Raw genomic sequence first — 72089 nt, 5'->3', positions numbered from 1 at the left:
GAAAATGTAGAAGAGCAAGGAACTACATGGGAACAAGTGAAAAGGAGAAAACCTACTAATAAGCAGACTGTGCCAAATATTTATCAGTCCCATGAAGCAAATGAAACAACCTCCCAACCTCCAGTGAAGGTTACTCCTCCTGATCACACAACTCCGAATCCTTTTGAGCCATTAGAAGACTCCTTGGATCCACTGTCTCCCAAATCCCAACCCTCAAACCCTATAGCTCTAATATCCACCCCAAACCCAATATCCTTTCGCCCCCACACCCCCCCCCCTCCTCCCTCAGTGGACCACACTCTAACTAGAAAAAAAGCCAAATAAATCCCCCAAGCCTAAGATCAACAAAAAAAAGTGGGAAGGAAATCCAATAAAGAAATCAGAGATGAGGTAGCAGCTAAAGAAATGGCCCTAGGAATGCAATATCCAATGGATTCATTCCTTGGGAAACAAACAGGAAGTCATGAAAAAACTCAGGAAAGAGGAAAGGGAGGACCACACAACACAACAGTAAATAATGATAGTGGTCTCTTGGAATTGTCGTGGCCTTGGCACCTCCTTTAAAGTCAATGCAGCTAGAGACATTTTAGCCAAGGAACAACCAGATATATATATGATCCAAGAGACCAAACTAAAAAAGCAATAAAATAAAAAAATTGATTCAAAAACTAAAAAATTATGAAGCAGTAGCGTTAGAAGCCACAGGAGCATCAAGAGGAATTAGCACCATTTGGGATAAAAGAAAATGGAAATTAATGACCCACAAAACTAGTAGGCACTGGATTCGAACAGAGTTGAGGAATCTTAATACAAAATAACAATTTATCATTATAATTGTGTATTCTCCAAATCACTGTAGAGAGAAAGAAAAATGTTGGAAATCAGTTAAAGAAGAAATAGCAAAGAGACAAAGTGGGCACTTAATCCTGGGAGGGGATTTAAATCTAATAAGGAACACAAAAGAAAAATTTGGTGGAACCTTCCACAATGATCCGTCAAGAGAAGCTCTTGAAGGAATAATAGAAGAATACAAATTAATAGGCATTCCGCCAAGCAATGGAAAATACACTTGGAACAACAAAAGGATTGGAAAAAACAATATAAAAGAAAGGTTGGATAGAATTCTTATTCATGAAAGCATAGCAGTTGCTTAGACTCTTATGAAAAGTAAAATTGTTCACAACTCAGCTTTAGATCACAAGCCGGTGGTGCTAACATTGGGAAAGCTAGAAAATCAAGGACTCCTTCCCTTCAGATATAATCTTATTTGGGACAGCAAGGAAGGTTTTGGCAAACAAATAAAGGAAAGCTAGAAAAAAAAGTGTCACAAGATCTCCCCAGTATGTTTGGGAAACTAAGCTAAAGAACCTACGGATGCACTTAAAAAACTGGGCAAGAGAAAATGATCTTCAAGACAAAGCTAGGAAGATCGAATTGCAAAAAAATAAATGGATAACCTTTGCAAGGAAAAATAGAACAAGGAAGAAAGTAAGCAAGATCAAATACAAGAAAAGGAAATATATATGGAAATATATAAGCAAAAAAGGCAACAAGAAGAGGAAAGCAGACTAAAATCAAGATGTCTTTGGCTGAGATCCAGAGACAAAAATACAGCCTTCTTGCATAATACAATGAAAATAAGGAGGTCAAAAAATCAGATAGAACAAATTCAAGTAAATGTTCAAGAAATAAAAGGAGTAGAAGCAGTAAAAAACACATCACATAAAAACTTTAAAGAACTCCTATCAACAAGTGAGCTACAGGCAGCTAATGAAGAAATTTTGCAGCATATTAAAAAAAAGAAGTGATCAACAAAACAGGGAATTAGACAAAGAAATTACTAAGGAAGAAGTCAGAGAAGATGTGTGGAACCTCCACCCTGATAAGGCACCAGGTCTAGATGGGTTTACAATAGCCTTTTATAGACAACATTGGGAAATTATTAAAAAATACCTAATGAGAATGCTAAAAAATGCTTTCCAAAAAAAAAAGACTGGAGGAAATACAAAATCCTCCTTCCTAGCCCTCATTCCCAAAGAACCCAATCCGACAAATTTTAACAGATATAGGCTAATCTCCTTTTCAACTCACCTTATAAGATACTTACCAAAATTATAACAAACAAAATGAAGAAATTACTTCCGGAAATAATTTCAGAAAACCAATGAGGATTTGTCCCCAAGAGGCAAATCACGGACAATGTGATAATTGTACAGGAGGCTATCCACAACAGTATCCAAATAAAAGAGAGAGGAATGATTGTTAAATTAGATATGACTAATGCTTTTGATAGAGTTAACCATAACTTTCTTGCAACAACTCTCAAAAGGTTTGGCTTCTCAACAAATTTCTTAGAGATTCTCCATGCATGTATATCAAATCCTTGGATAGCTCTTTTAATCAATGGCCAACCTAGTAAATTTTTACAAAGCACTCAAGGCTGAGGCAAGGTTGTCTACTTTCTCCATTCTTGTACATCATCATAGCTGAATCACTGAGTGCTATGTTGGAAAATCAGAGGAAAGAGAAAAAAATAACAAGGATCCAAATATCGAGAGGAGTCAAAGAGATAAACCATTCTCTCTTTGTAGATGATACCCTTCTCATAGGCGGGGCATCCTACATTATAGCAAATCGATTCAAAATGTCTTGGATGAATTTCTTCTAGCTTCAAGAGGAATCTTAAACAACTCCAAATGCAGAATTTACTGCTAGAATACCCCAACAAAAACAATGCAGCGTAGCTCACAAATATTGGAAATACCTTAACAAATAAATTGGAGCCACTTCACTTATCTTGGGCTGCCCTTAGCAAAGGAAGTGGTAAAATCAGAAGTCTGGAACAAGCACGTAGAGAAAATGAAGGGAAAAAATCTGAATCGGGGAGTGATGTGGCTCAACATGGCAGGAAGAGTGACACTGATTAAAACACTTCTCTCGGCCTTGCCTATATATTAGTATGCAATCATTATGGCTCCAGCAAGAGCCCACAAGCAAATGGAACTGATAATTAGAAGCTTTCTCTGGCAAGGAGGAAAGCAAGATAATAAAAAAGTCAGCCTTGTTAAATGGGAGCAAGTTACTCTTCCCTATGAAAAAGGAGGTATAGCAATACGACTACCAAGACTAACAAACATTGCTCTAGGGATAAAAATTATCTGGAGAATGATAAATGGGAATGGCCACTGGTGGTCAAAAGTACTAACAATGAAATACTTAAATTGTCATAGAACAAAGCTACTCACTGAAACTATTCTAGATAGGCCATGCACCCAAATTTGGAAATTGTTTAAAAGGATAATTCCTCTCATTAGAGATCAAATATCCAAAAATCTAGGGAATGGAAAAACAATTTCTATCTGGGAGGATAGAATAATGGGGAAAAATCCATTAAATCAGCAACAAAACTTAAGGGGACTTCAAAGATGGATGGAAGAGAAAAGTTTTAACACTCTTTATTCTACTTTGGATTGGAATCAGAATAACTAGGTAAGATGGAAAAACTGGCAACACCACTAAGACTAAAAAGTAAGTGGGAAATTTTAAAAGCCCATCTGGCAGGGGCCGCCCCCATCAACATAGAAGAGCAGGATGACTTTGTTTGGGATCCAAGTGGAGGGGATCACACAGTGAAATAGATGTACAACCTCCTCCAAAAAATCCACAATCAGAATGACTGGAGCCTTTGGAAGGCAGCTTGGAATTTAGAGACTCTGCCCAAAATTAAAGTCTTCACATGGACACTTCTCAAAGGTAAAATTCTTACCTCTGAAAATTTAAAAAAAAAAGGAATATAGGGGCCCTCAAAATGTGTCATGTGTCAAAAGGTGGAAGAATCAATCCAACACCTCTTCATTACCTGTATGGTGGCGAGAGAGTGCTAGAAACAGGCAGCAAGTCCTTTGGAAATAAACATAAATCCAACAATTCAGTTGACAGCTCTTCATAAAAATTGGGATAAAAGTTACCCATATACAAAGAAAAAAAGGCAACAATAAATAGGATATGGAAATGCCTCCCTTCAATCTGTGTTGGAAAATTTGATTAGCCTGAAACAAATGCATTTTCAAAGAACGAAAGCCAAATCTAGGCAAGATCCTAGCAAAAATTTGGAGCCAAGTTGCAGAGATAGTAAGTACAAATGGAATCTCAAAAATGGACCAGAATGACTTACAACAAGAAGAGAAAGACTAGTAAAACAAAGCAATGTTAGAAAACAAATCAAAAGCAGTAGCTATAGCAAAAAATAAAGAATTTCACACAAACAAAAATTGGAAATTAAGATTGGATGATAAATAATTTGCAAAATGGATAAAAGAACAGAAGAGACACATTCTCTTTTTTTATTGAGCTGCAAAAAATAACCCAGGTAAAGTAAGGGTAGGAGGAGTTATTCTAGATCCAAATGGGAAAAAAATAATAACCTATGAATGGAGCATTGGAGAAATGACAAACAATAGGGTTGAAGCATACAACCTTCTCCTGGGCACAAGGTTTTTAAACAAAAATGAAATCAAGGACCCTATAATAATAGTGGACTTAGCGATCATAATAGTAGCATTGGATGCCAAAAGGGACTTCAAAAGCATAGCCATCAACAAAATCTATCAAAGGATCAGAAAAAGATTTGAAATCCTGGGAAAAATAACCTTAAAGCATGTCCTGAGAAATCAAAATAAGGACGCTGATAACCATGCCAACAAAGCAATTGATAGACCAATTAGGATTTTCAAAGAAAATAATGAAGTTTATGAAGAAAGTATACCATGACTCCACACCCAATATGAGGATCGAGAAAGAAGATATAGATTCGAAGAATATCACAAGAAATTTTACAGGGGGAAAAAATAAAAAAGAAGAAGAATCAAAACATCAATTCAAGATGGAGATTACATGAGGAAAGCAGAGAATATATGTCAGCAAAGGTTCTCAATTGTAATCAGCCTTGCTTAGAGCATTCAACTCTCATAATCCCAACAAGCTACACTATATGAAGAAACAAGATTTCAATTGTCCTCCTCCTCTTGGCGAGGTCGGCTTTAGTCATGTCAACCATGAATGCCTAGACTGTAATGGTATTGCAAGCAACAGACATGTCTCCAAGTTCGCCTACACAAGCTCACAGGGGACCTGAGACAGTAAGGAATTCAACAGCAGAAAGTCTCCCCTCAACAGAGACCAATACATTAGGACCAGAAACCACAAAACATTGAAGATTTTCCGCAAAGAAAGCATGAGGAGACAAATGAAGAACCCTCACAAAAGAACAGTTGGATCTAGAGATCGACGGATAAGGAATGACATCAGAAATGTCGGGAGAGGAACTCGATGGAGGCAGATCAAAGGTCATCGGGTGCTAACTTGCGCGAGACTTAGACAAAGAGAAAAGGCGGGAATACAGAGGAGTGGTTTATCGGGAGGTGATTAAGCGGTAAGTGGTTTCAAGAGGGAATGCCCCGATTCCACTCACTGTTGGACACGTAGCAAGTAGGTGGGGCGAGAATACCACTTTATCGGGTGGGTATTCTCCGTGCAGTTTTCCCACCCAATATCCTTTCTCACCGTTGGATCTATTAAGTGGGGATCGATGATAGTGGAGAGATGTGCAGGTTGAATGATTGGCATGAGTTGGCATCCGTTAGATTTGACGGAGGAAATCTATGGTGGGGATTGAACCTTATAAAGGTCAGTTTAGATATTTGTGCCAAGGTTGTGGAAAAGCGGAACTTTTGTCCTGTGTGATTGCATCTTTGTTAGCCTTTTCCAAAGTTAAGTGCGGGTTTTTGGTTAAGTCTGTTGTTTCAATGTTAAGTGCAGGTTTGGTCTCTTCGCGAGGCTTTCGGTGTTCGAGTCACATTTTGTATTTTTTTGAAGTTTTTAAGAAACAGGGTTGTTAAAGTAGCTATGGGTACTGCACTCCCTGTTGTGCACTACTTTGATCCAGCCCTCCTCGGATTGTAAAAGGAACTGGCTTCCTTTCCCTTTTTTTTCAATATATAAAAAGTAACCAATTGTGTTAAAAAAAATATATATCAAAGTAATTAGATGTTTAACAAATTTTGTATGACCGCACACACCTAAAACCAACCTAGATCCATCTTAACCCTGGATCTATCAAGCGCCAAGAGGGATCAGATCTCTCGAGGTGCAAACCTTTCCTTAAGTTTTGCACTAAAAAAAGAGGTTTTCACCTCGAGGGATTTGATCCCTCTTAGCACTTGATAGATTTGGGGTTAAGATAGATCTAGGATGGTTATTTCCAAACGTGTATTTGAAGTGTTGATATGAAATATACATGTTATTTGCGATGGTCATCAAAATTTAAGAATAGCCAATTTAATGTTGACTTATTTAAACTATTTGTTATTATTTCCAGTCAGGACTTATAGTGCTTAAGTTATAATTTCTAACACATTTTCTTGGTAGGGTTTGTGTGATATTAGTTTTGGTAGTAAAGTTTGGTTTGTGTTTTTATTTTTTGAATTTGTTAATATACTATTTGATAATATTTGTGTATTTTGTTATTTAAAATATGTTTTTTAATGTATAAATGGATTTAATATCTTAAAAAAAATTGAAGTACTCAGATGATGCATATTTATAATTCAAACTTGTAATTTCAACAAATCTATGTTAGATTTCAAACGACATTAATTGAAAAATACGCTTGGAAAATACCAAAATGTAGAAGAGTAATATTAATGAATGTTTTCGCTAAGGGAAAATGAAGTGATAAAGATAATTTATGATTGTGTAGTCCACCACGTATATTCCAAGACCAAATACCAATCTCAATGCCCCTTAGCCAAAATCCATTATTGAATTAATGATTCGAAGTTCATTATTTATTATTCAATGGGTTTGCTTTGCCTTGGCTCTGGTGGGTTTGCAACATTGCACTGTGCAGATCTTGTGTATGTAACACATAAAACTATTAATCGTATATATTATTATCATCTCACAATATCATAAGTTTATACATCAAACTAGGCTTAAGATAGATTGATTATCATACTTAGCAGATCTAGATAGTTGAAATAATATCTCAACCATGCCTAAAATAAGAGATAATTAACAACCTCCTAATTGAACATCTCAGGTAAGGATTACAATAACTAATACATTCTATGATGAGGAATATCACATATTAGGCAGAAGACAAATAGGATTTAATATCTCAAACACCCTCCCTTAAATAGTACTTGTCTTGATCTTTTGTCTGATGGAGTCTTCATCAAGATCTTTATCCATTTTGAAATGTCATAGATTGAACTCCATCACAACCATCCATATATAGCTATAGTTCCACTTGATCCCTTGAAGGTGTTGTTTCTTCAAACTACAAAATCAATTTCATGTTTGCACTTATTGAACTACTATCCATTCTATTGACATAATTCCATCTACCAAGGTACATGGCCCACTAATGTACTCATCAGTGATGTAGGAAAGAAATCTAGATATTGAATGAACCTAGAGTCAATCTTACAACATGACCTCTTTCCTATGATTTTAAATATTTATCATCACTTATTTAAAAAAAAAAAAACATAAACATAACAAAATTTTCTAAAAAAACTAATATAATTACACCAATGGTTATGAAGGATCTTCGCCCATGTTTAATAAGATAGAAAAACTCAAAGTTACTAGATTTCACATCTTGGTGGATTACCTATTGTTTGCATTCCTCACGGTGATTCAATAGAGAAAAAAACAATACAATGAGAATGACATAACAATGATGCAACAAGACTTTTATCCCATAAATGGTTGCATGGCAAGTTCCTTGAGTGCCACCCTAATAGTGTTGAGTTCGTGGGTGAGTTGAGAAGTGTGAAATTCACATAGTGAATAAAGAAGGGCATGCTTGTGAACTCATTGATTCCTTAGAAAAAATTGATTAGTAGTTCCATCGAATGGACGTTGGTTGAGTTGATAATGAACTGTGAAAAGTATCTCGACCTTGTTGCACTCCTACATGCTTATAGGTGGATTTTGTATAAAAAAAATCAGAGATATTTGATGCTTCTTAGCCATGGACTAGTGCTATTTTATGGGTTTCCTCACTCTGCAAGTCAATGCTCTAATATAGTCTCTATGCAAAATCTACGTAGGTAAGTTTCCACATTGAGGCTCCATGGAGACTTAACACGTAGAAATCAATGGGAGTCTTGGAAAAATATATGCACTATAGCTCTTCACATTGTGCCAAAGTAGGTCTGAAAAACTTATTCAAGCATCGGAATCTTAGGACTATCTATTAGCAGGGACATTAGCAAACCTGACCACACAATACACACAAAAGAAGCACTCAAACAACAACTTATTTACTCTCACACTCCTAAGCTAATATAAGTTGCACCATATTAATCTCACACCTCTCACATATTTATGGGTCCTTCCGTAAAGGAGTTACACCTACTTTTATTAGCCTGATACCATAATATAACTATTGAACACAAATTATTATTTGTATCTATTATTATCATCTCATAATAACATTTATTTATACATCAAATCAGGCTTAGGATAGACTGACTATCTTAGCCAACTGATCTGGTTAGTTGAGATAAATCTCAACCACAACTAAAACTAGGAACTAATTAACAACCTCCTGACCAAACATCTCACATGGGGATTACAATAACCAATATATTCTATCATGAAGATTATCACATATTAAGCATGAAACAAGTTGGAGTTAATATCTCCACCACAGATGTGGGGTTCGCAGCTTGGAAAAGTGTTGCTAGTGGAAAGAATGCATGCTTAACTAGGAATATAGGAATTTAGTCAAATATATTAGAGTATCATAAGAGGTGTTTGAGATAAATTTTGTATGTTTGAGTAATGTTAAATACATCCGCGAAGCTAAGTTAATGAAAAATGAGAAAAAAGAAGAAGAAAGAAAACAAATAAACAATAAGAAAATGATTCAGGGGTAAAGAGAGTAACATACAAGTCACCTATTAAATTTCATAATCAATACAAATAAATTGTTAAAAATAAATTTATTAAATAATAATTATGAGAAATCTTACATTAACTTTAAATATACTATTTTAAATATAAATATTTTTCTTAAATATTTATAATTATAAAAAATTATATAATAAAAAAACACTTTATGATAATAAATTTACGCATGAAAAACTTTAGCATAATTTATATAAAACATAAAATTACAAACATGAAAATCAAATACAAGAATGAAATTTCACTTGATAAGGAAAATAAATCTGAAATCCCAAACCTAAGTGAAATTTTACACTATCATTAAAAACAAAAATTATGGCCTCGACCTCCACTTACGCATGAGTACACTAAGTGAAAATAGGAGATAGGCTGTAAGAATTTTTGTTGGGAACTTTTATGAGATCTCAATTATACTCGAGGCATTTGGAAGCAGAAATCAACATGGTCTAAGTTGGTTGAAGCTCTTTTAAAATTGTAGCATTTCATTTTGATATCGTGCACCTCACATGTAGTATAAATCATGTGTAGTTATTATTAGTTAAAGTGAAACTCTTCATATGTATTACCTAAGAAAGTAGTTAGGTATGTTTTATTGTTAAAATGGTAATGTTTATTATTGAGTGTGGGTATGTTTTATTGTTAAAATGGTAATGTTAGTACTTAGTTTTTTAAAAGGTTGTTAATATTTATGTGTTGAGTCTCGTGAGTTAATTTTAAACTACAAATTATGTTGCGAATTTAGAAACTTATATTAGTCAAAAGAGGTAAGTGTTAGTAGAGAGTGAATACATTTATTTAACTAAAAGAGAAGTGTTATCAGAGAGTGAATACATTTATTTAACTAATAAGGTTTTAAATAACGGAGTTTGTTATATTTATTAGAAGTTTAAATAAAGATTTGAATGAATCTTGTATATTTGTTATATATTTATTAGAAATTTAAATGAAGATTTGAATGAACCATGCATATGAAGAATTTTTTATTTGACTCTAATATATATTTTATAGATTTTATAAATGGGTGATCTTTAGAAGAAGTTAATGTCAAGTCGAAAGATAATATTTTCTTAGATGAGAGTGTCCTCAAATCTGAGTGGAACATTTGTTAGAGAGAACTAGAATCAATAATGAAGATATGTGGAGTGGTGGAACTATAACTCCTATATGTATAATGAAATATTATCGGTTATTTGTGGCACTACTAAAAGGTTATGACTCGTTGATGTATTGGTTATTGTAATATTACTTTTCTTTGTGTGATTAATGAGAATAGTGTACTTTAAAGTTTTAAGAAGTTTATTAAATTTATTTTAATGTGAGATTTTTTTATAATTAATTTAAGTTTTAAGTTAATGCAACGTTGAGATATTGTGTTAATAAGTTATTGATGTGTTAAAATAGTGACTATATTTTGAAAGAAACTTTCATGTTGTTGAGGCCTCGAAAATTGTTACTTCAATACAGGGGAAAACCACTCAGTTCAAACCTTAAAACAATTTTTTTTCGTTTAGGTAGTGGCTCCGACAAGGGATAATGGGACCAGTTTCCCAATGAAAGGTTATTGAATGAATATGTAATACTTATAGTGAAGTGAAATAGATGGATTTGTAGTAATGAATTAAATGGAAATCATATGCATTACTTTACTCTATAACCCGAGATTGTTTAACATTTATGTGGATGCGATCTATAATTATTTTTCTTAGTAAATGACAATATAGTTTTCTCAAACACCAATAGAAATGAAAATATTTCAAGATGATTAGTTTGATTAAATAGTTAGTCAAAATAATGTGTATAACTCATATCACATTCAGAATATCAAAGAAAATTGTTGAACAATTATTTAAAAATATCAATGGCAGCATGATCAGAAATGAATACATGTAACACTGTTCTTTAAATAACATGTAATAAGCAATCTGAAAAAGATAAATTCACTATTTATTCATGAACAAAACAAAGGTACAAAGATAGAAATACCATAAGTACTTTTCTCAACTCATAAAAGAAATAGCATCAGTTTATTCCTTCCCATAAAGATGATTCCAGGAGTGTAGTAACGCGGCTTCTCAAAATTCTTTATGAAAAATCCTAAATAATGTTCGAGTTTTTCTATTGAGAAAAGTATGAAAGTATAATAGTGTAAGCTTTCGTAAGCCTTTCTTCATAAAATTCAGGACCTTTATTTCATACAACGAGTAAGATTAAATAGCAGAAAACAACTGAATCTATTGTGCAGAGTGTTGAGCGCATTTAAACAAATCCCTTCAACAATGCTTATAGGAAAACAATTTTTTGGTGGAAATTTCTGAATGTGATTTTGATGCAAGAGCATCTAGACTTAGCCAGCAATGTGATTGTATGTTCACATGTTGTGGCTAAAATGAAGTGAATTTCATTGACCTGAGTGGTCAAATCAATTCTTAGAAGAGAGGGTTGGATATCTCGAATTTATATTTACTTGAATTATTGTAATAATTAGATCACTGTATTATTTTTAGAATAGGTGATAAGTTGTTAGGACAAGTGTGTATCAAAGCTTGAGAATAGGGATTTAATTGTTGAACTGATAAGAATAGAGATTGAGTTGTCAATGCAGTTAGGATAGGATTTGATCCATAAAGAGGAAAAAAATGTAATGAAGGAAGCGAGAGAGAGAGAGATAGGTCTCGAGAGAAAAAGAAACAGAAGTCAGACAAGTTGATGTAATTGAGCTGAGAGGGCCAAGACTCTATAATTCCTGTTTGATTGAATAATTGATTTAAATGTGGTGTTACATATTATTTGGTGAAAAAGTTCCTTCGTATCTGCATATTCATGTTAGACCATAATAGGGTATTATTATTTCATGCACTTTATTAATAATCAGAGTTAATTAGCATTAAGGGTTTTATTTCAAGATTAAGCGCTAAACACTTTTCCATTATAAAAGTATTTCCTTCAAAGTTTCGTATCGGGGATGTGAGTAGTATTTAAAACAGGAAATGGCATATTGCGTGGAAAATAAATGGTAAGTGGTATTTTTCTAAATCACGTGATTAACCTAAGGTGTTGACACATAGCACAGAGAAACCACTTATCTCATGCGCTCTCAACCTAATATCGATCGTGCTAGAAATCACGCGATATTGTGCGATATCCATTGGATCTGGGTAGCGAGGTCAAGGGTGGAGATTAAATATCTCGGGGAGAAAAAAAAAGAAAGTAAGCATGTGACCAGTGGAGATTGGTCAAGTAAGCGGGACCCTCAGTAAGAAATCCACGCGCATAATCTAATTAAAGTGCAATTCATTTCTTTTTCAAGTCAAACATTATTTTAGTTGCAGGTTGTAGACATCATTTGGTATCAAAGCCCAAGGATTAAGTTCTGCTACAACAAACATGCCACCTAGGAGAGGAGTTGGCATAGGTCGGGGGGGACCTGTAGCCAATGCAGTTTTTCTAGAAGAGATTCGAAACTTGCATACAAGGATGGAAATAATGGAAACTGCTCAAAGGAGAGCACCTGATGAAGGATATGCCAATGCTTCAGGGGAATCCTCTAAGGAAGAAGAAGAGGATGAGAGCGAAGCTGCCAAAGTTCTCAAAATATTGGCCAAAGCAAGTGGAAGACCAAAGGTGGAGATACCTTTGTATGACGGTAACCTCAATGTAGAAGAGTTGACGGACTAGATCAGTTCATTAGACAAGTATTTTGACTATGAGGAGGTTGATGATAAAAAGAAGGTGATATTCATAGTTACTAGATTGAAGAGTCATGCAGCTATCTGGTGGGATGAACTACAAACATCCAGAGAGAGAAAGGGGAAGCCCAAAATCAAACAATGGGACAAAATGGTGGGTAGATTGAAAGGTAAATTCATGCCAAAACATTATCAACTAAATATTTTTAGACAGTTACAAAATTTGAGGCAAAATGAATGACTATCAAAGAATATACATAAGAGTTTTATAAGTTGAGCATTAGAGCAGGACATGCAGAGGATGACGTAGAAAAGGTAGCCATATACATCAATAGATTGAGATATGACATACAGGATGAAATCAATTTGTTGAGTCTGAAGGCAATTGAAGATGACTATCAAGTAGATTTGAAGGCAAAGGAGAAGATGTTGAGGAAGCAAAATTAGAGGAATAGAGGAAAAGGCCCAGCAAGAGGTAGAGGAACTACCAGATCAAGATTCCAGCACCCTTAGGGTGAAGCAGGAGGTTCAAGTAGTAGACCGCCATAGAGTGGAGACTTTGGTAGAGGGAGATTTGCACCTAGAGGAAGAGGCCGAGGAAGAGAAATTTGGTGTTACACATGTGGGGAATGGGGACATGGATCATGGGACTGTCCTCATAATAGAGCAAAAAATCAACGGAATGTGAATGTGGCTGAGGAAAAGGAAGAAAATCCTCAAATTGCAAGTAAGGAAGAATCACCCGAAGTAGGAGAATCCTTGTTATTGAAAAGGGTATTTCTTAAAGCAAAAAAAGAGATAGGAGAACCAGATTAGAGAAAGAATCTATTCAGGACTACATGCAAGTCCAAAGGAAAATGTTGTAAAGTGATAATTGACAGTGGAAGTAATGATAACCTTGTTTCTACAGAAATGGTGGAAAAGTTAGGATTAGTGAAAACAATGCACCCTACTCCTTACAAAGTATCATGGTTGCAAAAAGGACATCAACTTATTGTGATAGGACAATGCAAGATAGAGATCCAGATTGGTACTTATAAGGATGTGATATTATGTGATGTAATGCCGATGGATGTATGTCATATATTGCTGGGAATACCTTGGCATTTTGATCATAAAGTTATACATGACGGGAGAATAAACACTTACGCTCTAGAGAAGGATGGGAATAAACACACAATGCTGCCATTGAAGGATGAAGCAGGCAAAGAAGCGCCCGAAAATAGTTTTATGCTGATAAGTGGGAAAGAATTGTTGCAAGAAGTCAAGAAGGTTGAAAAGATAGATTTTGCTGTCATAAGGAGACCTAAGGTAATTTTGACTTCCACAAACTTAGATGATTTATCTGAAGAAATCAAAACTCTGTTGAATGAATTTGCTGATATTATTGTGGATGAGTTGCCAAATGCATTACCACCAATCAGGAATATTAGTCATCACATTGATCTAATACCTGGAGCAAGTTTGCTAAATAAAGCAGCATACAGATTAACTCCTCAAGAAAATGTAGAAGTTGGGAGACAAGTACAGGAACCGATGGATAAGGGATTAATCAGAGAGAGCCTTAGTCCATGTGTTGTACAAACAGTACTCAGTCCAAAGAAAGGTGGTGAATGGCGCATGTGTATTGATTCCAGATCCATAAAAAAGATTACTCTCAGGTATAGATTTCCTTTACCACGGATGGATAATTTGGTGGATTGTTTAAGTGGGTCAAATTATTTTACTAAAATAGATCTGAAGAGTGGATACCATCAAATAAGAATTAGAGAAGGAGATGAATGGAAGACTGCATTTAAAACAAATAGTGGGTTGTATGAGTGGTTAGTGATGCCTTTTGGACTCACAAATGCACCCAGCACATTCATGAGATTGATGAATGAAGTCTTGAAGGAATATACAAGCAAATTTGTCATTGTTTACCTTGATGATATTTTAGTTTTCAGTCGAAGCAAAGAGGAACATCTGGAGCATCTTAAGTTAGTTCTGGAAACTTTACAAAAGAGAAATTGCTAATAAATCCGGAGAAATGTAGTTTTATGAAAGAAGAGTTAATCTATTTGGGATTTGTAGTTTCTAAAGAAGGAATGAAAATGGATCCATAGAAAGTCCAAGCAATTTGGAACTGGCTTATTCCAAGAAACATATTTGAGGTAAGAAGCTTTCATGGTCTTGCAAGTTTTATAGAAAATTTAGCAGAAGTTTTAGATAGATTTGTGCACCAAATTATTGAAACAAATAAAGAGACTAATCTGCCATTCATGTGGACAGAAGCAGTAGACTGAAATTTCAAGTTGTTGAAGGAGAAAATTACAGAAAAACCAGTTTTAGCTCTGCCTGATTTTGGAAAAGTTTTCCAAGTTGAAATTGATGCTAGTGGAGTTGAAATTGGAGCAGTTTTAAGTCAGGAACAAAGACCAATAGCATACTTTAGTGAGAAACAAAATGAAGCTAAGAAGAAATATTTCTCTTATGACAAATAATTTTATGTTGTTGTGCAAGATTTAAAAAAATGGAGACATTATTTGCTACCAAAGGAGTTTGTATTTCATTCTGATAATCATGCATTACAGTTCATAAATAACCAACCAAAATTGAACTAGAAGCATGCTAGGTGGGTAGAGTTTTTGCAGAGTTTTACTTTTGTGATTAAACATACAAGTGGTAAGATGAATAAAGTTGTTGATGCTTTGAGCAGGATAAATTTCATTGTGTAAGAATTAAAAGTTGGGGTTGTAGGATTTGAAGAAATGGTTGATATGTATAAAGATGATGTAGAATTCAAAGATATTTATGCAGTTGTACAAAACCCAGCAGTTCATAATAGAAGCCAATGACTAGATTATCTTATCCAAGGAGGTTTACTGTTCAAAAGTAACAAACTTTGTATTACCAAATGTTCTATGAGGGAAAACATAATCAAGGAGAAACATAGTGGAGGATTATCTGGACACTTTGGACAAGACAAAACCTTTTCTCAGGTAAATGCTTTTTACTACTGGCCAAAGATGCAAACTGATGTTAAGAGATTTGTTGAGAAGTGCAGGATTTGTCAGCATGCTAAAGGGAGAAGCCAAAATACAGGATTGTACCATCCATTACCAATACCAGAGCGACCATGGGATCCAGTTAGTATGGATTTTATTTTGGGATTACCTAAAACTCAAAGAGGAAATGATTCCATTTATGTTGTGGTAGATAGATTTTCTAAAATGGCACATTTCATTGTATGTAAAAGGACTAGTGATGCAACACATATTGCTAATCTGTCTTTTTCAGAAGTTGTAAGGTTACATGGATTGCCTGTAAGTATTTTGTCTGATAGGGATACAAAGTTTGTTGGGCATTTCTGGAGAACTCTTTGGAAGAAAATAGGTTCCAATCTTAGTTTCAGTTCAGAATATCACCCTCAAACAGATGGGCAGACCAAGGTAGTAAACAAAAGCTTGGGAAACATGTTGATGATTTTAGTGTATAAAAGTCCTAAGTTGTGGGATTTAGCACTTGTTCAGGTTGATTTTTCTTATAATGATACTCCAAACCGGAGTACTGGGATGAATCCATTCCAGATTGTTTTTGGGATGAATCCAAGAGGGGCATATGAGCTCATAAATTTGGGTAAACAGGAGACAATAAGTGTAAAGGTTGAAGAGTTTGCAGAGCAAATGCAGAGATTACAGGAAGATTTCAAAAACAGATTGCAGGAAAGTAGTGGTAAATACAAACAGAGAGTTGATATGAAGAGGATAGAAAAAGAATTCCAAGTAGGTGATCTAGTGATGGTGTACTTGAGGAAAGAAATATTTCCTGTTGGGACTTACAATAAACTAAAGATGAAAAATTTAGGGCCATGTAGAATTGTGAGAAAGTTTTCAACTAATGCTTATGAAATTGATTTCCCAAAAGGGGTTGGAATATCACCTATCTTCAATGTTACAGATTTGTATCCATATAAAGAGACATAATCAGAACTACAAGATGAACCTACACAAGATGAAGTTCAGACTTTAAATTGGGAAGAACAAATGCCAAAGGCAGTTAAGAAAGAGGTGGACGTTGTTCTGGATAAAAGAGTATCCAAAAGAACCAAAGGACAGGTTTATTTTCAGTATCTAGTCAAATGGAAAGGACAACCAATGGAGGATGCCAGTTGGTTAACAACAACAGAATTACAAAAGTATGGAGTAAATCCTGAAAGTTTAATGAATGATTCTTTTCTTCCTCGGGAGTCTGATGTAGGAGTATCCGAACTTAGCCATCAATGTGATTATATGTTCACATGTTGTGGCTAACATGAAGTGAATTTCATTGACCTAAGTGGTCAAATCAATTCTTAGTAGAGAGGGTTGGATCTCTCGAATTTGTCTTTACTTCAATTATTGTAATAATTAGATCACTGTATTATTTTTAGAATAGACGATAAGTTGTTAGGACAGGTATCAAACCTTGAGAATAGGGATTTAATTGTTGAACTGATAAGAATAGAGATTGAGTTGTCAATGCAGTTAGGATAGGATTTGATCCATAAAAGAGGAAAAAAACGTAATGATAGGAAGCGAGAGACAGAGAGAGATAGGACTCGAGTGAAAAAGAAACAGAAGTCAGACAAGTTCATGTAATCGAGCCGAGAGGGCCAAGACTCTGTAATTCCTATTTGATTGAATAATTTATTTAAATGTGGTGTTACATATTATTTTGGTGCAGAAGTTCCTTCGTATCTGCGTATTTGTGTTAGACCCTAATAGGGTATTATTCTTTCATGCATTTTATTGATAATCACAGTTAATTAGCAATAAGGGTTTTGTTTCAAGATTAAGCGCTAAACACTTTTCCATTATAAAAGTATTTCCTTCAAAGTTCCATATTGGGGATGTGGGCAGTATTCAAAACAGGAAATGGTATATCACATGGAAAAGAGATGGTAAGTGGTATTTATCTAAATCACATGATTAACCTAAGCTTTTGACATGTAACATGGAGAAACCACTTATCTCGCGTGCTTTCACGCGATATTGTGAAATATCCATTGGATTTGGGTAAGCAAGATCAACGATGGAGATTAAAGATCTCTGGGAGAAAAAAAAAAAAAGTCAGTGTGTGACTAGTGGAGATTGGTCAGCTAAGTGGGACCCTCAGTAAGAAATCCATGCGCATAATCTTATTAAAGTGTGATTCATTTCTTTTTCAAGTCAAACACTATTTTAGTTGTAGGTTGTTGACATCAAATTTGTTGTCTTTATCAGCTTTGTTTGTTCCACTGGATTATCTGGATGCTTGTTTGTCTATTTGAGTTGAACTATTGATTGTCAGCACAACTGTCCTCTTCTGTCATGATCCTGAACAAGAAAAATAGGAATTGATAAGCTGGAAATAAATGAAATTGATAAGCAAGTTTTATTTGAAACAAATCACTTTTGCAAGAAACTAGGAAAAACTTAGAGTCGTAATAAATTTCGAACACAACCATCATGGAGAGGAATGCGAAGTAATCCCTTTGATAAGGTAAGTCGTAGCTTTACTATTTTAATGCAATTCACAATCGCTTTTAGATTGGGGGTTGAATTATCGTCATATTTCAAGCAAGGAGAATCCCTATTTGAAATAGATGAAAATTTGAATAAAGACCAAATCGTAATCGGAATGGGCAGAGGAATGGCTTAAGGTCCATGACTTTTGCGATTGCGCGGATGTGACAATTTATGGATTTCATTTTATTATCCTGTTGGGTCTGGCTATATCGCATATTGCAATCAATTTTAGTAGGAGTCTTTAGAACAAGTGGTATGGCTAAAAGAACTGTGATAGCTGTAGATGCGATATTTTTATAAATGAAATATAATTTTTATTAGGTCTAGGGCTTTATCACAATCACAATTATGGAGTGGAAGATGATAATAATTGACCGAGAGATTTTCGATTTGTGATATGCAAGAAGGGATGACGTCATGGTGACGTGGCGGAATGATGTGTTATCGCATATCGCAAAACAGGTGGGAGGTTTAGTAGTTTTTTCGAGGGGTTTGGAGTGGTAAGTGCTTTGTGAACGGTGGAGTTTGAAAGAATGGAGGAGTGATGTGTCGAGATAGGGCTTAGATGGGAAAACCACTTTTCAGACCCCCCGCTGCGAGAAACTTAAATTTGAGCGTAGGGGGGTCTGAAACCATTGTTTGTCATTGATCTGAGCAGATATATCTGGGCCATTTATTTTATAAGCTAAGTCCAACTTTAGTTTTGTCGTAATCAGCGTTCGGGAAGGAGGCAAACATGACATATGGTTTAAGTCTCGAAAGAGTTGCGATTTGCGATATGCGGGATGACGTAAGGGTAACGTCAATATGACGTGGCAGATGACGTGGAGTGATGACATGGCAGATGATGTCAAACTAACATGGCAGCTAACATCATATTGCATTCGGAAATTGGGATTATATCGTAATCAGAATTATCCTGAGGCATGATTTAGAACTTTGTGTTTGCGATATAAGCCCTGAACGCGATATTGATATAAATTGCAGTGAATAATCTAGGGGGGTTTGGGCCTTATTGCATATCGCAATCGACAAAGGGAGCGGGGTATGGACCTAAGCTTTTTTTTAATAGCCCGTGGACAAGATATTAATATGTATTTGCATGTATTTTCCCATCGAGTCTGGGCTTTATTGCATATCGCAATACGTGGTGTAGAGGGGCTTTTGCGTTATGTTGACTTATTATGGGATATGCGATGCGGGGTATGGCGGAGTGTTGGCATTTGTAAAGACTTCAACCTTCAGGAATCTTAAAAAATCCGTTTTATTTTGTTTTTTGATCAAATAAACCATAATGTTTAATACTTAAGCGTAAGTATAGTTTGTGTCTCAGGGGCTATTTAATTTGGTTTTTTTGGATAATCAAAGATTTTTCTAAAATTGAGGGGACCATATTTAATATAATAAATTTCATAGGAAATTTATAATTTATTAAAATGGTGTTTGTTGAACATTACAACACATTTATATATATTTATACACCATGGTCAAGTTAAACACCAAATTGTCGTATGAAACCCTATTGTATCTGGGACAAGGGACTTGCCTCACTTTGATTGCTAAAGTCTACGAAAGTGTACATACTCTACCGACCTCTTACAAGCAAGTGCACATACTTAACATTTGAATAAATCATTCTACATATTTAGTGTGTGTAAAAATATATGTGCCATCTTGTTTGTTAATAGAATCAATATATGATCTTAACGTAAGAGTTTCCCTTGAAAGTGGGAAAACCCATCACCTCTTAGTTGTTAACCTACTGTGGGAGAATCAGTTCCAAAAGGGCTTGGTAAAAGAAGGTAGGAAGAAAATGAATCAATTACGAAAAGATGGTTTTAGCCTAAATATTATTAGTAAGAAAATTAATTTCTTATACTTTAACCTTAAAATTATGTACTTTCAAGTAATATTGAGACTATATCATGGGATTGTGTATTTTTAAATAGTATTTAACCTAAATTATTTATATGAAGCAACACATAATCTTAATTATAATTTAATTTCTTAAAAATAATAAAAATAAATACTAGTTTAATTAAAATTTAATATTTTATTTAAAATGAGAAGTACAATTATTATTATTATTATTTTGTAAATTAATCTATTTATTTAAAAAAAAATCAAATTATATCAATAAACCAAAAACAACCAGATTCCAATCTTTCACCCCCTGATATCAGATACCAAGATGATTTAGGAGTATTTTTTCCCCATTGCCTACATACATCAATCCATCCTCTAGTGTTATCTGTAACAGCTGAAGATCTACCCATTTCCTCATTTTTCTGATATAGCTCCATAGTTATTGATTCAATTGAGATCACTATGTCTTTCTCGCTATCTGAATGGTCAGATTCATGGGACCGGTTCTGACCACATATAATTTGCACCATTAACGTTGAAGATAATTCACAATCCTTTGCAAAGGCCTTGCTCATTTTTGGAGGGATGATTCTCTTCTGCTAGGGACGAAATTGGATCTGGAGAGCTTGAATTGTCCTGGGGTGAGTTCATATGCTAAGAACCCTCTTTTTTTTTTTGCCAACAAGATATCTTTGAACAAGTTGATGGCTCTAGATCTCTCCACCCATGACTAGCTTTCCTCGGCACCTAGGAACGAAACACCTCTTTAGGAGAAGGGCATGCATTCTAAATGTGCCCAGGTTGTTGGCACCTTCTACACCTAAACATTGTATTCTCGTAATTCAATGGCTTGATATAATCCATATCATCGCACTTGAGGATGATTTTATCGAGTAACCCTTTGTTTTTTTTTTTCTCCGTAAATACTAATTCTATTAAAAAGTGAAAAAATATATACAATGAGGTCAAGACCTCAGAGGAGGCCGAAGCCTTTCCTCAGCCAAAAATTCAGGGACATTACAATTCAACCCTTCAACCAGATTTACAGTACAGACTTCAAAAATTTTACTTTGGTACCTAACATACTGACCCAATTTATCAGACCTACCATCTTCATAATCTACATTGACCAAAAAAACAAAGTAGCAACTAGCATAGGCATTTTTAAGACAAAAATTAAAGCCTGTACTGGCTATTGTTACTGCCTGTAGCATGAGAATAAACCATACATAGACCTCTAACTTTAGACTCAAAAACACAAGACCAGGATTGCATATCATATAAGCAAGAAAGCGACCCGACAGAAAGGAGCTGTGATCAATCTGCATGACTTGGTGAAGTTGGCGTATCCTCCTTTGCCTGGCTAGTAGAAGCTACCCAGGTCACGAGACCGTCTTCGTCCAGTATCGGCTCACCTCCATCAGGATTAGTAACCAAATGTAGAATACCAGCTTCTCATTGAGATGTCCCGCAAGCTAAAGCATCTTCCTGTATAGGATCAGGCTGCTGAGGCGCTTCCGAAACAGGGGCATCCTCTTGCATGTGGTCCACATGAAACACTCTCCCCGTCAGGTCCCCTAGCAGAACACTATCATCCTGAGAGTGTGAGGAAACGGGAGGAGTCGAGATGAACTGGTTGCTCTCCTCCTCCGAGACAAATATGGTAAAATTTACTGTCACCGTGGGCCTGTTGAGCCGACTTTGAAAGGTAAACCTAGAGGTCTGATAAGAATTATTTGGGAGAATCCTATCTTGGTCTGAAGGCAGAGAAGAAGGAGGAGCTAAGGCGATGGGAGCAACATTATGAGGGGCATGTCGAAAAAGGCTTCCTCTGTTCCCTGAGTGACTCCCTCTGCGCGGGATTCCTCGTCTTCAAGGCATGGTTACAGAGACGAAAGAACTCGGAGAACGATTGAAACAGAGCAAACCAGAAGTAATGAAAGCATTGAGAAATTCAGGGCAATTCCAGAACCTTTCTAACATCCAGACCCAAATGACTATACAGCGGATCTGAAGCGGCTTTGCTTCATAATAAGCATAGTCATTAACTGCGTTACGCGGATCCATGTCAATGAGCCAAAGTGAATGCAGAGCAGCCATGCTTGCATTGAATTCAAACCAAATTCGAGGCTGCGCGATATTTAATTCCTATGCCTTGAACCTGATATACCAACCTACAACGTGTACCATACAATCCTTCCGCTTGCCATCTGTCAGGCCAGATGTCTGTCTGGCGGAGTCCATCATTGAATGCTGGTAGAGTCACCCGCATCCGGGTGAGTATTCTTTATCTGAGAATTGTCTTGAGTGACAATTTCCTAGACTTTGGCAATTTGGTCCTCAGAAACTAAGCTAGCGATAGTACCTTCACCCTTAGCTTCCACTCCAAGATTGGCAAGAAAGTCAGCGAGCTTATTTCCTTCCCTTCTGGTGTGTTTACATGAGATTTCTTGGTGCTGAGAGAGCCAGTTGTTTATTAGCTCAAGCCTCTGGGCCATTCTCCAACTGTTTCTTACTTTGTGAATGGGTGAACCGTGCAAAATTTTTATGATCATTCTGATTATGATTTGCGAATCCCCTTCTATAATTAGAGGAAAGAAACCTTTTTCATGGGCTAATTTGAGACCTCTCCCTAGGCCCTCCAATTCTTCTGAGTTATTGGTATCCCAGCCTATCGAGCCCATGAAGATGCATTGAGGATTACCATTATGATCTCTGAAGACTCCTCCATATCCTGCTTTCCCTGGATTTCCCTTTGAGGCTCCATCAAAGTTAAGCTGGAACATGTTAATGGGCGGCGGAGTCCAATTGCTTGATTCCTTTCCCTGCATTGTGGGGTTCTTTTTATTGATTGACATTTGGTTTATCTGGATCCTCCAGTTATCCCATACTGTTTTTTCCTGAGGTAATGTGGGGAGGTCTTCTGAGTGCCATTCTCTAATTCATAGAGTCTCCATGATGTTTTGATGTAGTTTATTCCAGATTTGCTCTAGAGACATAGTTTGATCTTTGAAAATTCTTCTATTGCACTCTTTCCATATGTTCCACATCAGTAGGCCAAGTATAAGATGCCATAGAGTGTTAAGGAGATTATTTTGAAATGGATTTTGACTCTAGTTGCGTATAGTGGCTCTGAGATCTCCTTGTACTCTACCTTCTTTTTGACAGCGGAAAGCGACCTTCTCCCAAAGTTTTCTTCCAGTTTTACATGTCTGCATCAGATGTATGGCTGTTTCCTCCTCCTACCTGCATATGAGACATATAGAAGGGCCTGAGAAGCTTCTCTTTCTAATATTATCCCAAGTTAAAATTCTATTGTGACAAAGGAGCCATAGGAATGTAGAGACCTTCGGCCAGTTGAAAGTGTGCCAAATTTTATCCCATAGATTATCTTTGTTTAGCTGATCTTGGACTATTATTTTATATGCTTCATTTGTGGTAAAAATTCCTTTCTCTTCATAGCCCCATCTTAGAATGTCCATTTCTTCTGAGATAGCGATTTGCCTCTTTTGTAATTCTATATTGAGATGTTGCTGCGTTTGTTCAGAGTTGTTCACTAAAAATTGGTTTGCATTTTTCCATTGCCTATGATCTTGAGTTATATCTATGCTCCAGAATTGACTGACCTTGGCGCATTGATTGATCTCCCGCTATGAAATTTGATGATCTTGGAGTATGTCTCTTATTTTTGGTAATTTCTGCCAGGAGTCTTCCCAAAATCGAGCAGTTGTTCCACTTTTAATTTCCCAAAAACTGTGTTCTTGTATGAGACTTCTGTGTTGTATGGCCGAATTCCAAAACACCGATCACGTGCTTATCTCTGTCATTCGTATTCGCTCTTCCATGGGACTGTTGCTTGCGTATTTAGCTGTCCAGAGAGAGGCCTATGGGGTATTAGGATGAGCTAGCCATCTCCAGCAAATTTTTGCACCCATTGCTCTATTGCTGTGCTCAGGGTCTCTTAGCCCAATACCTCCTGCATTCTTAGGAAGACATACTGTATCCCATTTAACCAAGGCCCATTTTCGATTTTGACCTGAGCTTCCCCATAGAAAGTTGCGCTGGAGATTCTTGATTTCTTTGAGAACCCATTTTGGGGCGGCCAGGATGGAGAATAGATACAGGGGCATGGAATGAAGGACCGCCTTGATAAGAACAATTCTGCTAGCCATATTCAGAGCTCGATTGGTCCAGAGGGAGAGTCGTGTCTCTAGTTTTTCCAACAATTGCTTCCAGGAAGAGTGTTTGAGAGCTGAGGCCATTAAAGGGGCACCGAGATACTTGGAGGGCAAGGAGGCAATAGTGAATCCCAGAATTCGACCAATAGCTTTTTGGGTAGGAACAGGGGTATTGAAGAAAAAGATTTGGGATTTAACTCGATTGATAAGGGCTCCAGAAGCATCAGAGAAGATTGACAGGATTGATTTGAGGAGGCGAGCTTCTTGCACCGAAGGATGGCCAAAAAGCATATTATCATCTACAAATTGCTGGTGGGAGTAAGCAGGGGAATTATTGAAAGAAAGGCCTCTTAGTTGCTGAGCTAGCCTGGCCGAGGTGATGCTTCTACCCAATCCTTCTGCCATAATTACAAAAAGAAAGGGAGACAAGGGGTCTCCTTGCCTTATACCTCTGGAGGGACGGTATGTAGCCGAGGGAATACCATTAATTAAAACAGAGAAAAAAGCTGAAGATAAAAGGTTAAAAATCCATCTGACCCATGAATGTGCAAAACCAAAGGCTATAAGAATTTTTTGAATATAGACCCAACTGAGACTATCAAAAGCTTTGGATAGATCTAGCTTAAGCAGCATACCTGGCTTCTTGGTTTGCTTTAAGGAGTGGATTATCTCATGAGTTAGAATAATCTCGTCCGTTATTTGACGTCCTTCTACATAACCCGATTGCTCGGGCGAGATAATAAGAGGGAGCAACGACTTTAGTCTTGTTGCTATTACTTTTGAAGTAATTTTATAGATGATATTACACAGAGCAATTGGTCTGTATTTGTCTGGAGTATTGGAATCTTCCCCCTTTGGAATTAAGGCTATGAAGGTGGCATTTAACCCTGGATACATCCATCTGAGTGCCCGGGATTCCTCCACTACATGCCAGACCTCATCCTTTATCAAGTCCCAGAACTTATGAAAAAAATTTGATGTGAAACCATCCGGACCCGGCGCTTTCCCTTCCTTCAGGTGTTGTACTGCTTCTTCAACTTCTTCTAAGTTGATAGGCTTAATGAGAAGACTGTTGTGTTCCTCTGTTATTATCCTTGGTATGTTCTTTAGAAGCTTATTGATAGCCGACATTCTATTTATATTGGGTTCCTGATGTGCTTTCTTAAAGTAACTGAGAAATTCCTCTTCAATGCCTTCATGAGTTTCAATTTTATCCCCCTGTTCATTTTTGATGTGAGTAATGTAATTTATCATTCTGCGCTGCACCGTAGTTTTATGAAAAAATTTTGTGTTTTTTTCTCCATTTTTTAACCATCTGATCCTTGATTTCTGTCTCCATAATGTTTCCTCCTGTTTAGCCCTTTCTAAAATTCTATCTTCTATGACTTGCTCCTGCTTGGTTAGTTCCTCCATGCGCCCTTCAGTGATGATGGTTTGCTGGATTTTCTTCATTTCTAAGTTGAGAGTGGCTTGAGCTGTAAAGATGTTGCCAAATGTATTATGATTCCATCGTTTGATTACTCCTTTAAGATGCTTGAGTTTTTGCTGAAACCTGGACATTCTGGTGCCTTCAGAAGGATTGAAGTTGAGCCAGGTTGATCTGACTAGCTCCTCAAAGTCCGGGTGAGTTAGCCAGAATTCTTCAAATCGAAAGGGACGTTTGAGATTGTTGCCTGGCCTATTCCATTGCAGTTCGATAGGCCAATGATCTGATCCTGAGATAGGAAGTATAGATGCTGTAAATTCCCCTCCTAAGTGAGTTGCATTATCTGAGATGAGGAACCTGTCAAGACGTGAAGCAATCTGCTGCGATCCTTCTCTTTTATTACTCCAAGTGAAGAGACCATTGCTTGAGGGAACATCCATCAGCCAATTGTTGTGAATAAATTTTTTTAATAGATTTCCTTCACTATTTGTTCTGCTTCTACCGCCTTGTTTTTCTTCCATGCTTGCTGTCATGTTGTAATCACCTCCAGAGATCCAAAGTGGGTGTGGTCTGTCTGAGTTGAGTTCTGACAATGTGTTTAGGATTTGAGCTTTTTGAGCAGTATCCTGAGGAAAATATACATTTGTTATCAGCCCATCGATATTAGTACCTGAGAGATGGAAGGTTTCCTGAATGAAACTTTTATTAGCTTGTATATTGTTTAGTTGGATGGCTCGCACATCCCAAAGGATTGCAAGTCTTCCCGAAGCTCCCTGAGCATCAACAACTATTACTAGTCCTCCTGGCCAGGCTTTCGCTGCTATTTTTTCCAAGATTGTTGAGCTGCATTTCATCTCCTGCAGAAAGAGTATGCTTGGTTTTTCTTGCATAAGCATATTTTTTAATAATTTGCCTTTCCTGGGGCCATTAAGCCCTATGATATTCCATGATATCAACTTCATTGAGAAGTTTGGGGGTTTGCATTGAAATACTTGGTCAGTTTGGCATACCTCCCTGACTCCACTAATATCTCTCCGATCTTGATGGTTCTCTCAAGTGTCGTTTTCCTGCCTCTCTTCTTATTGTCCTTGGTGATAAATTTACCATCCCATGGACTTCCTATTTGGACTCCTAGAGAGTATTTCTTCTGTGCTCTGTTCAAGACTTCTACTAGGTTATCCACTTGCCTTTCTGGTATTTTTTCAAAATTCCCTGTTTTGCATGCTTGTTCCAAGCCTAGTATGTCCAGCTCCCCTATATCTAAGGGCTCCGGATCTTCTTCCATAATTTGAGGTTCTTGAGAGGTATCCGCTCGTTCGTTTGATGATTTTTCATTTGGCACCGTATATTCAACTTCCATTCCTTGTGATTGCCATGGAGTGGATTTAGGTTGAGATTGCAGGTTTGATTGCTTCTGAATCTTCTTTCCTATTTGCCCTGAAGTTTCTCCTGGTTGTTCTTGATCGGCTTCTTTGTCCTTCTGCCTGTCCTTCTCCAAATCTTGCTCATCATTTTTGGCCAATACTTCAAAACTATTGCTAGTTGTTGGCATTGTCTTGTTGACTGGGTTTGCCTTGGGATTGCCTGTTGCTTTCTTGTTCCCTCTCCTTCGATTTGTTACCCTAGTGAAGCCATCTGTTGTTTGATTATCTGAACTATCTTGGGAGGAGGGTTTCTTATTTTGTGGACAATCTCTGTAGAGATGCCCTATATCATGGCATTTCCTGCATCTAAATGGTACATGCTCATAGTCTATAACTTGAATCCATTCAGAATCTTCATGAAAGAAACTTACCGTATCTGGCAGCGCTTGCTTGAGATCCATATAGACACAGATCTGAGCATAGGACATGTATCGACATGATTTTGTTTCTTCTGTAGTCTTTACAAACTCGCCAAGTGCGTTCCCAATCTCTTGTAGAGATTTTTCTTCCCAGTACTCCCACGGCAGTGAGTAAAGCCTTATCCACACTGGCGCATAGCCCAAGTCCTCCTTATCTGGGTTGAATCTTTTGACCCACACTTTGAGATATAATCCCGCTGAGTTGAAAAAATAAGGACCCCCATCTAATATCCTGTTGCGATCTTCCAGGAAGTTAAAAACTGCTGTAAAGAACCCCTTTTCTCCCAGGTGCAGAGAGATGTGCCCCTTTGGATGCCATTTAGCACTAATCCAACTTCTCAGCGCTTTCTCCGTCGGCCATATTCCTATGAATTTACCAATCAGCGCGTGATCTCTCATGTACTGTATCCTAGCATTGATACGGTGACTTGGGAACTCCACCCTTGGTCTGTGGGTAGCTACTGGCTTGCAAGTTGAAGAACTTGCCATGTTTCTTTCTTCTGTATCTATGTCCTTGCCCTTCCGCTTACTGTGTTCCATAGTATCGCCGCTTGGTTCATTGTCATTTTCCCTGTCTTCCGTGTGCTGTGTACGCTTGTCCGTATTGGGGGGAGGCTCCTGGCCCTCCCCCTGAGGAAGTTGCATATTTCCTTTTTCCTTATGGCCGCGTAGCCTTGATCACCAGTTCGCCTGATTCTACCGATTGTACCGAGTTTGACAGGCCTGCCGTTGCAGGTTTCGCAGAAACCCTAGGTTTGGTTGCAGCGGCCGTAGGTCATCCCATTCATGAGAACATATCTAGTAACCCTTTGTTGAGGTCCACTTCAACACAGATTTAGACGATGGTGATGAACCCATTTCCTAATTTGTCACTATCTACTTTGATGAATTGACCTATAGAATCTCCAATATCTTCTAGGATCTCTTACCAGATCCATTGAAGGTGAAAATTTGAAAGTCTAACCCACACAAGAACAAGCATAGATTTCATAGTGAGAGGGTTAAACTTTGGGAACCATGGTTGGATCGAAAGACCATCTTTGCCCCAGAACCAAGGGACCTTGTCAAAAACCTTATGACAATCTTCAATATTTCTGAAGAAAACCATAAAATAACCTTTTGAACAGAAAATAAACTCTGTATTTTTGGACCAATTAAGGTGAAGCCACTCCTAAAGGGTAGAAAATGATGGCCAAAATCCATTAAACTTAGATATGATTTCTCATTATTTATACTATGTCACCCTTAGTTTGATGATATCATCATTCACCTCTAGCAATGGAGACTTTGAAGAGTGTTCCACAACAAAATATTTTCTAGAGAGATCCTTAGGTGTTTGGGAACTAGAGTTGGGATTCAAGGCATCCTCGAAATACCTAAAAAAAAAAAAAATATGAGGAAGCCCCATTTCCCTTAGATCCACCTTTCAAGTCTACAACTAAAAATATGGTGGCATCCCTTGTGATATCATAATCTCCAAGACCTTTTGTCATATTTAGTTGTCTCCCTCCATAAAGGAGCTACAACTCGCCCACAGAGGTTCTTGTTTGCAATTGAATGTTGTCATCCAGTACAAGCACAACATCCGTTGCCCTGACTTAGAAGCAAAGAGTCTCTCTTGACATGGATCTAATAAAGATTGGAAATTATTTAAGATCCATGTCTCCATTACCTGGCAGTAGACTTTTATCAAACACTTTGTGATCTTCACTCAAGGTATTTCTTATAGGCATTCCAAAAAGTAGTTTGATGACATCCTTAATCCTCTCTTTGTCCATCACATAGACAAAGTGCCAGGCATCCCTGGCAGAGGCACTAAACCACAAGGCACAAAATTCTAGTCGCTTTCCTAGCTTTGGAACAAAATTACCGACGTTTCCCTGCAAGAACTGTCATAGCTCAGTCATGAGACCTAATAATTCCTCAAAGACTGGGGAAGAATAGACATCTCTACAAGATTTGTGCTTCTCTGTGAAACCCACCATCACTAGGCTATAACCAAGGATCCAAGTAGAAAACCCCACCTGTTGGGGAATTTCATCAAACATTTTGCATGTTTTAACAAAACCCATATTAATCTCTCTTAGAAATTAAAGCAAACACTTTGCATGTACACTCTACCACCAACATGGTACATGAGAAACACCCCTAAAACAATGCTCAACAACTTTGAGAATTCACACTCAGACATGATGTGAGCTTGGCAATTGCAATTGCACTGTGTTGGGGTAGAAATGACTGTGGACAAGGCACATTTGTAAAAAAAACATGAAACATATGTAGAACGACATGGAAGTGTTTCAGTATCTTGAGCAATATGATCATAAAAATTAGAGGGAGTGGCAATCCTATTGCCTTCGGTGTTGTTAATATGAAGAACGTATCTGACTATTAGAGTTATGCAATGATGTGCCATTGTATAAATTTTGATATTCGGTTAGATTAAGTTCCCAAAACATATTTTCGATAATCAACATGTGATCTTTAATGCAAATCTATGATGGAAAAGAGACTCGATGGATGATGATAATGATTATGATTATTATTATTATTGAGGTTTTATAGGGATTATTTATTTTTATGAACAAGTTAGAAGTCATTACATCAATTTTCGTCATATTACTTGGGAAAATTGAAGATGGATGATGAATATCCCAATCGTCCCTTCATACCACTCAAAATAAACTCAATTAACAAAATTAAAATAAACTTATGTCAATAATAATTACAAAATTAATATTATATATAAGAGAAAAATATAAAATAAAGTTACTAAGAATAATTAATATTAAAATATTGTATATAAAAAAATAGTAAGATAAAGTTAATAAGAATAATTAACATTTCACTTCTATGTGAGGAAATAGTAACTATATAATTCATTACATCCCCAAACTATTAGCAAATGATAATTAATTGAGATGCAGAAAAAATATTAATTCTTATTCACTTTAATTTTATAATCATCTAAAAATCAATTTCATCTATTTAATTTTAAAATCATCTAAAATTCAAATTCATACATATCAAGTTGAATTTGTCATTATATTTCGTCATCTGATCATGTGTCCCACAGAGTCCGTTACAGGAAAAAGTTGCAAAAAGCAAAGTCAATAACCCATACGAAAAAATAGAGTAGGAGCCCTTTTGATAACCAGGTGCTTGCCGATAGTTTTCAAATTTAGAGACGTCCCCTTTTAACAAGCTTTTCCATTTTGGGGATTGAATGGGGAAGAATCTATGGCACTGATATTTTTTACGGTAGCTTAATACATGTCAGACGATATACAAATAAATTTCAACTTGAAATTTTGATATGTTACATTACAAATTTCCAATACTCACATCTACAATTTTGATATATGAGTGACAGGTAAATGGCGACCACCAGACGACCGACCCCTAACATCCCACTCCAACATGACAGATCATGCCTTGTGTTATGTATACCGCTACGAACACACGATTCGCTATAATCAATTTGTACATACTAAGGCGAGGAATGAGAGTATTCCCTACAAATTGAAGCGGTCGCTGCACCATACCAACACCTTTGCAAACCCCTCCCTGCCGACAATCCTTCTCTGGGTACTCACAGGCACCGCTGACAATGCAAGCATTCTGCTTATATTTTCTTTGACTCATATGTTTAACATCTAATATTCCACTGTTAATACAGGCAGCTGCTGCTAACAGTCTGTATTTTCTCAGGAGGCTGGGAAGTAAATACCGCCATATGAAAGTGCACAGAACGGCTAGGGGCTTGTTTGAGAACACTACCAAGCATGCCATAATTAAAATCAAAATCGATAAATTTATGGCCATGTTGTATCCTTCACCTTCGTTTGTGCTATCCCCTATAATGGTTCCCTTAGGTGCAGTACTATTCATGCCTCAGTGCGGAAGCTGTGAGAGTGTAGCGGATTTGATCCCTAGACGTCTGGTACCACGAGAACTCATTTTCCTGTGAAAATTAATAAATTTCCGCAGCCTGCTGCTATTACAATCCACTACAGCGAAGGTGCCACTAGACTTAGATAAATGCTCGATTGGTCCCAGGATCAAGTCTGCTACCTCCTTCTTCTGTCGGCTCTCTTGTGCTTTGGGCTGCTCGATCAGAGGCGTTTTGGTATCTTTTGAATGACTTCTTTGGATAGGGTTTTGCGAAACCTTGCGGCCATTTGTGTGAAAAGCAAGCATCTGGCAGACAAAAATAGCAACGAGGAAAGGTCAGTCACACATTCCTCCCAGCTTATATATATATATATATATATATATATATATGTGACACAAGAAATCGCTGATATATGTTAAAAATCGAAGCCTTACCTTTGGGAACTTAAACGCTTTGATGATTCGAAATTGTCGGGAATTTCTGGTTATTCCAAACAAAATACAGTGGACAAATCCTCTGTTACCACTGTTGGGAATTTTCTGATAAATTCCGAAACAACAAAAAAATATGAACAGAGAGTAATACTCTGTTTTCGGGATTTCTGATAATTCAAAAACACAAGAACAGAGCATAAAATAATACTCTACTTTGCCTCAGGATCAAAAAATGATCAAAATAATACTCTGTTTTAATATAGCGAAAACAGAAAAAAAAATTCGCTTTGCTATAACTGGTGTTGCAGCAACGCAGTTTTTTTTTAGTTGCTGTTCGTGGTGTTGCAGCAATGTAATTTTTTGACGTCAAGTATTTTTCGACTTACGGTGTAACAACAACGGTGATTTGACGTCAACACTACTTTTGGTGTAATAGCAACGGTGATTTTAAGTCAACACTATTTTTGACTTTTGGTGTAACAGCAACGCGCAAAAAGAAACTTCTATTTATAAACGATAAACTAACTGATAAAAATAAGTCTTCCTCACATAGAGGGATCTTCACAAAAGATTATGCTAAAGAGAATCTTCCTCTTGACAGAGGGATTACAGCAGGAACGGTTCACTTCCACAAACCAGCTATCTCAGAAAATTACAATTTCAGCACTGCTGTGCGATACAAAAAAAACTGTCACTCTATTTCCTCTGTTTTCTACTTCTATTTCTATTTCTATATTTTCTACACTACTGTGTCTGCATTTTATAGTGCGGGAAAGGGTCATCACCGCTTTAACTTTCTAATGAAGTCTCCGCTGTACTCTGCTGCTCATAATGAACAAAATCTGATCTTTTGCTGCATTTCTTGAGTCGGTGGTGATGTAATCTATGGCTGATAAATGCTGCGTCGGCTCGAGGCTGGTTCTTTTCTCTTTCAGCCATTCTGCTCATTAATATGGTTGTTGAGAAGTAATGGTGTAGCGCTGGATCTGATCTTTCCTCCTTCTGGAAACACAAAAATAATTAAAGAGTGAAAAGATGGTAATGGCAGTGACTTAAAAGATCGGGAATAAATGTGGGGAGCCGGATCAGGACAAATAAGTAAAGTAGTTGTTGTTGTTCTGTTCACTGCATTTGAAATTATAATTTCAACACACCCCTTTAATTTCAACTGCTGGGTTATCAGTCATACCCAGAAGTTTCCTTAAAAACTCAAAACTTTTATGGTCCAATGGCTTTGTCAGAATATTCGTAACCTGTTCCTGAGTCCTGCAGTGTTGTAAAACGATTTCTCCATTGTTCACCAATTCTCTGATGTAGTGAAACTTTGTGTCTATGTGTTTTGTTCTCTTGTGGAATACAGAGTTCTTGGATAATGCAATAGTTGAGCTATTGTCACAAAAAATAACTTTTGCTGTTGCCTGCTCCTGGCATAGACTTCTCAACATTCTCTTCATCCAAACTACTTGACACGCTGCTACTGTAGCTGCCACGTACTCTGCTTCTGCTGTAGACAATGCCACAATTGCCTGTTTCTTGGAAGCCCATGAAATGGCTCCTGAACCTATGTGAAAAACGTAACCAGAAGTGCTTTTCCGGTCATCTACACTTCCAGCCCAATCACTATCTGTGTATCCAACTAAATCTGAACACTCTAAAATAGTATAAAATATGCCATACCTTTTTGTACCTTTAACATACCTCAGAATTCTCTTTGCTGCCTGCCAATGTGTTTCTTTTGGCTTCTCCATGAATCTGGAAATTAAACTAACAACATGCATTATGTCCGGCCTAGTTGTAGTTAAATACATAAGGCTGCCAACTATGCTCTTGTACATGCTAGGGTCAAAATCCTTGCTTTTTTCCTCTTTGCTGAGTTTTAATCCCATCACTGTGGGAGTGTTTGTTGCCTTGCTGTCCTGCATGTTAAATCTGCTCAACACTTCATTTACATATTTTGCTTGTGAAATAAAAATTCCATTTTTATTTTGATCTACTTCTATTCCTAAGAAGTATCTCAGCAAACCCATGTTAGTCATCTCAAATTCTTCTTTCATGACTGATTTGAAATTTTCAATGAGGTAGTCATCATTACCTGTAAAAATCACATCATCAACATATAACACAACAATCAAAATTTTACAGTCCTTTTCTTTGATGTAAACAATGGGTTCTCCCTCATACTTCTCAAATCCATTCTCTAGTAGATAGGAATCTATCCTACTGTACCACGCTCTTGGCGCTTGCTTCAGCCCATAAAGAGCTTTCTTCAATCTGCAAACTTTGTGCTCTTGGCCTTTCTTCTCATAGCCTAGAGGTTGCCCAATGTAAACCTCTTCCATTAATACTCCATTCAAGAATGTTGACTTCACGTCCATTTGGTAAACTTTCCATTTGTTTTGTGCTGCTATGGATAGAACTGCTCTCAATGTTTCCATTCTTGTAACTGGAGCGAAAGTCTCTTCATAATCTCTTCCATACTGCTGCTTGTATCCCTTGACAACAAGTCTTGCCTTGTGCCTTTCTATCTTGCCTTCAGCATTACTCTTGGTCTCGTAGACCCATTTAACTCCAATGACTTCTTTACCTTTTGGTAGCTCAACTAAATCCCATGTCTTATTTCTTTCTATGGCATTCATCTCCTCATCCATAGCTTCTATCCATTTCTTATCTCTAATTGCATCTTCGAAATGAACAGGGTCATCAACATGACAATACAAAGCAAACAAAGAATTCATTCCTTCATCATAAATATCACTTAAATTTCTAAATTTCTTACCTCTTTCATTCGGTGTGCAAGTGCTTGTAGATGCACTTGAATTTCCTCCTTGTGGTGTGCTTGGAGAAGCACTCTCATTTCTCCTCAAGGGTGTCTCTTGCTGTTTTGGTGTTGATGCTACTGTTTGAGGATGTGTTTCAGCCAACTCCTCATTTTCATCATTATGAGACAAACAGTTTTTAACATTAACTATTTTCTCTATGCTTCCATCCCAAGCTTCCTCCTCAATAAATTGAACATCTCTGCTCACAAAAAACTTCTTGGTGGATGGGATATACAACCTGTAAGCTTTGGATTCCTCACTGTATCCAATAAAAATACATTTCTCCCCTTTGCTATCCAATTTCTTCCTTAGCTGATCTAGAATGTATGCATAAGCTACACAACCAAAAACTTTCATGTGGGTGACACCTTGCTTTCTCCCACTCCATGCTTCTTCTGGCACTTTATTCATCACTGCTTTTGTAGGACACCTATTCAAAATATATGCTGCACAATGTACAGCTTCAGCCCAATAATCATTTGGCAAATGCTTTGCCTTCAACATGCTCCTCGCCATATCCATGATTGTTCTGTTTTTCCTTTCAACAATTCCATTTTGCTGCGGGGTGTACCTTGCTGTAAATTGCTTATGAATTCCATTTTCTTTGCAAAAACGTAAAAATTCTTTGGAAATATACTCACCTCCTCTATCAGTTCTCAAAATCTTGATACGCAGCCCACTTTGATTTTCTACAAGTGCTTTGAAATTTTGAAAATTTTCAAACACTTCACTCTTATTCTTTAGAAAATGAACCTAAGTCTTTCTGGTAAAGTCATCAATAAATGTTAGAAAATATTGGCTGCCTGCAAGTGATGGAGCTTGCATCGGTCCACATAAATCTGAGTGGATAATTTCTAAGGGTGCTTTTGCCCTTATGCTTTTCTCGGTTGGAAAAATTTCTCTATGTTGTTTCCCCAATATACAACCTTCACAAAGGCTGTCTAGCTTTTCTATCAATGGTAATCCTCTTACCATTCCTTTTCTACTCAACAAATTAAGACCTCCAAAGTTGAGATGTCCAAATCTCAAATGCCACAACAAATTTTCATCCTTTGGTATGCTTTGGAGAGCCTCTTGTGTCACTGCTGCAATTTCTTCTTTATTTTTCAAATCTGCCTTTATTCTGAGAGGGAACATCCTGTTCCTTGTCATCTTCACTTCAACAATACAACGTTTGCTGGGTGATCTATCCATGATGGTGCACACATCATTCTCAAAGAAAACATTGTAACCCTTTTGAACAAGCTGTCCAATACTCAAGAGATTACACTTCATTCCAAGAACATAATAGACATTTGCTATGGTTTTCTTTTCACCTTTCTTTGTAAATATTTTAACTTCTCCTTTTCCCATAACAGAAATTTTACTATCAGTCCCAAGTGTGACTTGTGACTGCACACTCTGATCTAAAGCAGAAAACAGGGCTATGTTTCTTGTCATATGGTTGCTGCAACCAGAATCTAGAAACCATTTATCCTCACTATTTGTTTTAGCCATATTACAAACTAGCAACACATTATCTTGACTGATATTTTCTCTAGTGATATTTGCACTAGATCTATTACTCATATCATGCTGCTTCTTCCTACATTCATTTGCATAGTGCCCATATTTTTTACAATAATAGCATTGGACATTGGATTTTTCATACCTTTGTCCTTGAGCATGATATTGTCCACTTTGTTGGCTGCTGCCATGGCCTTGGTTCTGATTTGGATTGTTGCCTCTTCCTTGAACATTTGCTGGACTGTTTCTTCCACCTCTGTATTGGCTTCTGCCTCTTCCTCTCTTGTTTCCTCTGCCTTGACCTCTTCCTCTTCCAAATGACATCTGGGTCTTGAAGGCTTGCTCTAGAGATGAATTTTCATTTCTACTCAACCTCTGCTCATGTGTTATCAGTGATGCATGAAGTTCATCAACTGAAAAATTTGAGAGATCCTTTGTCTCTTCTATGGTGGTAACAATCACGTCAAACTTTGAGGGTAGGCACCTCAATAATTTCTCCAGAATCCTCCTTTCTTCAAGAGTTTCTCCATGAGACCTTATATGTGTGACCAAACCAATTGCTTGTGTGAAGAATGAGTCAATATTGTCTGATTCCTTCATGCGCAGGTTCTCAAAATCTTTTCTCAGCAACTGTAGTTTTGCTGTCTTCACTTTATCCATGCCTTGATAGGTTGTCTTGAGAGTTTGCCATGCTTCTCTGGATGTCTTGGCTGCTGCTATCCTTGGAAACACACTCTCATGCACCGCTTGATATAAGAATACAAGGGCTTTTGAGTCCTTCTTCTTATTGCTCTTCAACAACTCTTTCTCTACCTGAGTTAATCCAATAAACTCTTCTTCATTTGCTGGCTCTTCAAATCCATATTCAACAAGTTCCCATAAATCTTGTGAGGCAAACAGGGCTCTCATGGTTATTCCCCAGTAGTCATAGTTTTTCCCATTGAACTTTGGAAGCTAGGAATTAAACATACCCACGCTGGTGCTGGCCATTCTTTCAATACTTTACTGTGTAAAAAAAATCACTTAATTTCAATAGCTACACAAAAAAACTAATCTGAAAAATACCTTGACAGCGTTTTCGCTCTACTGGATAATTTGCTGCAGCAAGAAATCTTCTTTCAGCTTCTTTGATGTCTTCAAAGAGCCTGGACAAGCTCTGATACCATGTCGGGAATTTTTGGTTATTCCAAACAAAATACAGTGGAAAAATCCTCTGTTACCACTATTGGGAATTTTCTGATAAATTCTGAAACAACAAAAAAAATATGAACAGAGAGTAATACTCTGTTTTCGGGATTTCTGATAATTCAAAAACACAAGAACAGAGCATAAAATAATACTCTACTTTGCCTCAGGATCAAAAAATGATCAAAATAATACTCTGTTTTAATATAGCGAAAATAGAAAAAAAAAAAAAAATAAAAAAAAAAAATCGCTTTGCTGTAACTCGTGTTGCAGCAACGCAATTTTTTTTCAGTTGCTATTCGTGGTGTTGCAACAACGTAAATTTTTGACGTCAAGTATTTTTCGACTTACGGTGTAACAGCAACGGTGATTTGACGTCAACACTACTTTTGGTGTAACAACAACAGTGATTTTAAGTCAACACTATCTTTGACTTTTGGTGTAACAGCAACGCGCAAAAAGAAACTTCTATTTATAAACGATAAACTAACTGATAAAAATAAGTCTTCCTCACATAGAGGGATCTTCACAAAAGATTATGCTAAAGAGCATCTTCCTCTTGACAGAGGGATTACAACAAGAACGCTTCAATTCCACAAACCAGCTATCTCAGAAAATTACAATTTCAGCACTGCTGTGCGATACAAAAAAACTGTCAATCTATTTCCTCTGTTTTCTACTTCTATTTCTATTTCTATATTTTCTACACTGCTGTGTTTGCATTTTATAGTGCGGGAAAGGGTCATCACCGCTTTAACTTGCTAATGAAGTCTTCGTTGTACTCTGCTGCTCATAATGAACAAAATCTGATCTTTTGCTGCATTTCTTGAGTCGTTGGTGATGTAATCTATGGCTGATAAATGCTGCGTCGGCTCGAGGCTGGTTCTTTTCTCTTTCAGCCATTCAGCTCATTAATATGGTTGTTGAGAAGTAATGGTGTAGCGCTGGATCTGATCTTTCCTCCTGGAAACACAAAAATAATTAAAGAGTGAAAAGATGGTAATGACGGTGACTTAAAAGATCGGAAATAAGTGTGGGGCGCCGGATCAGGACAAATAAGTAAAGTAGCTGCTGTTGTTCTGTTCACTGCAGTTGAAATTATAATTTCAACAGAAACCACGACCAGTTGTTCAACTTTTTCACGGAAGCCTCGTCTTTTTGTTGAGTACAAACTTCGAGTTTGTGTGAGTTCACCGAAATTGTGGGATTGCGTGACTTGACCTTCATCTCTACTGCATCGAATCCCAGTGAATTCTCCTTATTTGTGGGTTGTCGCTCTCTGTATATTGATTTCCTGACAGGTAACAAAATTATAGGAACGAATTCTCCGTCTCGGGAAATAGAAACAATCCTCACCAAAGGCCTCGATTTTGCGCTGTTAACGCAAGTAGGAGAAATCTTGACACCGTAATTTGAGAAATCACCTGCTTTGGAAGACTAATTTTTGCTTTTCTTCCTTATACGCCTTTTGAACCTCGGCCACAAAGATCCCAACTCAGATGCCACTTTGCTCGTATTGGCTCCCATGGCAGAGCCGAAGCAACTAGAACTGCAATTGGCACCCATGATAGAGAAGAATTCAAAGATTTTTGGGAAATGGTTGCCTCCTCGTGGTTTTGAATTGTCCGCGGATCTGAGTTCAAGGAATGTCAATACAAATATGGGATTAGCGAATATTTTGTGTGGGGATTGTAAACCTCATGAAACTGAAAAAGAGATTTATAGCAGATACCACTCATTAGCCCTCGTTTATCACGATTGGGAATATCTTAAAAGTAAATCGCGTGGATGTGAGGCAAGAAAGGGCAAGAAATTTTCGTTCTTCCGAGGTTGTTGTGTGTGTGTGTGTGTTTTTTTTCCTTTTTAATGGAGAAGTTTTTTATCTTTTTTAAGTTGTCATTGACTACTATATATAAACGAAGTTTCATTCATCATTATTATTTAAGAAAAATTATCATTGATTATTTGTATTTATATAAGAATAGGTTGTTGATGACTCTGCATTTTGAACCATTAACACATTAACAAACAAATACTAAAAAGGAAAAAAAATATCCTATGTATATTTAATTAGTTGTCCATATGACCTTAATATAATTTAATGTAAAGTAATTAGAAGTAAAAAGAAAATGTGAATAAGATTTTTAACACATCATGTCCACTTCATATATATCTACATAGAAAAAAATGTTAAAAAAATATTTTAATATTGTATAGAACAAAGTATCCAATGTGGATTATGAATAAATTTGATCCCTCTGAGCTCATGTTAAATCCATAATTAAAATAAATCCATACCGATTTTTAATCACATTTATTATTATTAAAATTTCATCTCTATATCATAAGAGTTTTATGTCAAATTTTGTTAAATTTCAAAACTTAAAAAAAAATAAAATTGTTTTAATCGATTCTTAAATATATATTATAGAACTTTGTAACATTTACGTGACAAAAGAAAAACATGTGTGCCATTTAGGATTTATATGATGACGAGAGTCGTGTGTTTAGACCAACACAACCTCAAATTTTTTCTTTTAAAATCTAAGCTCTTAAATTTGATCTATTGTAGAGGAAATAATCCTCGACCCACCTTAAAATCACCTCAAGGGTGCTATGGGTGTTATCAATAAGTTAGTTGTGCCCTAGGAATACATCTAGAGATCTATCCTAGTGTTTAGGAAAAAAGTCCCCTAGGGTCTTGGGTCAATACCCTAGCACAACGGGGGTTATCTACAAAGAAAAACAAGCATTCCATACAACCATGATGCTAATATAAACAAACTACGCGAAAAGAGGTGCACCTGGGGGTCCTTCATTTGGATAGATCCAGCCAGGGTCAAAACCCTCTTGGAGTTCCTTTCAATACCTCAACCTGCAAAACAATCAATTCAAGAAAGCATAGTAGTATATGGACCAAGCATCATAAGGAAATCAACTTCACAGCATATTGAAAGTTAGTTATACAATTGAAACAACCATTCATATGCAAATCATAACATTAATATCATAAGCATCAAGAAGATTCATATCAGGAACAAGACAAGTGTTTCTTTTATTATAGATAACTAAAATATAGTAAGGAATGATTTCACCTCAGTATTCCTTTCGCAGCCTCCAAGCAGAACTATCCTCCGGATTTGTCCAATCTCAAGCCTTTAACAAGCTCCTTCCATAACTCACTCAAGGATATCTCAACTAATGGAAAGACATCATAACTCAAGGAAACAAGGGTTTCCTGTAATGGGGGAAGTGCTGGAAGCACAAGGATCTTCAGACCTGATCAAGGATAATCTCAACAGAGTTATTTTTCTCTCTCTTCTTTGCTCCCTTAGGCCTTGCCATTGAAGCCTTTTTATACTTGTCCCAAAGTAGTTTTTTAGTTGGGAATTCATTGGGAATAGTTGGGCCACGGGCACTAATAGGTAATAAACAGGTAAAACCCATGATCTCCGCCCAAAATTAAGGATATTTAATTGTTTTAAGTGTTTTAAGAAATATACGCAGGTTGGGTATACACAGATCTATGTACACACGCATTTATCTCAAGGCACTGTCGCGTATAGGGAGTAAAACACTATTTTTTAAGTATTTGGACCAGGTCTGGAAGGAGGGGTTGCCCTAGGCCATGAGTGCAGCATCACAAACATCAAGAGTGAGATTTGGAGCTATAACAGATACCCCCTAATATATGAGGTCAGAAGGGGTACATGATGGCCGAAATGTATTACGTAAGTGTATGAAAAGGAAGCCTGTCAAAAACTGAGAAGGACTTCACCAGGGTTCAGCCTGTTAAGCCACAAAAGGAGATCAGAAAGAAACACTATCTGAGGTAGGCATACCCATGCTTAGAGAATGTAAAGCATGTCCGCATATCAAGTACAAGCAGATCCACTAAGTATACAAGTATAAAAGACTGGAAAATACATAATGGATCATCTGATCACTGTCGAACAAGTACATGTCTGAATATCACATATAAGAATGTCAATGATGTTGAAGGATGAAGTGGATCACTGATATCAAAGACTGATCCCAAAAGTACCAAATGAACGTGATGGAGTAAGATGGCACTACACTACAAACTCAGGTGCCAGCATATAGAATGTCGCGATGAATGACTGCAACATATAAGGTGTAGTGGTATCAACTAGCAGCAATAAGAGCAACTATCAAGTGAACCAATGAATGCTGATGCAACCTGAGGTATTCACCGACCACCATGGTACATTTCTACACTATGGAAATAAACGATTTGAAGTCGATCATGTGAGAAATCATTTGATTACCGGTCATTGATGTATATCGTTAACAAACGTGAGACTACTCACCGATAATGATAATGAGTGTCAAGGTACCCAGTACAACCTAACAAGTGTGAATAGATGAGTTGGAGTCGAACACCTATAAGAATCTATCAATCAGGGGAAAATGATGGTTTCCCATTGTCGATAGCGAAGGATCTGCCACTAATGACTGCAAACCCCAAGGTACTGTCAAATGGAATCTAGATCTTTGCCCCAGAGCAATGAGTCGTAGTCGATAGGGAAAGATCCGCTAGAAGGAAGACATTAAGGCCTCCTTCATCAATCTAGCATGAGTATAACCCGTAGGCCAATAATGTGGAAGGAATCAGACAAAAAAAGATGTAGTAACCCGACCGAAGCATGTTTCCGGCGTAAACAAGATGTGGCTAGTGCACAACAGAAACCCTCTGAACCAACCACTAATGAAAGCTGACACAGAGGCGAGGTATCCACCAATAGGGTCAAATGGAAACCAAGGTACTGCGTGAATCACAATGTGTGATAGTGTAAGCTGATGTCGAACACAAAGGAAACCACTCAGTCAAAGACCCATGATACTAATCGATGCTGAGTACAAGGTGACCTATCAATAATGGAAATAGGGCCATGTGCAGCTCTAGGCCTATCCTCATAGCAAGATGTCATCGTCGATAAGGACAAGACCCGCCAGCAAGAAGTCAAAAAAATGAGTGATGATAGACAAGACACTGACAACCAGGGATGGCCGACTGAAAAATGAGTCAAGAGACACCGCAAAGAGGCAGGCTCAAGCTAACTTCCCTTGAACAAAAGCATGACTCAATGTGACTATGTGGTAGCATATAATGACTTTGTATAAGTTCGTCATGCAGGAGGCATGAACGAACCCTCCATATGATTGGAAGAGATAACCAATCGGGGGAGAACTGACTCAATAACAAGGTTAAGGCGTACCTAAGTCAAACTAAATCGTGCCCAAATGGAGGAGACTTTGTTTTGAGTGCTTTGTTCAAGGGCGACACGACTGACTCTAGCTACCAACAATAAGTGAAAATATTGTCTCATTCCCGCTCTTTTTGAAATATAATTTTTTTTTGTCTTTTTCTTTAAGCTGGAAAAAGAATAAAAGAATGTTATAGTACAGTGGAAAGAATGAGTGTTGGTGAAACAGAGGATCTAGTTCCTGGGATTGGAACAATCCTATGCTCAATGCAGGGAGGTGAAAACTGGTCAAAGACACTCAAAGGTGTGTTCCTTCCACGGGTCAAGGTGTGTCAAATTGCAGAAGTAAAGGGAATGAAAATTTGATTTTGCAGTCGTCATGGTCAAAATTTGGCTTAAACACGAGTCCAAGTGAAGCCGGCTCAAGGCCAAAAGGTGCAAATGGTCAAAATGCAATGCAATAGTACAACTCAACATAAAGGAGCCTCTAGGGTATAAGGCCAGAACGAAGCGAAGAAGCAAAGAGGAATGAGTCTTCATCGCATAAGTCATGGCAGGACTACAGAGGACTCCTGAGCCTACTCAGATTGAAGCAGCATGGGCAACAAATGTCAGTGAGGTGCTAACTACGATGCCCATGAAAAGGATGGCTCTACCATCGTGTCATGATTTAAAAATCGGCGAGTGAAGATGGTTTACGAACCATAACATGATGGGATCAACCCTATGGCAAGTGTATCGACAAATGGAGGCTAGTATGCATAATGCAATAGAAAAAATGGCTTCCCTAACCTATATGCCAATAAAAAATGATACCAGCCATGACGGGTCAACAGTGATGGAATCGTCTCGAAACTGTCGAAAAAGCATCCAAAATGTCCTGAAAATCAAACCATTTTTGACATTCCAAACTCTCAAGTTAAAAGTTACATGAGACAAAACAAAATCAAGTTTTGAAAAAATTTTGCATTTTCAAAGCTTATAAAATAGTTTTTGGACTCACCATTATCACCGTTTGATTTGAGAGCAAAGGAGTGAAGCAAAAGGAGCAAGCATTGCCATTCACCAAATTTGACCTTTCAAATCTTCCCAAAATCTCCAGGTAACCCTTAAACTTATCTTGCATTTAATTGTGACTGGTTTTAGAATGATTAATTCAAGTTTCATCATCGAATTATTGTCAAAAAAAAATTTGCAACATATACACGGGTTGGATATATGAAACCTGCGTATACACAGGCCCTACATGCGACTGTGTATGAAACGGACTTGTGTATACGCCGTGAAAACTTCAAACAAAAATTTAATGGTCTAAATTTGTTTTTTCTTCAAGATGCCAGTCACTTGGAGAGAAAGAGAGCATGCCTTAGTGGATGATGAGGTTATGAATGATCCTAATGCCCTGGATACCTTAAGAGGATGTGGTTTGCTAAAGTTTTTTAAAATGCCAAACATGAAAGCAAACACTCGCTTGCTTGAAATGCTCATTCACTACTAGAGCATTGAGGATGACTTGTTTATGATTGATCAAATGCCGCTCAAGATAGAGGTTCAGGATATTTATTTCATCATAGGCCTTTCCCGAAGGGGAGAGGTAGTACATTCCACGGGTAGACCACAAGGCAGTCTCTCTATTGAGGACTACGTTCATATATATTGCCTAGGTCATCTAGAAAAAGTTGGAAGTCAAATTCCATTCAAGCATGTGGAGAGTTTATCATTGAGGATCATCCTGTTCACCATAGCCAGAGTGAACGGATCAGCTTCCTTACACCAGGCTTCACGGCTAGCCATGAGCTTGGCGGTAGACTGTCTCACCACCGTCTTTGATTGGTGTACTCCTCTTCTCGCCAACCTAAAGAGCCAACTTACTTCTATCAAGAAGGGGTAGACCAAAAACTTTGGGTATGGAACTATTTTGTGCTCTTTCTTATTTGAGAGGGTCCTAACACTCCGTACTAGAGTACCAGTTTCTATCAGCACCCCATGAGATCCACGAATGGGCTGGTGGGCTGACTTGATGAAATGACTAGGAGGTTGGGATGTTCCACAGACTGCTTTCAATGATGACTTCTTCTCCTGGTGGTAGTAGCAGATCATTGATGTAGACGACTACCCTTACGCTGGGTTGGACTTCTGAGGAGATCCTAATCTAGCTTTACCACCGACCGCAGCATGGGGCGATATAGGTAACAAATGTTTTTGATTTTATGATTTTTCAAATATAATAATGAATTTTAAAAAATGTTTTTGATAGGATTCAAATGACTAATATGATGATCATGTTCTATATATTGGGCTAGTACGACCAGATGGGTTCCCACGGCATGGACGTTGCGGTTGAGGTGCCGAAGAGGTGGCTACGGACAAAAAGTGAATTCTACACACAGTTCAGTGGCACGTGGTGAGACTAACTCACCGATTATCAATAGAGGCTGTAGAGGATCTCCTTATAGACATGCAGCGTCATGTGGTTGGCATGCCACGATACTAGGTTCGCACTCTCAGGCATGTGGCCAAAGCAGTAGTTGCATACTTAGCCGCTTATCCTGAGCCGGGGCATTAGATGTACTGGACATCATTATGGGCATTTGAGTCCCAATTTTTGTATATTATTTTGGACATACTTATGTACACTCGAGATATTTTATGATATATATATACAGTTTCGACTTTTTGATGCTTGATTTTATTGTGATGAATGAATGATATGCCAGTCTAATGCTTGATTAGTGATAGAATCAGCTAACCAATTATGAGATCTTGGAATGTGAAAATAATTAATGTAAGTAAATGATCTTTGCAACAACCTCACCATTAAATACTGGCGATATAAACATGGATCCCTTACCCGATAAATGTTATTTAGTTGTGACACTATCTATTGTGAATCAAGATAGACTACCAACAAATCAATTTCATAAGAAATTGCTTCGGATAGTAAATTAATGACGTCAGTATACTCAGCCATATTATTTGAAGTGGGACCATTGCATACTCCCCTTGACACCATCAACTAACCAGTTGTATGATAGATTACCCAAGCTGCGGAAGCGAGGTTCCCAGTGTGCCGCCTAGCACCATCGGCGAATCCAAAATAGACCAAGTCATCCATCAACACCTGCCACAGCAGACCAATAAGTGTTGATATCAAGAAAACTCCCGATGAGATATGTACAAACATACAAAATGTACAAAGAAGCCATTACCTAGTTGCTACTTAAGCAAAGTACTTCTTAAGGTAGAGCCCGTTTCGGGGCTCTGCCAACTTGTTTCATTCAAAATTGATTAACTCACACGCCCCTTTTTCTAAAACTCATGTAATTATCAAGGGACCGTACCACATAGGCTTGAAATTTCCTGCCCCCAAGGCGTCCTTATCTTGGTCATACACAAGGACAAGGTCGCCTTCAGAAAAGACTCGAGGACGAACAACTTTATCGTACTGAGTTTTAACCCTTTTCTTATGAGCCTCATTGATTGTGGCGGCATCTCGACGCTGCTCATCGAGATGTTCCAAATGAAGGAGGTGCTCTTCAAGACTAGAGGTCTCTGGAAGGAGCTCAATAGCTAACTTAAGAGATGGAATTTCACATTCAACAGGAAATATAGATTCCATCCCATAAACTAACTGAAAAGGTGTAAAACCTATAGCAGTCTTTACGGAGGTTCGGTATGCCCAAAGAGCTGGATACAACATAAGATGCCAATTGGACCGATTTTTGTTGATCGTCCTTTACAGGATCATCTTAAGGGTTTTGTTCACTGCCTCGACCTGTCCATTGGCCTGAGGATAATATGGAGACGAGTGTTCCTGCCGGAAACTCAATTTAAGAGCCAATGACATTAGTTGGTTCTGGAAATGACTACCATGGTCAGTGACAATTTCTCTCGGGATACCAAACCTTGAGATAATATGATTAAAAAGGAACAATGTCGTTGTTTTGCTATCATTTTTATAAGTGGGCATGGCCTCAGCCCACTACGTGAAGTAGTTTACGACCACGATAATGTACTTGTGATTCACTGCTGAAGGCAAATTACAAGTTGTAAAATCAATACCCCACTTAGTAAAAGGACCAACAATGACAACGGGAAAAACAGGAGCTGGATGTGCACACATATTTCAAGTATAAACTTGACAGGGGTGACAACATTTGACCACTTCAACACAATATTTGAAGAGCGAAGGCCAAAAATAGCCAGCACGCAAGATACGCTGGGCTGTAGCAAGCCCTGAAAGATGACCACCACAAGCTCCATTGTGGCAATCATTGAGCACTGACTCTGCTTCCTCTAGGGTTAAACAACGCCGAAGGATTGAATCAACCCCTCAATGATATAATGTATCACCAATGATGACGTAGTTCTTAGCGAGGTGACGTAATTTTCGGCATTCATCCTTAGAGAAAGTAGAGGGAAACTACGAAGTCTGGAGATAGACAATGATATATCCATACCAAGGGTTGAGTGAAGAGATAAGGAATAAATGTTCATCGGGAAAAATTTCCTCGTAAACAATATCCTCTCCACAAGGCAGCTCAAAAATTAATTTCGCAAAAACCATAGATTTCTTAGACTTGGCGGACAAGAACATGAGATCGAATTCTTGTAAAATGACTATCCATCGATTATATTTGCCCCCAATCACTTGCCCACTGAGGAAAAATTGGAAAGGATTGATTGCCGCTAAGACAAAAGTTTTACATAGCAAGATATAATGGCAGAGCCGCTGGACAGCATGAACAGCTGCCAAAGCCAACTTCTCAACAGGAGAATAGCGAAGTTCAGGACCTATCAAGCCTCGGCTCAAATAATAAATCACATACTCCATGAGTGCATCGTCTTCCTGAATGGGAACCATACCTATGGTTGATTCTGCTGCAGTGAGATATAAAAGGAAATCCCTACCATAATCTGGTGGACACAAAAGCGGGGTAGAGACTAATGCCTTTTTCAAAGCATCGAATGACCGCTGCATAAAGTCGTCCCATACATATGGAACTCCTTTACGTAGCAAATGCATAAACCCTTTAGTGATCTTGAGATAATTCGTTATAAACCTTCTTAAGAAATTATCCTTCCCTTGAAGACTTTGAAGTTGCCGAATTTAGGATGGGGGAGGCAATTGAATTATTGCCTCTACCTTGAAGGGATCAACTCGAATCCCTTCATTAGACACAATGAACCCTAATAACCGACCAAATGTAACCATGAAAATGCACTTATTGGGATTCAACCGGATCTTGTAAAATCGACATCGCTCAAAAACCAATCGAAGGTGACTAGGATGATCAGTTCTCTTTCGAGAACGAGTAGCTAGGTCATCCAAGTATGCTTCGATGATATGTTTAATTTCATGGAAAGCATATGACATGGCCCATTGGAAAGTATCTCCAACATTGTTGAGGCCAAAAGGCATCTTTTTGTATGCAAAGGTACCCCAGGGACATATAAAATTTGTCTTATGCTGATCATCTGGAGGGATAGAGATCTTACTATAACCGGAAAAACCGTCCATGAAAGAGAAAATCTCATTACCTGCACACTCATCAATAATCTGATCAATAAATGGCATGGGGTAATTATATTTGGGACAAGCTTTGTTTAGGTCCCTAAATTCAATGCATACTTGGATTGTTCCTTGCTTTTTATCCATAGGGACTAGATTAGAAACCCAATCCGTAAGAGGAACAGGGTATATGAAACCCACCTTGAGTAGCTTCTCTACTTCAGCTTTAATGGTTGTTGCTTTCCTAGGATTAATTGGCTGAAGCTTCTAACGAATCGGCTTGGAATTTTCATACATCTTTATCTCATGTTGAACTATGGATGGATCAATGCCAAGCATTTCTTCGTAAGACCAAGCGAACCATCTCGAAACTCCTTAAAAAGGTTGATGTAAATTTGAATTTCTTCAGGGGAACATTCGGCTCCGATGAAGAGATTCTCAATCACGTAAGGGTTCTTAGAGATGTTTATAGATATCATTTTTGAAATCCCCGACATATTACCTTCAACACGAAAGTGTGCTAGAGCCAAAGGATTTGATATTGTACAAACATCACTAGTAATCAGCTCGGAGAACCTAGATTCTACTTCCTGCAATGGAGGAAGAAAATATGAACGATGGTGTAAGTCTTCCCAAGGTCAATCTACACCTATGATTACTTCTAGGATTGCTTCTTCGGATGGTAAAACCGTGTCTAAGCAGTCCATAGCGGAGGTAGAATCAAGGGTCCAGATCGAGGCCACATCACCATCTAGCGCCTCCTCAGAGAAAGGATTAGAATGGTTTTCTGCAGAGTTGACGATATACTAATATCTAAGCTCTACTACAGACATAGGAAGGCAAGGTCCAAGGGTCTGAAAAATAATGAGTTCAGAAAAACTCTTCCCCTGAAGACTCCTTGGATGATGAAACGACATTGATTCTAGCGATAGGAAAGGGAAAATCAAATGTACCCATCAATGAAGAATACATCCAAACTCTTATATTCTCAGTAGGCAGAAGAGGGTTATCCACTAAAGGAACAGTAGAATATGAAGTTGCTCAAGGATCAACTAGAGAATAATCTAATTGATCAACCTTGACAATTTTCCCCTCATGAGGAAAGCAAATGACATGAAACAGAGTTGAAACAGTGACATCCATTTCATATACCCAGTTCCTTCCTAAGAGGAGATTGTAATCTAGGTTAGCATCAATGACTTCTACATCGATATTGATGACCTTCCCCCCAACACATATGGGAAAGGCAGGGATAATCCCATGAGGGTAGGTGAAGGAACAATTGAAGGCGATCCAATGGCCTTCTAGCATGACATGTACATGACGCACGTGGAAGCTCCTTCATCAATAATGATTAAAAAAATGCTAATTTTCCGGTATGTAGACTTTATTTGAAAATCCATGTGATGAGGGAGTCACTTTTTGACATTAAGCATGTCAAAAGTGAGCACTAAAGAGTTATTTGGATCAACTGCCCCTATCGCCGAAAGAAAAGCACTTCGTTGAGCTGGACACGATTGGAGAAACTCTAAAGCAGACATATCGCATGCACTCTAAGCCAAATCCTCAACAATGGAGTAATTCTGAGCGGCCCTATCACTAAGATTGATAGTCGCACGTTTAGCGGAACCTTTGGTATCTGTGGTATAGTCTCGACAGGGGGTTGCTTAATATGAAGGTCGGTATTTTCGGGAGCAGTTTTGTCCTTGGATGTTTCAGTTTCACCGTTGTTATAGACATTTTTGGGCCCTACAACCCCAAGCATAAAATGTCCATAAATCAAGGGCTCCTAAGTCCCTAAAAGTGTTGTTCTAACCCCTAAAGGAACCAGGTCAACAGATTACTGCTTCTCCCAGAAGTTCTCCATGAAAAACTACTCAGAACTGGTCAAAACTGAATCATTTCACTTTCTCCATGGCCAGGGTGTGATGCATCGCACCTTGTACACACAGGAAGTGCGTTGCATTTCAAAAATCCCTTCTATGGGGTGCGATGGACAGGAAAAGACAAGTGGTGGAGACAGTTTGCGAGGTGGATGATCATGGAATCTTCTAGAAACTTCTCCTAGGACACTTGCCTCTCAGAATCGCCGAAGGATGAGTAAGAGATCAATGATATCTCCAAGTGGCATCAAGAACTATCAGAGAGAAGACACTAATCAAAAACCCAAAGCTAACTCACACCTCTGAAAATATCTATATATAGATCTCTCATCCTAGAGATCCAGAGGTTAGAGGCTGGAATTTTGCATATTGTAAGGAATTGCTGTTGGTTTTCTGAGACAAACATCAGATTGTTGGGTGATCTAAGCTTTGTTTGAGGTGAAGAGGGGCTTCTTTGCTGGGAGGTTGATGCTGGGTCGGAACAATTGGTTGTAACTCCTCCTGGCTCTTTTCTTGTTTATCACTAAAAACTATTTGAGTTTTCCTCCATGCTTTTGTATCATTGATGTTGGTTACATTTGTATGGTCAATTTATATCTGATCCTAGATTGTTTATGATTATAGATCCATGTATTTGTATAGTGCTATGCTTCTGTGATCTTACAGGTACTTTGTGAAGCTGGGCGTGCAAGGGAGCAGGTAGCTGAGGACTATCAAAGAAGAGAGGGATCGAATTGAAGGATTAGCGCAAGACAGAGGTTGGTCTTTCTGTTCCTCTCTATCTATAATCCATAAAGGAAAAAACAAAAGTAGTGTTTCTCTGTTTGTTTCTAAGGCAGCTGTCACACCTTAGTGGGATAGAGTAGTTCTAAATAGACACTTTTCCCTGTAACAAAATGGCAACTCCGCTGGGGAGCTAATTAGTTTGTTTGTTTATCATTCTTTGTTGTTTGTTTCATAAACTTACAAGTAGCATTCGTGCTAATTCAATCCGTCTACTGGATCTGTTTATGATTTAAACAACTAATTCACAAACTATCTGATTGCCCTTGTGATAGCTCTTAGATCATCCTTAGATCTACCCCTGATTGTTGCATTACTGATTGTTTTTTACTCGGCCAAAACCCAAGAACTGAACTGCAAACTGTGACCCAGAACCCGAACAGAGTCTCGTTTCTGGCACAGCGTAGGTACTATTCAGAGGTTCTGAATTTCAGCGCACTTCCCGAGTGGACAACCTGCGCTGCATTTCATATTCTTTGTGTTACAGGTGCGCTGATCAGACTAGCTTTGTGCAGTTGTGGCTTCTGTGATTCATTCTTTCCAGTTCTATTCCTGAATTTTGCTGCCTCTGATCAGTATATGTCTGTTTGAAACCCCTTTTCCTTACTGTTATTATGCCTCCTTTGTACAAAATAACTGTAGATGTTTTTGTGTGTTTTTTGAGTCGTTTGCAGTTCTCCTTTGCAAAAGTAGCATAATCGTATTGTCGCCCTTTGATTTGAAACTGTCGTAGGTGTCGATTTCAGTCCTAGGAAAGAGTTTGATTGCTGTTGATGGTCGATTTCCCTGTTACTATTGCTTTTGGTCTGAATTTGTAATTTTCTAGTGTCAAAAACAAGTATCCATTTCAAAATCGTAAGGTGTCGTAATCGTCTCCATTTTTTATTTCGAAAAGAAGCTTGTTTGTATTTGTCGCTTGAAAAGAAATTCAGATTTGTGCATCAACTTTATTTTTAGCATTCATAAACTAAGAAACTCGAAAAACAAATACATGCATGTGCATTTTCATATAGACAGTCTGATTGGCTTGATTTAGGAAAGTGCATTTAGAGTGTGCTCTTTGCTATTTGTGAAAAGATTCTGTCTTTCTTTTCCCTAGTAGCTAGGATTTTCATTGCATAAAGGAGATAAAAAGTTTGTTTATCATCTTAGGTTTCATTTTAGGAATTACATCTACATCTCGTGGTGAACTCGAAAGGCAAACTTCATAAACAAGATCAACTTAAAATAAATTCAATGAATCTAACAACGCTTTGGAACTTAACGCACAACATTTAGAAGTCTAGGCTAGAGACGTATTCCGACGTCGTAAAGCCTGGTAACTGTCGTTCTCACTGATGGTTGGGTGATTCCTCCACTTTCAGACGATAAGTGCCAGTATGGACTTGTGCTCCCACGTACCGTCGATTATATTTTGGGAGACCCCAATAGGCTTAATCCTTTATCCATAGGAAGCCGTGTCTGCCGCCCTATCGATCGCAATGCATTGAACACAGCATTCAGGAAGATTGACTGCCGTACCGTAAAAAGTATTCTGTAGTTTTGCGATTGGTTTCGTAATCCCTCTACCTAGATTTCCAGAGCAGTCCCTTTCGTTCCTTCTCAGACTCCTTAACAGAAAAGGTCCATCTGAGCACTTGTCACTTCAGGCTCATTAAAGATCGAAGGCGACTAGAGTCATCTTTTATTTTTTCTCGACTCTTAAAAATTGAAAAAACAAGTTGTGTCAAAGCATCTAAAATTTATTTTAAACGTAATAATCATCACCTTTCCCTCGTTGGTCTTCAAAGTTAGTCTCCCTTCATCGCAAGTTCTTGTAGAATCGCTAGAAAATCTTTTGAATAGACTAGATATGTCTGAACAACCGTCGACATCCAGGACTGTGTCATCCGACATAGCAGTGGCAGAGCCTCCTGCTGCTACTCCAACGATGTTCAATGGTATACCATCTGTCCCAGCAAGTTATCAACAACAAGCCGGAGTCCAATCAGGGACTGTTTCGACGACATGGTCGGTTCCTATTTCTTCATCCGGATTATCATCTGGTATTTCTTATGTTGAAACTCAACAAATTGATCCAATGTGTCTTCAAAGGCCAATCTACTTTTTAAGTACTGGATTTCCACCATATGGAGGGCAATATACCTTTTCATTGTTCCCTCCCAAAGAACAACCATATGGGAGTTTACAACAAAGTTCAGGTCAAACTGGAATTACATCCAGCGGTTGGGTACCATTACTGCCTCAACAACCAAGGGTTGTATATTCAATGCAACCAGTCCACCCTATGTCAAATATTCCCACTATACCTGCTATGGTGACTGCGTCGCAAGTACAAGTGCTACCTGTTGTATGTCAACCCCAAGTTTCTCAGGTTGCAATACAACAGCCTCTTGTCTCAATGACTCAATCATAACCTCAGGTTAGTGCCTCCTTATCTGGAGCGACTCAGGCTCAAACAAGTACTATGATTTCTCATCTTGGTCAATCATCCAGTATTGGGCAATAGCAAATGGTCCAACAACCATGGCTGATTCAATCTCAACAACCGCCATTCCAGCAATCATATCAAGGACCTGAGCAACAAGTCTTTGTAAGTAATGGGCAACCGCATTTCCAAAGTAGTTATCAACAACCATATTATAATGGTTATGCCCATCAACCTTGTCAAAGTTTCCAGCATCAAATACATTATGCTGGTATGCAAAGACCCACTACTCAGGCGATTCCATCTTATCCTGGGTATGCTTCGCCTAACCTGAATCAACAGTTGCCCTTTGTAGAAACTCTAGAATTACCAGATCTAAACCGGCTGACGAATGATCCAATCGCGTATGCCCCTTGGTGGCTAGCGATTCCGCATAAACTTCCATCAGATATTCCTAAATTTAATGGAAATCCGGGTGAAGACCCTTCGAATCATGTGATGAAATTTCATCTGTGGTGTTCATCAAACACCCTAAACGATGATTCGATTAGGCTTCAGCTTTTCCAGAGGACGTTAACTGGTCCGACAGCAAAATGGTATATCGAGTTACCCAGAGCTTCGTTTGATAACTTCAGTACCCTAGCCACAACCTTTTAAACCCATTTTCAGTTACCGATAAGGTACGAAACGGGAACAGAACTTCTTACCAATTTTAAACAAACAACGACCACTCACATATCTGATCATATACATGAGTGGTGACGTCGTCGTAGAATGGTAAAAACATATGTTCCTGATCAACTTTTAGCTGAATGGTTTATTAAGTCTTTGTTACCTTCCATTACAGAAGATGTGGCAAAAGGGGGAGTCGTCACCGAAGAGAAAGTTATTGCTCGTGCGCAATATTTGGACTTGATTTACACTCAGTCTGGCACGCTCTACGATAAAATACCTGACGTGCCCAGACTGGAATTTTCAATCCCCCCTCCTCCTAAATCGAACAATGACTCTCATGCCAGAGATGGCGTGATTGGCACGACAGACACGAAATCGACAAAGGCTACATCTAAAAAGGCCCGTAAGATTTCCAGTCAAAATGCTAATGAGGAACTTCTTGCCTCGGAAGTAAATGTCGTGTCGACCGATAATGGCAAACAACTGAAGCAACCAGGGGGCAAAAAGAAAAAGAAAGGGAGAAAAAAGAAGCAGGACGAGTCATCTCCTGAAAAAACTTCTGCAAACCCTTCTGGGCAAAGGAAACCCCCTACGGGGTGTCATATATGCGATGAGGATCATTGGTCGAGAGATTGTACACATATAGCTTAAGTTAAGAAACTCTTTAAGAGTTCAAAAACCTCAGCGGTATTAACTGATCCGTTTCCAAACTAGGGAACCAAACTGGTTGCTAATCAAAATGCTTCCCAATCCCAAGTGCTTATGTTGTCTATCTCAAAGCAGCAAAATGATGCTTTGATAAGGAATAAAGATTACGGGAATCCAAAGCTGTCGAATAACAAGGCTAATGAACAACCTAGTAGTTCGACAACAACTTTGACCGAAGTTGTGCCACCCATCATTCCTGAACCAATGATAAAGCCGCCAAAGGGAGTAGTACACAAATCGACATTTAATCCTCGTGCCAAAGTAGCACAGAATTATAATATAGTAGACGACTTGGCCCAATCACCGTCCGCTATGTCGACACTTGAGGTACCGCAAAATTGCCCCTCCCAAGAGCAAGCTTTATTACCAGCAATAGGTGGGATTGACCCAATGGATTCCAATCTTGTGGCCTTTGATCATAAAGGATATGACCCTCAGTTACCAGCTCAACTAGCTTTCCTTATTCAAGTGAAAGCCCTCAACAAAACTGTTCATTGAAAAATTATTGATGAGGGGGCATCTAAATGTATTATGTCGATGAGTTGCTGGAAAAATTTAGGCTCACCACCCTTGTCGAGATCTTCAACGACGTTAAAAGCATTTGATGGACGATCATACACTCCATACGGGATTTTAAGTAACTTGCAAGTTGAACTAGGGGGAAAAACAGTAGAAATTGATGTTGAAGTAATCGATGGAAACGTCAATTACAACATCCTACTGGGAAGGCCCTGGATATATGCCATGGCCGCAGTTGTGTCGACCTACTTTAGAAAGATTGCATTTCCCTTTCAAGGAGGAATTACAATCGTTGACTAACAAACATTTCTCCCCAACAATTCACAAGTTATGGGAAGCATTCCAATGATCCATGGAAGCAATCATGCGCTTCAAAATATCGGAGTAGGTCTCCTAAAAGACCATGCCTTAATGGGTACTTTTGCCCTACCGCCTCTGAGTAATTTGGTGGAAGTGGCCACAGTGGAAACCTGCAATATGAAATCTTCTATATCTAATGGATTTGGAAGATTCCTAAACATTTTGTCAGCATGGATCATCACCATTTTAGAAATATTGTAGCAATCAATTTTCTTGGCTTGGGGGGCAAACCCAAATCAACGCTCATCGAGTGTTTGGATAGATAGGTCTAAGGAATATGGAACCTCTTCAGATCCTTGGTCGCATGCAAATTCTACAGACGAAGGAATCAGTCAATCAATGATGATAGGAGAGGCACCATGGGAAGATTACCACCATCGCTCCCATCTTCCGGATTGCCACGAAGACTATTCCAGCAACCTTAATCATCCATCAGTTTTTTATTTTCTATCAAATACTCTAAATACTGTGGATTTCGAGGATGGTTCTTATCTCGTGTCAACCTCATTAAAAAATGAAACAAGGAGTCATGAGGATAGTTATTTTACTGTGTCAACCTCATTAAAAAAATGAAACAAATCCCCTTTTCAAAGATCTCGAAGGTAAACCTTCATTCCAACCACCCTGTTGAATACAATGAAGCTTGGGGGGCATGCACCTTGATTTTCGTTATTATGCTGGGGGCATGCAAACTTATCACGAGCAGTGTTACCATAGGGTTCAAGCTCGTTAAAAAATAAACCTGCATCGAGCAGTTTTAGCGCATAGTTCAAGCTCGTTAAAAAAAAATAAACATAAGCCATGAGCAAATGTTTCCCCCCGCGTTTAAGCTCATTAAAAAATTAACTATTCACCGGTAAATAACCATCGTGAATGTAGTACTTCAGCCATTAAAGCCTTGGTCATGGTTGCACCATCACCTCCACTTTTGCATTGGCCAATCATTCACCTCCATTTGATTGTTTACCCATTTTGAGGAACAGCTGCGAAGAGTGATTTCACTAGCCATCCTTGTTGTTTAGTCAATTTAGTGTTATCTAAATTGCTAGTATTTATTGTCAACCCGGGGCTCGTAAGCTGATGAAGCGAAGGTGTACTATATGTACTTAAGTAACCTCTTAGAGTTTTTCTTATCGTTGGGGGTGTTGTTGTGGTTAATTATGTTCCTAAGATGGAGTGATAATTTATAAACAAGTGAGTGATGGTGTGTGTGTAGAGTGAATCCTAAATGAGTGAAAGTGTGTGTTTAGTGATCTCTAACTACTTGCTGAAAGGAAATGCTTGAAAGGAATAAGTGAACTGAAATGACTTGAAATAAAATTGAAAACAAATGACCACTTCCAATGGCACTAGACACCGTTCAAGCTGCTGCTAATAAAAGAAAAGAAAGTCACTTTTAAAACCCAAAAATAAAGATTATCTCTCTCTAACTCGATGCTTCAAAGCACATGTACTGTGTAAAGCACGGATAGAAAGTAGCTTAAGTTGAATTAGAAAAGTGAGAAAAATCTGCTTGAAAGACTAATGATAATGGTTTGCTCTTTCTAATTCTCTACTTCAGCCATATGTACTATGCAAAGTATGATTAGAAAGTAGTGAAAGAATAGTCTAAGAAGCACTTAAAATCAAAACTCTACTTCAAAGACTAGTGGTAATATTTTGCTCTTTCTAACTCTCTACTTCAGCCATATGTACTATGCAAAGTATGGTTAGAAAGTAGTGAAAGAACAGTCTAAAAAGCACTCAAAACTAACTGCAAATTAGTGATATTCTGATCTTAAAAGATAACAGTTTATGATGAAGATCATTCATGTGTTAGCAGCTCTTTGAGAAATAAGATTAAAAATCAGCTATAAAAACAAAGGCAGCACTTGAATTTGTCAACTTCAAATACCATTAGTTTGTAAAGCAAACACACACACATAAAAATAAATCCCGGGCTAAAAGAAACCTGCAAAGAAATAACACTGATCAGCTTGAAAGAAAGAAAAACAAGTAAATGAAACTATACATGCTTAAGGAAATGAATAAGAAAATAAAGAAATACTGCACATAAAATACTTTACAGAGGCTGAGATGAGCAGGGGCCCTCTATTCATTCAGCCACAAGAAAAATCAAAGATCTGGAAACTTCAAAACAGTGCTATGTCTATTCCTCCATTTGCAAAAAGTGTACAAAACAGAGTGCTAGGATAGCACTAAAAAACAGAGTTCACAACGTTCTTAAATTTAACACAAGTTCAGAAATTACAACTAATAAAAGTCTGATGAGCGTACGCAGACGCAGCTATTTATAGAGGTTTCTAAGATAGCCTACTCGTACAGCTAATTAACTGAAAAACAACAAACAATCATGCGTATTTATGGTCCCTTGACACATCATACGGCTGCGTGGATGAGTTTAATGCTTCTATCGTCATGGGTAATGAATCCCATGTTGGATCATGTCCCCTGCCACCTGTAGAACGTGGACAATTCACCGTTTAAGATGACGTGACCAAGCAGCTCACAATCACCGTTAAACAGCCTTGAGTTGACCGTAACTTGACCAGCTTTTACCATGGGTAAAGATGACGTGGATGGCTGGAAAAATGGGACAGGAACCTCGAGCACGTTGATACCTAAGTGCCCATGTGGCTCATCTAGCAAACCGACACGTGGAACATTGCGTTTAACAAAAAGGCTGCAGGATCTTCAGATAGCTGCAGGATCGTCAGATAGCTGCGGGATTCCTGCAAGTAAGTCAAAATCTAAACAAATAGTCATTCATTAGCAAAACTTGCTTGATCATGCTTAATGACACCTAATGTAATGATCTGGGTGGTTTTATGGTGAAAATGAGGCAAAAGTGAAGGAAAGATAAGGAAAAACTGAGGAAAATGGTAGACAAGTAGGTGTAGAATAGAGGCTCTACATACCCCCACTCTGAGGGTATTGCATGTCCTCATGCAATGAAAACACAATTCAATCCACCTGCTGGGATGCCTCAGCTAAGACATCCAATCTCCTCCTCTTCCTTTGTGTGGAAACATTAACCTTTGGTCTCTTGAACATGCATCTGAATTTCAAATTGATTAAGGCTCTGTTCAGCCTTCTACATCTCTTCTTGAGTCTGCTGTGTTTCTTCTGCCACATGCTCATGTGAAGAAAGGTGTTATCTTGGATTGCTTTGGCAATATCAGCTTGCTGCTTCATTTCTTCGTTTCTCTGTTTAATGTGATGGTTTAGCACCTCAAGTTCATAGATCTCTTGTTTGAGTAAGTCTATTTGCTGCTCATGAGGTATGACATTACTTGGGCCAGCAGTGTTCTGCTCCAATGTTTCAAAATAGTTGTACACCTCTTGTTGAATTGGGTCAACAATTGGTGACTTCCTTGGACTATATTCATGCTCAGTTTCAGTTTCAAACTCCGGCTGAAACGGACTGTCCTCCCTTGGAGGAGTAGCTGCCTCACGTTGTGGACTATCCTCAAGGTCTGTTTTTATAGCACCCTTCTCAGGTGTGCTTAGATCAACGAAGAGTGTCCTTGTGGCTTTCCCTTTATTCTGCAATCTACTACTCCTTCTTACAGTGGCAGCACTCTGTGTTTCTTTTTGTGCCTTTTTCCTTGGTTTTTGTACTTTTACTTTCTTGGAGAGGGAAATTTTCTCATGGAGTTTAGCTAACCTTTGTGCTAAGGGCTGGCTATCTCTTTCTTCATCACTAGAATGCTCTGGAGTCTGATCAGTTTCTTGAATTATGGATTTTCCCTTGTCTTGTTTTTGTTTCTTTTTATCTTCTCTTCTCTTTTTGGCAGCTTCTTTGGCAAGTTCAGCGAGGGTTTCTGAGATAATCTCTTGAGCACTGTCTTCAGTAGGTTCAATCTCAGGTTCAGGATGATATACTTCTATTTCCTCTACAGTTTGTCCTTGAACAGTCTCAGAGATACTTTCTTTTCTCTTCCTTCTGCTTTTCCTAGGTATAGAAGATTCTCCAGGTTCTTCAAAATGATTCCTTACAAGGAATTTCTCCCATGTGTCTTGTTTTTCTTTTAATTGTTCTTCTATCAATAACTTAACAAGACTATGGTGACAGAGGTAAGCTTCTATGTTTCGTGGATTCCGTTGAGCCATGGAACACATTTTCCTAAGGCTTTGGAATAGAAAGTAGGGAAGATTTATATCATGTTCTCCTTGAAATTGCAGCATAATTTTACCATGATAAACGTACAATACTCCAAATCTCCCTTCACACGTGAAAAATTTTTGCACTAACAACAGTAGAACTTTCCATTCTTCTTTAACATGAGAGATAGGAATTCCTTTGGTGAAAACACTTGTATTCATACCTGGGTTTTTAAAAATCCGCTTCCATTGTTGATCCTGGACTGCCCGGTTTTTGAACCAACGTTCACCGGTTTGTGGAAGAGATGTAGCCCTTGCTATGCTTCCTTCACTGACTGCAAATGTTAAATCACCCACCTCTACTTGACTGTCTTTATCCTTGAATGACCTTGCAAAGGCTTTTGTTACTTCTTTGTGGTAGCCCTTAAACTTCTTGATGCACTGTAGCCAATTGGCTTTTTGCAATGCCTCCTCAACCTGAGGGTATGCCTCCAAGAATTTCGAACCTTCTGGTTCAGCCCTTAAAAGTTTTCCCATCGACTCCTCAGCTCTGTTTAAAACACGACTTTGATGGTGACTTTACACAGTAATTCCTCGGTTCCTGTTCAGACTTTGTGGAATAGAGGATATATGGGTGCATCAACAGCCTCAGACACCGAGAATTCACGGCTTGAATCAGAGTTAAGTGGTGGATAACAGCGTGAACACAGTGAAACGGTGACTAGCAGTCGTAATACAACTGTATCACACGTTTACTGGCTATACAGCAGAGGAAAAAACAGAGTATGGTTTATGGAGGTAATCGTAGTGAGTGAAACGGAATAAGGGAGATAATAGCGAGGAATGGAATGTTATGAGCACAGAGGGTTTCGAAATAATGAATGGAACGGCTATATTCTCCGATTTCGGCTGTGGATTGACACATGGCTGCGGGATGAGAACTGAGAGACGTAATACGGTAGGTTACGTCATTAGGGTACGAGACCTTAATGACAGAAACAGCCATATGTGATTTCAAAAATCATGGGTATTATGAGCTGGTAGACGTGGAGGATTCGTAGATTTGTGGTCGCATGGGAAAAGAAAATGGGTAATCATTACGATTAGTGGCCAACAAGACATAACCTAGAAAATTCCGCGTAATGAAATAACTATAGGTTTAAAATTTTAAACATACCTCAGATCCGCATTTGATTTGGCTTCTGATAATTTGCTACTAACCTTTTGTTAACTTTATTGCTAGCACATGATTCTTTCCTCCTTGTCTTTGATGATTTTGAACTGTACATATTTTCTTCAGACAGACTGTGTTTCTTGTGCAAGTGCAAAAGGCTGCAGAAAGGCTAAATGGCTGCAGAATTGTCAAATAGCTGCAGGAACTGTAATGAAGTCTTCCAGCTGCATAAAATACTTTAGTTGCCTAAAAAAAACTTTATTAATGAAATGAAACGGAATGAATGAATGAATGAATGAGTGGAAAGCAGTGAGGTGAAGTGAGGATGGCGAGATGGAAGGAAATGGTGAGATGGAATAAATGAAATGAGATGAAAGAGAGAGAGAGATTTTTTTTTTTTTTGGAAAACATGAGGTGTCAGGTGACCCTGATTTTCACCTCATGTTTTCTGCATGAGACTGCCAATCAGAGATTGGTTTTCAGGCTCATACATTTATTTATTTTTTCTTTTTTTTTTTTTTTCATTGAAATTGAAAGAAACAGAGATTAGGCTGATGGAGGAGAAGAATTCTTCTCAACCAGCCTCATTTCAGAATCGCCTTGGAATAACTTAACAAACTCCTCTTTTGAGAGTGGCTTGTGGTAGACTTTCAACCGGTGGCCATTCACAATAAAGGGAGTTTGAAGTTCATCAATAGTCTTCACTCTAACTGCTCCATTATTAAAGACTTCATCAATCTCATATGGCCCAAGCCAATGAGTTTGAAATTTTCCTTTGAAGTCCTTAAATTTTGAATCAAACAAGAGTGCCCAATCACCCTTTTGAAACTTCTTTTCTTTGATATGTCGATCATGCCATTTGCTTCTTTGGTGCTGAACTAGATCGGTTCTTAGAATTGCATCTTGTCTCATTTCATCTAGTTCGTTTAACTGGTCCATTCTGTGCTTCTGGGCTTCTGATAAGCTCATCCCCAATTGAACTGCTGTCTTGAAGGTCTTGATTTGGAACTCAATGGGGAACAGGACTGTCACACGGAATCTGTCAAGGGTGCGGACACGACTGACCTTCCTAGAAGTCTAAGACATTCTAATGACAAACAAGACAAAATGGAGTGATCTTTCTCTAAATACACCTTTTACAACATGAAAACTACAAGTGTTTAGGCTTACCTTATTCCAAAACGTTGTTGTTGAAGTCCGTTCTTGACGATCCGGATGAGCTCCTCCTTCAAGTCAATTCCTGCAACCACAAACAATCAAACAATTACCAAGCACTTGCATTTCATATAATAAAACATATATTCAACATGCAGACCAAGGAACACATGAAATAACTCATTAACACAAGCTATTGAGAAAAATAAACCAGTTTGTATTAATAACGAAACAAAGAAACTCTTACAACCTGGCCTTGGTGTTGTGCAAGTTCCTCCCAGGGTCCATCAAGGGTTTTCCTCTACTTTGACAAAGCTCACCCTCTCCCAAGTAGAATCAAGTGAAGACAATCTCTCCTCACAAAGGCTCTAATGGAAGACCTAAATCCTGCAGCATTTACCCAAAGAAAATGTATAGCTCCAACCTCCTCTCCTTTTGGCTCAATGCCTTTATTTATAGTGCTGTAAAGAGGTTATTCAGGTCCACTATCAATGGGATCATCCCCCTCTATGGGTGGGATAGCTCCCTTATTGATGGGATAAGTTCCCCCTTAATAGAGATACATGAACCAACTGGAGGCGCATCCATTTCATCAAACCGACCTCTAGAATGTTCTAGAAGTAACCACAAGTAACTTTTTCAAGATAAAACTCGCGCATTTTGCCTTTTACAGAGGGACGCACCTGTCCCTTAACATACAGAGCGTCCATGGACGCAGATTTTGTGAACAAGGTCCGCGTCCCCGCAGGTAAGGCTAGAGAGAACCTGCGACCCCAGAGATAAACATGATTTTTACAAGACTTTCTCTCTTCTTTGAGTTTGAGATGGATAACAGAGGCATGAGACTTGCCTAAGAGGGTAGCATGACTGTTGATTTGAGCCATACTAACTGTAAGTAGTCAAGGTGACATTTTTTAGTGTAACAGATTGCCCCCTAAAGTGCGAAGCCTGGAATAGAATAGGGTTTTGTAATTCTAGGAAGGGTGAAGCGCTTTATCATTTCAAGGATTGCCTTGTGGATGGCCTGGTTGGAACCTGCAATTTTCAACACAAAATACATGGATAAGATTATATCATCACTGAGGTAGGCATTCCCATACTCAGATTCAAAACTTTAACTAATGGACTAACTATTCTGATACAGGAATGATCTTGCAGTACATTATTTTTATAGACTTTTGTAGACACAGTATGGACGCAGCCATCTGTTTATGATAAGTCTACATAGACAATGAATACAAAACTCCTCGCAGCCTGGATGGTAGAAACTAGATCCAGGGTCTTCACTTCTACTTCCCGAATTGGTACGATTCTAGCCATGTGATTAAATGATTCGATGTCGAACATGGTAGAAACCACTTGATTACCAGTCAATGATGTAAACTGTTAACAAGCGTGAGAGAAACCACCAGTAATGTCAATGGTCCTCAAAGTACCAAGCACAACCCGTGAAATGTGAATAGATGTTTTGATGTCGAACACTTCACGGAATCCTCTGATCGAAAGTCAATGATGTAAACTGACGTCAAAGGCGAGAAACCTGCCATTGATGCATGCAGACTTCAAGGTACTGTCGATTCCTAAGTCATCTTTCTAGATAATGTGTCGATGTCGATAGAAAGCGACCCGTTGCAGGCAAGCCCGCAACACGAAATCATTGTTCAAGTTGAAGAAATGTTGCTGTAAGGACTGACTCAGGGATGGTCAAATGGATGACAAGTATTTTGCAGATGAAAGTTTTGCTTGCAGACCTCTTGAACACATAACGACACAACAGATGGTTTGGTGACGAATAACTCAAAGTTGATCCCTGAACCCGGTTAAAGATTTTCAAAGTGATTTGGTCAACTGTGAGGTAAAAGATTTCCCAACCCAGGTGAATGAAAAGTGTCGTGTTCAAGAGCGGTAATAAAGTTTCTTCTGAGGCAAAAGGTGACAAATAGGTTCATTCTTCTCTTTTTTCCCCCACCATTTCTGGCAAGTACCTCTTTATTTTTAACAAGCTTGAGGAGGATAACATATGCTTGATTATAAGCTCATCCTTCGGACGAGTCCAACCTAGTTTAAATTCGAACCCTAGGAAGGAGTGGTTCGTTCCTGTTTGTAATTGAACAGGTCCTTTACTGTAAAAGTTTAACGAGCCCAGTATAGGAGAAACTCGGCGTTTTTCTTTTTTAGAGAGTCTGAAAAACTTAAGGAAACTCCACGTTGAACTTTTTCGTAAGTTTGTGTCCCTCAAGCCCGAAAAAGTATAAAATAATACCTGGGGGAACCGCTTGATCTTGCGACCAAGGAGTACTTTCATAATAGTGTCGTTGACCTGAAAAGTAAAAAGCGATCAAAGACACGTCGTTTTATTTCCTTATCGAGTTTGAAACGACAAAAACCCGGCAATCTTTTCCTGATTTTGCGGTCAGAAAAGAGCTAAAAGGGGACCGTCTTTTAATTCCGTTTTAACGAGTGAAAAAGAAACACTCGGCGATCTTTTCATGTTTTAGGAGTCAGAAAAGGGCTTAAAAGATGACTCTGAAATTTTGTTTGTGAAAAATTACAATTTCCCTCGAAATCCCTTCGTCCTGCACAAAAGCGACACATTACTCATACCTGTTTAAAATAGGCAAAAATACATTTGAAAACATCTTTTCATGGTAAAAAATGAACTAATTCATCCAAAAAACCTATAAAAAGACCTTTTACCATGTCATTTTTACCGTTTCACTGTTGAGGTTGAAAAAGGAGCTTTTGACAAGAAACTTCCCGTGGTTGCTGCGGAAAATCTGACCGTCGGAATCGAACGCCGCTTCACCAGGTATTTTACACATCCCACTCTTCATTTTTATCCGTTTAGTTTTTTGTTTTTGGTCTCTGTTTCATTTTTTGGGGGGGTTTTGGGTTCAAAATGCGCCCCTCGGCGGACGCAGGTGCCCTTCGGGTGACCCGCGTCCCCCGACTTTTTCTCACACGGGAAAAAGGTCGGGGGACGCAGTCCGCCTTCAGGCGAGCTGCGTCCGGACGCCCTGTGCTACAAAGCCGGGGTGCGTCTTCCGCAAAGGGCGCATTTCAAAACCCTAACTCTCTCAAAAAACCACCAAATTTTCTCAAATTAATTTCTAATTGACTCTTTTGATGTGCAGGACCTAAAACATGTTAGACTGGAGAGAGAGAGAGCACGTAGAGGACGATGAAGCTGCGATTAACCACCAACCCTCTCTGGATGCCTTAAGAACATGTGGATTGTACAAATATTGGACCATACCGGGCATGAGGGGCCAGGTAAGATTTTTGGAATGGCTGGTTGAGCGATGGAACGTTCAAGATCAATGTTTTTACATTGGAGGGCACCAGCTCGAGATAGAGCCCTCGGATGTATACTTTCTCACTGGCTTGCCAAACAGAGGTGAGCAACTCAACCTTGCGGGGACCAGGCCGGGTGGCCAATCCCTTGATGATCTCCGCGAGGAGTGGTGCAGACCAGGGACTCGCCATAAAAAAGGCGTGGAGATAAAGCACATCGCTCTGGCGGAACTTAGAGTTATTGCATTTACGGTCACTAGGATTTGTGGCGCGGCCGCCTTGCACATTGCCTCCGGATCCCAAATGCGGATGGCAGTTGACTGTTACCAAGGCACCATCTTCAACTGGTGCGAAGCTGTGTCGGCTCATATGAAGAGCCAACTAACCAAGGCAAAGAACGGACGACTAAAGACTTTTGGATATGGGCCTATAGTCGTGAGCTTTGCCTTGGAGAGAGTTCCTATGCTGATCCCTCAGCAACTCACTGTTGATGACTTGGGTCCTCGGGAGCCAAAGCTTGTTCGATGGGTTGCGGTGATGGCCCGGCATCCTGACGAGGGTGCTGCAGTGGTTCGATTCTCAGACAGTTACTTCGACTGGCTAGAGGGCCAGCTTTTTGTGATACAAGACTTTCCATATGCCGGAATGGATTTCAGAGGTGATCCGGACATGGTTCTTCCACAGGGAGAACAATGGGATGACAGAGGTACTTTCATTTTCACAAGTTTTCTAATTATGTATTTTTTTATTTTTCATATATATCGTCTCAAAGTAACAGTAAAATTTTAAAAATGCAGATGTTGGACCACAGCGTCCAGCCAATCTCCGGCCTTACGACAGACGACATCCAGCTGCACCGGCACCGGCCCTACAGGATGCGACAGCAGAAGTACTAGCTGATTTGGAGCATGATCTAGAGCGTCTCACGGCAGATATACCTGAGACTACTATGGATGATATTCCTATGAGGCTTCAGCGCTTCGTAGTCGCGGTCCCTGGACCGTTTAGGAGATTTCTGCGCAAGGTAGCCCGCGCAGTGGTGTCGTACAGAGAGCACCACCAGTGATTGACTAGTCACTTTTGTAGTCACATGTGACATTTTTGACTTTTTGTACTATCATTTTGCCGATCATAAGGTGTGTTAAACCTATGATCGAAGACGATGTATATATTTTTGGACACACTTCTATCTATATCTATATATCACTATTACCGGCTTATCTTGTTTAACATGTATGATGAAATGTCTTTAAATTTACTTGCATGATTATTATAAATGTCTGTCCAACACTCGAGAAGCAATTGCATCTGCTAATGTATTCAAAGACCTTGGAATATGTTGATATTCAATGTAATCAAATTCACGTTCCAAGAGACGCACTCTCAAAAACAACCTTAATAACACAGGATTTCTAATGGCATAAACTCTATTAAGCTGTAATACAACAAGTTCAGAATCTAACCTCACTATCAAACGTCGAATTCCAAATGAAATAGATTCGGATAATAATTCAACCACTGCACTGTATTCTGCAATGTTATTCGTTGTTTGACCGAGGCTTACCCCATGCATAGAAACTAACTCGTCAGAGGGCGAATAGATAACCCAAGCTGCGGAAGAGATATTCCGTGTACTACGACAAGCACCATCAGCAAATCCAATGTATGTTTGGAGAGGCGTCGACATCTACAATATCAAGAGTAAAACCAAGATGAGCCAAAATAATGACGAAAAACCACACTTGCTAAGCTAAGCACACTGACTAAACTAACACACTTGCTAGCTAGAAAGGAAATCTAACCTATCTAAAAATTTCTCCATCCATCATTTTAAGCATAATACCTCTTTAGGTAAAGTCCATTTCTGGGTTTGCCCAAAGAGTCCCCATCAAAATCAACTAACTCATAAGCCCCTTTTGCTAGCTTTCGCTTTACAATGTAGGGCCCATGCCACATGGGAACGAATTTTCCGGCACCTAGCTTATCGTTAGCTTGATCATATAATAGTACTAGGTCTCCTTCCGAAAAACTTCGAGGGGTTACATTTTTATCGTACTGAGCTTTCATTCGTTTCGCGTGAGTCTCGATAGCTAAAGTAGCGTCACGTCGAGTCTCATCTAATTTAGCCAAGTATAACAACCGTTTCTCCTCTTCGGAAGTAGCTGGAAGTAATTCGACAGCCATTTGAAGTGATGGGATTTCGCACTCAATAGGTAACACAGCTTCTAAGCCATAAACTAGCTGAAAAGGGGTGAAACCTGTTGAATTTTTCACTGAAGTTCGATATGCCCATAGCGCCGAAAATAACATGTTATGCCAATTCGTTCGATGGATACCAATGATCCGTCGAATCATGATGACTAGAACTTTGTTGATTGACTCAACCAAACCGTTGGCTTGCGGATAATAAGGTGTAGAGCTATCGTGGCGCAAACCAAGCTGGCTTGTAAGTTCAGTCATCATGACATTTCGAAAATGGCTTCCATGGTCCGTAATGATTGCTTGTGGGACACCAAACCTAGTTATGATATGATTGAATACGAAAAGTGCAGCTGTCTTGCCGCTTGCGTCGAATGTAGGCATCGCCTCGGCCCACTTAGTAAAATAATCAACCGCAAGGATGATATACGCATGCCCCCCGGCCGAGTGAGGGTTACAAGTAATAAAGTCAATGCCCCATTTGGCGAATGGACCAGCGGCAATTATAGGGTGGAGAGGAGCAGGTGGAGCGCGCATCTTGCGATCAAACACTTGACAGTTGTGGCATTTTCTGACGGCAAGGATACAATCTTTAAACATAGACGGCCAGAAATAGCCAGCGCGCAACACCTTCTGAGCTGTGGCATACCCAGACATATGACCGCCACATGCTCCAGAGTGACAATCATTCAAAACTCTCTCAGCCTCATCGTGAGTTAAACAACGTCGAAAAACTAAGTCTGCCCCCAGGCGATAAAGTGTATCTCCAATAATTCTGTATTGCTGGGATTGAAACCGAATTTTTCGACGGTTTTCCTTGGAAGCTTCAGGCCGAAAGGTTTGGGTTTGGAGATAGATGATTATATCCCCATACCACGGATCTACAGTGCTAATAAGAAACAAAGATTCGTCCGCAATGGACTCCTCTGCCACAGTCTCTGTGTCAGCACTCGGGAAATCACACATCAATTCCGCGAAGACTAAAGATTTCTTAGACTTGGACTTCTCAAACTCCAAGTCGAACTCTTGCAGGATGACGATCCATTTAGAGTACTTGCCCCCTAGCAGTTGTTTTGTCAAGATATAAATCATAGGGTTGCAATCCGAAATAACAGTAGTTTTGCGGAGAAGAATGTAGTGACGAAAACGCTGGACAGCTTGAACGGCTGCCAGGGCCAATTTCTCCACATGTGAATATTTTAACTCAGTTGGATTTAAGGTTCTGCTAAGGTAATATATCACATGCTCTGCCTTGAATTCATCTTCTTGAACTAACACCATTCCAATGGTGGAATGCGAAGCTGCGAGGTATAAGAAGTAGTCCTGGTTGTAGTTGGGAGGATGCAATAACGGTGCATGGGTCAACGCGTGTTTCAGTGCATCAAAAGATTGTTGAGCAATCTCGTCCCAAAAGAATTGTACGTTCTGTTTCAACAACCGTGTAAAACCTTTAGTGACCTCGGCGTAGTTAGGGATGAATCGGCGTAAAAAGTTCGCTTTCCCTTGCAAACTTTGGAGTTGGCGCAAACTCGAAGGAGGAGGCAATTGGATGATAGCCTCGACTTTCGAGGGATCGACGCGAATGCCGGTTTTGGAAACAACAAATCCCAGCAATCGACCTGTTTCTATACAGAAAACACACTTGTGGGGATTCAACCGAATTCGATAATGCCTACACCTCATAAAGATTGCTCGTAAATGGACAAGGTGATCAGCTCGGTGTAAAGAATGAGCAGGCAAATCATCGAGATAGGGTTGCACAATGTGCTTGATGTCATGAAATGCATAAGACATGGCCCGTTGAAAAGTAGCACCGGCATTCTTAAGGCCAAAAGGTAATTTGCAATAAGCAAATGTCCCCCATGGACAAATGAATGCCGTTTTTGGTTGATCGGCAGGTAGAATATTGATTTGATTATAACCTGAGAAACCATCCATGAAGGAAAACATCTCACTTCCGGCACAATCATCAATAATTTGATCGATATAAGGCGTAGGATAGTTGTCTTTTGGACAAGCTCGATTGATATCCCTATAATCGATACAGATTCTTATTGTTCCTTGTTTTTTATTGACGGGAACAATATTCGATACCCAATCCGTTAACGGGATCGGATAAATGAAACCTGCTTTCAACAGCTTTTCGACTTCGGCTTTGATTGCAGCTGCTTTTCGAGGGTGAATCTGACGCAACCGTTGCCGAATGGGTTTAGCATCCGGGTAGGTTTTGATTTCATGAACAACAATGGCAGGATCAATTCCCGGCATTTCCTCGTAGGACCAGGCAAACACGTCGCGGAATTCTTGGAATAGGGCCTTGTAAGTTTCAATTTCTTCTTCAGTACATGCGGCACCTATATGAATGTTCTCCTCGATTCCGGGCTTCACTGAAATATCAATGGGAATAGTACGAGAAATATTCCCTAAATTCAGCTCTGAATCAGAATGTTTCGTTGGATCCTGAGCGTCTTTGACATATTCAGCGGTAAAGATAGATGAAAAATCATTTTCAAATGCATCATCCTTAGGTAAAAACGAAGATCTGTGATGGAGATCTTCCCATGGTAGATCATCTACACTTAGGATTTCGCGAAGTTGTTCGTCAGATGACACTTCTTCGGGAAACGTTATCCGTTCTAAGGGTGAGGTGAAAAGTGACTCTTCACTGACCACATTCATTTGGTCGGTTGAATGAAAGTCGGTAAAAGACATAAGAGCTTCATAAGCAATCTCATACGGACTCAACGGCATAACATCACCGAGTGAGTCTAGCTCAGAGTCAGAGGGAACATACCAAGGATCATCATAAATAATGTTTTCTGACGTGATCATATGAATTGTTGCGAACGAAGGGTCTGCATTGAGTGGAGGGAGAGGAAAAGTTCCCAGTAAACCGGAATCCTTAACTAAACCTACACCAATGTCCCTATAAGGGATTGTCGTTTTACCAACATGCTGGATAGTTTCTAAAGAGGTTGGGTCGGATGAAAAGTATGTCAGCTGATCAATAGTCACGATCTTACCGTTATGTGGAAACTTAATGACTCTGAAGACCGATGAAACGACCGCTGTCATAGCATATGACCAACTTCGACCCAAAAGAAGGTTGTAGTCTAGAGGGGCATCAACCACTTCCACATCCAGACTAACGGTTTTACCTTCGACCCCTATAGGCAATTCTTGTAGAATACCAAACGGACGGAACCCACGGCCATCAAAGGCCTTAAGGATGGTGGGGGATTGGTTCAACGAAGGAGAACCAAGCGATCTCCAACATTGAATCGACATAATACACGTAGAAGCTCCCTCATCAATCACAGTCCGATGAATAGGCCTGTTTTTGACTATCACTGGAATTTGGAAAGCCATTTGATGGGGGAGACGCGGTGTACTACTTTCTAGATCAAAGATCATTAGGTTCGGGTCCTGAACATCGACAGCTCCAATAGCCGACAAAAGCAATTTTCGTTGCGCTGGACATGATTGCAGCACTTCGAGTGCCGACATTGCTGAAGGTGAAACAGCTAAGTCTTCAACAATGTTGTAATTCTGGGCTGCTCTCGCATGTGGATTGAAAGCAGACCTTCGAAGTACACCCTTGGCGGGCGGCTTAATCACTAAGTCTGGGTTAGGTTTTTCGATCTGTAGTGGATCGGAACCAGGAGCTGAGGTTGATGGGTTAGAGTGAGAAGATTCTGCTTCTTTACCATCAACAGGAGCCTTACTACCATAATCTTGCGATCGAGTCGCAATCCTGACATGAGACATCATCAAAATGGGTTCTTCACTGGCATTCGAAGAAGAACCTATCATCTTATTTTCCTGCTCGGGAAATGGATTCTTTAACACAGCAGGAGTGGGAGAACCTTTAACTATTTTCACTACCTCGGCCCGATGAGGGCAGTCTCTCGTAAAATGATCTTCTTCACAAATGAGACAAGGATAACGAGGTTTGCGCTTTTCGTCATTGGTTTCCGACTTTTCCGTTTTCTCCTTTGGAGCCTTGTCTGCTTTAGCCTTCTTCTTTCCTTTCTTCTTTCCACCGTTTTTGGATTTGGCCGTAGATGACTCTACAGCGTGAATGTCGGCGGTAAGTTCAGGAGGAGAAGACTCTCCTGTCGGAGAATCAGGCAAAGTGATAATTGGAGTATTGGAGGTCTTGGAAGACTTCTTCTTACTCTTCGTAGTCACGATACCGATCATACCATCAGCGGCATGAGATCCCGAAGGAGCAGCAGCGATTTGGTTTGACTTTGGAAGATCCGGAATTTTCTCGTGTAACGTACCCGACTGAGTGTAAACTAAGTCAAGGTATTGTGCCTGAGCAATGACTTGCTCCTCAGTAACTACGCCGGCCTTAGCTACATCTTCAGTAATTCTTGGTAATAATGATTTTACAAACCATTCAGCTAAAATTTGGTCCGGGATAAAAACTTTCACTAATCTTCTTCGACGTCTCCACTCATGGATGTGATCAGAAATGTACGTGGATGTCGATTGTTTTAGCGAAGTTAATAATTCTGTACCATTATCGTATCTGACTGGTAACTGAAAATGAGTTAAGAATGAAGTAGCTAACTGGCTAAAGTTGTAAAAAGAAGCCCGTGGCAACTCAATGTACCACTTGGCTGCGAGACCAATGAGTGTACGCTGGAAAAGACGTAAGCGGATAGAATCATCTGAGATGGAATTTGATGCACACCAGAGGTGGTAAGTCATCAC

General features: G+C 38.7%; 1 pseudogene; it reads right to left on the bottom strand.

Moving 5' to 3' along the window:
* Positions 1-30908: 30908 nt before the first annotated feature.
* On the bottom strand, positions 30909-38911 carry LOC149232724 (uncharacterized; annotated as a pseudogene).
* Between the last annotated feature and the right edge of the window lie 33178 nt (positions 38912-72089).

This window comes from Pinus tabuliformis, chromosome J (assembly GCF_031772625.1).
Source record: "Pinus tabuliformis cultivar Carrire ecotype Pingquan chromosome J, CPIR1, whole genome shotgun sequence".
NCBI classification, from domain to species: Eukaryota; Viridiplantae; Streptophyta; class Pinopsida; order Pinales; family Pinaceae; genus Pinus; species Pinus tabuliformis.
The sequence above is the reverse complement of the archived record's forward strand: the minus strand, read 5'-3'. Positions and strand labels throughout refer to the sequence as shown.